Source organism: Bufo gargarizans, chromosome 4 (assembly GCF_014858855.1).
Source record: "Bufo gargarizans isolate SCDJY-AF-19 chromosome 4, ASM1485885v1, whole genome shotgun sequence".
NCBI classification, from domain to species: domain Eukaryota; kingdom Metazoa; phylum Chordata; class Amphibia; order Anura; family Bufonidae; genus Bufo; species Bufo gargarizans.
The window spans coordinates 59895606-59967694 of record NC_058083.1 but is presented as its reverse complement, the minus strand read 5'-3'; the positions used below and the strand labels follow the sequence as shown (position 1 = coordinate 59967694).

The 72089-nt window shown below is 44.3% G+C and overlaps 2 protein-coding genes across 2 annotated transcripts in view; both read right to left on the bottom strand.

Annotated features, from left to right (window-relative positions):
* Positions 1 to 16039: 16039 nt before the first annotated feature.
* On the bottom strand, positions 16040 to 24235 carry LOC122933858 (gastrula zinc finger protein XlCGF26.1-like). Its single transcript, XM_044288939.1, has 3 exons — positions 24210 to 24235; positions 18139 to 18222; positions 16040 to 17498 (listed from the first exon to the last, which is right to left on the bottom strand). Exons 2-3 carry the CDS (start codon positions 18209 to 18211, stop codon positions 16183 to 16185), a joined length of 1389 nt encoding a protein of 462 aa, XP_044144874.1. The 5' UTR covers positions 18212 to 18222; positions 24210 to 24235; the 3' UTR covers positions 16040 to 16182.
* A 47821-nt stretch (positions 24236 to 72056) lies between these two features.
* The window catches only part of LOC122933823 (zinc finger protein 883-like), an 18998-nt gene continuing 18965 nt past the window's right edge, over positions 72057 to 72089 (bottom strand). The window contains exon 2 of the mRNA XM_044288872.1: positions 72057 to 72089. This exon is cut by the window's right edge and continues 2581 nt beyond it. The gene's annotated coding sequence lies outside the window, so the exon portion shown is untranslated.

Below are 72089 nucleotides of genomic sequence, written 5' to 3'. Positions count from 1 at the left end.
GGGTGACCAAACTGCTGATGCGGCCCCCGATGAATTTGAGTTTGACACCCCTGCTCTAGTATGTACATCCTCTCGCTAGTTACCAATTTCATTCGCTTGATATTCAATTCCTTTTTGTGAGTTGCTATTGCAGAAATCAATGCTCCCCTCACCACCGACTTAAAAGCATCCCATTCCACTAAGGGATTTATAGATCCTTCATTTTCCATCCAATAGTTTCCCATGGCACCTAGACACTCACTCACCACCGGTAAGACTTCCAGCCACATGGGATTCAACCGCCATTGTTTATCTGCTGAAACCAACGGTTGGGACAAAATGAGAAGGAGGGGGGCATGATCCGAAACGCCTCTCGGCAGATAATCACTAAACCTGATATAGGGAGACAGATCTTTACTGAAAAAGGCCAAGTCTATACGGGATAATGAGCCAGTGGAAGCCGAGTAGCACGAGAATTGTGTATCTGCTGGATGTAAATAACGCCACGTCTCTATCAGACTATAGGTATCAGCCTAACATGAAAGCGCATTGTTGTGAGAGGCCTGGGGATTCAATCTGTCTCGTATTGGATCCAAGGTGGCATTGTAGTCACCCATAATAATGCAGGGCATCACTGGAAACATTGCTATCTTAGCTATAATCAGGTCCCGGACTTCTCTGCGGAACGGCGGCGGGATATATTGCAACCCTCTGATATCGGCATGTAAAATCACATATCTGCCCTGATGATCTAATTGTACAGAGATTATCTGAAACGGGAGACTCTTCGCAATTAAAATTGAAACCCCTCTAGCGTGATTTGAGTACACTGCATCATATGTGGGGCCTACCCAAGGACGTTGCATAGCGAGTACTTCCCTCCCTTGAAGGTGCGTTTCCTGTAGTAACACAATATCTGGATTATACTTCTTTAGATAATTAAACACTAAAGACCCTTTTGATCTTATTGTTAAGACCCCTAATGTTCCAGGAAAGTAGTTTAATTAACGCCATTTTACCCACCAGAAAAAAAACATCCTATGTCTCAGACTGATGAAGGAACAATCAATCACACCTACCCACCCTCTCAAAGATAATTTCAAAACAGACACCCTCACAAGCCCACCCTGCCCAAGCCTTCCGACCCACCCTGCCCAATCCTCCCTAACATGGTTGAGCCTGTATCCCACAACCGGGAAGGGTAGATCATTGCGTATTTCACATTTTTATCTCTCAGCCGTTCTCGGACCTCAGTAAACTTCTTCATTATCTTTTGAACCTCCGCAGTAAAGTCCGGGTAGAATGACAAGCGGACATTTTCATAGGTTATATTACCCTTCTGTCTGGTGGCCAACAAAATAGCGTCTCTTTCTCTGTAGTTCAGGATTCTCATAATGAAGGGCCTTGCAGGAGATCCCGGTGGTAGAGGCCTAGTCGGGACCCGATGTGCCCTCTCTACAACAAAGCAATTGGAGAGAGTGGTAGGATGCAATACCTCGTTTATGAGTTGTTCCGCAAATGTTTCTGGGGCAGACCCCTCCACTCGCTCCGGTAGGCCCAGAATACGGATATTGTTACGTCTGCTACGATTTTCAGCATCTTCTGCTCTGGCTTGTAGCATCTGAACCTGCTATAACTGCCTGGTGTCATTTCCAACCATTCTGGATGCATCTTCCACATCACTTACTCTTTGCTCCACTGCAGACATTCTCTCACGTATTTTGTCAGCTAAGATCTGACTGGAGATGATCTATTTTTGATGTAAGAGCAGCTTGACAAGCCGCTATAGCTTTCATAATTTGAGATGCTTCAGCAGACGCCACAGGGACATGAGACCCCTCACTTTCTTGCTCTGTCTGACTCATGGCATCCATGTATTGTTTAACAGATGATGGAGCCACATAAGAGGTTTTGTGGCCCATAGAAACAGTCCACAGATACTTGACTGGTCAGCTTAAGTAAGGCACTCCTGCAGACTATCAGGTAATTACTTTACGGAGTCCAGCGAGACTTGAGGATTAGTCAGACTGCTATTGGTTTTCCCCCACTATGCAGGGGGGTAAGTATATCAGTCCCACCCTATGGAAGCACTGTATGTGCCCAGGGGATCCTCCTGCAGCCACTACAGTGTCCATGCAAACGATCCTCTATTAGGAGAGTCACATAAGGCCTTGCACTGGGAGTGCCATCATGGGAGAGGCACTCACCCACACTGCTCCGCTCCGACCGTCCGATCTGATAGGAGAGCTCCGGCACACCAAGATGGCGCTCACCACACGGCTCCGTCTCCGCTCCCGCCACTGGTCGCGTGCATCTTCCCTGTACCAGCAGCAGCGCACCTCAATCTGACAACTCCTGATGTGGTGCCGTCCTTGCAGAGTGTTTCCTCCGCTTCGCCAGGGCCTGACACAGCGCCGCTCCACAGACTCTTCACCCGGCACCTTACCGCTCTTACCCCTTAAGCCACAGCGATCCGGTCAGTGTGGTATGTCCCCAAAGCTTGAGGGTCTTGATGTTTTCTGTGGGATCTTGAATAACCCCTTTTGCCGGGTGTTTTAAGAGTTTTTATCAGGATTCTGGAGGAGCACTGAGACTTTGCTTCCTCACGCCATGCAGGTTAGGCCACGTCCCCGCAGACTCTAATACATAATTAAAAACTATATTTGATCACTTCGCCCCCTTCTGTTATTAGAATCTTACATTTCTGCAGTTTGTTGGGGTAAAACTTTGAAAAACGGCCTATATTTGGAACGAACATTGCGGTCACATGACTTGAACACGTGACGGCTGCTTGATCGAGCATGCGCTGATGGAGGTGGTGGCCATCTTTTGTATTGGCAACCGCCCTGTATACAGTCCCCCGAGAATGGGTGGAATGTCTGATACTCCAATGAACATATGGAGTGGATATCATGTGATAGGGGGTGGGAAGGGACCGGAAGATGGTCCATAGAAACCCGGGAATGCGAGAGATCTTTTTTGTTATACCACACGGGTGATTTGTGTTTTTCTAAGTAATTGCTCACATATATAATTAAGCAACCATCCCACTCTCCCTCACTTCCCCTGACGAAGCCATTCAGCGAAACGTGTTGGGTAAGTGAGGGACATTGGGCTGGGAGACTAGCGCTAATTTTCTTGGGCATACTATATAGTGTGAGATAGTTTCTTATATGACTGATATGCCTTTGTACCTTATGCAGCTTATACTCATAATATGTGGAGGATGGGCTCTCCTTTTACTTATTTAAGCAGCACCTCATTGATTGATAGGTATACATAACCGTTGTGATGATATGCACGTTGCACTTTCTTGCCTTAAATGCTCTGAATCATGAATATGTGATGTTATATTAGGAATATAGTGTAAGATTTCCTCTGCTGATTGTACACATATGATGAAATTATGCTAGTTCCATTGCAGTTGTACCTTCTTCATGTACTGTGTGGATTCTAAATGTTTTTAGATTTTCAATTTGATGTTAATAAAAATATATATTTTTACCCATATGATCGTTTGGATTACTGGATGATTTGGGCATACACATTTTTCTTGAGAGGTGATCTTCAAGAGTCCTGTCAAGGGGACGGCTAGAGTAGCAAAGTGGGGAACAAACCTCATGTAATAGCCCACCATTCCCAGGAATGACTTTATTTGCCTAGTGGTGACAGGTCGGGGCCAATTCCGTATCGCCTCTATTTTTTTTCACTTGGGGATTGATGACTCCGTGTCCAATGATATACCACAGGTACTTAGTCTCTTCTAACCCTATCGCACATTTTTTGGGGTTAGCGGTTAGGCCAGCTTTCCGAAGGGAGTCCACTACAGTCTGCACTTTGGGTAGGTGACTTTCCCAGTTGGTACTGTGGATGACAATATCATTCAGGTAAGCCGAAGCATACCGACGATGTGGACGAAGCACAATGTCCATTAGTCGCTGAAAAGTGGCGGGGGCGCCATGCAGACCAAAGGGTAAGACCTTATATTGATACAGCCCCTCAGGCGTAATGAAGGTAGTTTTCTCTTTGGCAGCCTCCATTAAGGGCACCTGCCAGTATCCTTTCGTGAGGTCCAAAACAATAAAATACCGGGCTTGTCCTAACCTCTCGATGAGCTCATCCACCCGGGGCATGGGATACGCATCGAATTTGGAAACCTTGTTAAGTTTTCAAAAGTCGCTACAAAACGGCAACGTCCCGTCCGGCTTGGGTATCAATACTATAGGACTTGCTTACTCACTTTTTGACTCCTCAATGACGTCTAGATGTAATATTAGCTGCACCTCCTCCGATATGGCTTGTCGCCGAGCCTCGGGTACCCGGTATGGTTTTAATTGGACATTTGCCTGAGGTTCAGTGACAATGTCATGCTGGATTGTGGAAGTGCGTCCAGGGAGGTCCAAGAACACATCCGTGTTCCGACTAACAAACTCCCTGGCCTGTTAAATCTGTTTAGAGGAGAGGCTGTCAGCAATTTTTACGGTGGCAGCCACCTCTCTTGCATAAGACAGAGGGGCCAGTACCTTTTCTCTTAGAAAACCCGGCCATGGGCTGTCTTCTGTACAGGTTTCCTCATCTTTCCACGGTTTGAGTAAATTCACATGGTAAACCTGCTCTGGCTTTCGCCGTCCTGGCTGGTGTGCCTTGTAGTTTACATCTCCAATTTTCTCGAGTACCTCGTAGGGCCCCTGGCACCTAGCCAGGAACTTACTGTCCACGGTCAGCACCAGAACCAAAACCCAATCACCCGGGTTAAAGATCCAGACCCGAGCCTGGGCTTGCTGAGCTGCCTCCATATGCTCCCTAACAAGAGGCAACACTGTCTTTATCCGATCTTACATCTGGGTAACGTACTCAATGACACTTTTATGTGGAGCGGGTTGTTCCCACGCCTCTTTGTCCATGTCCAAGAGACCGCGAGGGTGTCTGCCATATAGCAGGTTGAAGGGCGAGAACCCAGTAGAGGCCTGGGGTACCTCTTGCACTGCAAACATAAGATAGGGCAGAAGGAGGTCTCAGTCCTTCCCATCTTTAAATACTACCTTTTTCTACATATTTTTTAATGTTTGGTTAAACTGTTCTACCAGACCATCCATTTGTGGTTGGTAAAAGGACGTCTGTAGTTGTTGTATGTGCAGCAACTTACAGAGTTCCCTCATCACCTTGGACATAAAAGGGGACCCTTGGTCGGTCAGAACCTCTTTAAATAGTCCTACTCGGGAAAACATCTCCATTAACTCCTTAGCTATGAGTTTGGCTGAGGTATGTCGCAGTGGCACCGCCTCTGGGGACAGAGTGGTGTAGTCTAGAATGACTAAGATGTGTTGATTCCCTCTGGCGGACTTCGGTACTGGGCCTATGAGGTCCATAGCTATTCGGTCAAACGGTACTTCGATAATCGGGAGAGGTACTAAGGGACTACGGAAATGTGTCTGGGGGCTAGTTATCTGGCAGGTCGGGCAAGACTTACAAAACTCTTCCACTTCTTTAAATATGCTGTGCCAGTAAAACAGCTGTAGCATACAATACTGAGTTTTCTGCAGCCCCAGGTGACCCCCGAGAACGTGTTGGTGGGCTAAATCTAACACAAGCTTGCGATAAGCCTTGGGGACCACCAACTGTTCAAAAGGCTCACCCCGTAGTTGGTTTACCCGATACAACATATCCTGATGAACCACAAAACGCGGAAACACTGACTCTGCCCCAGGTTGTTGTGGTTCACCATCTACTATTAATACATTTTCCCAGGCGCGGGATATGGTTGGGTCCCGACGATGGGCGGTACCAAAATTATCCAAGGAGAAATTGAGGTCTGCCAATTCAGAACCAGATGGCAATTCCTCCATGTCTCCCACCATCATCTCAGGTTCCCAGGGTTCTGGTCTCCCCCCTGAGCCGGGCCACTCTGCTAGGGTTACCCCTGTCTAATGGGTATCAGTCACTCTCATAGCAGGCAACAGTGCCGGGAAGTCTCTCCCTATTATAAGTTTGTAGTGTAAATTTGGGGCAACTGCCACTTCATGAGTTCATCTGCTAGCCCCTGTGGTTAGAGACACCAGGGCGGTGGGATAGTCTTTTAAGTCTCCATGGATGCACATGACCCCGACTTTCTGGCCAGTATACTCCGCTGACCATACCAGAGGAGCCCTTACTAGGGACACCAGACTCCCTGAGTCCAGAAGAGCCTCCGCTGGAGTGTCTCCTACCTCCACCTGGCACAGGTAGTTTAGAGACTCTGGGGTACTTGTTGCACATAGCCTCCTGGCATATAGCGACTGACAGTAGCCATAGTTAGTGTCCATGGGTTCCACCTGATGGGAACCGTCAGCTTTTACATGGCCGGGCTCCTGCCACCACCAGCAGACTATCAGAGTCAGGACCGTAGAGGGTACACTCCGGGTGGGTTTGGTTGGTACAAGTCGCCGGGTCTGGAATGGAGATTTATGGGGTTTGACTGCCCCCCTCCCAAAAGAACCCCCTGTAACAGTCTTAGTAGCCTTGTAGCGCTCCACTAGGTCCACCGCTTCTAGAGTTTTGCTAGGAGACACCTGGCCGATCCAGTGCTGGAGAGGGGGTGGCAGAGCCCTCCAGAACATATCAGCCAATAGTCTATCCAGCATAGCCGTGGGACTCAGCACATCAGGCTGTAGCCACTTTTGCAAGAGGATGAGTGAGTCATAATACTAGGTCCTCGCAAGCTCAGCCAGCTTAAACCTCCATTGATGTTCCCGCTGGGCCCGGACCAACACATTCATCCCCAGTCTTGCCAAAATCTCCCCCTTTACTTTTTGGTAGTCAGCCACTTGATCGTCCGGCAAGTCGAAATACACCCGCTGGGAATCGGATGCCAGGAATGGAGCGATGACCTCAGCCCAGTGATCACGGGGTATCTTTTCCCTGATGGCCACTTTCTCGTACATTGCCAGGTAGGTTTCAATGTCGTCTGCGGGGGTCATCTTAGGAATCGCGGCACGGACTGATTTCCTGGCATCGTGGACGCTTAGGGTTGCTCCTGCTGTCTGCAAAGCCATCACGTGTTGTAGCAGCAACTGGTTGGTCTCTTGCTGCTGCTTATTAGCCTCACGCTGCTGCAGGTTTGTCTCTCGCTGCTGCAGATTAGCTTCCATGAGGGCCTTCACAACAGCTGCCATTTTGTTGTGGGGCACTGGTTGTAATAAAGCTGGTTTAATGTACGACATACAACCGTGCCTGTAAAATGCAGAAACCAAGAATATTGCCGTTCACGCCAGCCACTTTGCTCTTGCCCGCATCCTCCACCAATTGTAGGGTTTCGCTCTGGTAGATAGGGTAAGTGGGCACAGTACAGAGGCAAAATACAAGTTCTTAACTCAAAATGTCATTGTTAAATCACATGAGGCAATTGCACAAAAGAGCACGTAACTTTGCAGTCTTGGTGTTAATTTACACACAATGGAAAGTTCATATAACACAAGTCACCTTGCTGGCAGCTCTGCTTCCAGTAGTCCACAGTAGGGTTTAGGAGGCCTGTTTCCCCAGCATGCGGCACAAAACCTCAGATCCCAAAAACAGAGACATATCTACTGAGCCCAGCTGCCTATTTAACCACTTCAGCCCCGCTAGCTGAAACCCCCTTCATGACCAGAGCACTTTTTACACTTCGGCACTACACTACTTTCACCGTTTATCGCTCGGTCATGCAACTTACCACCCAAGTGAATTTTACCTCCTTTTCTTCTCACTAATAGAGCTTTCATTGGGTGGTATTTTATTGCTGCTGACATTTTTACTTTTTTTGTTATTAATCGAAATGTAACGTTTTTTTTGCAAAAAAATGACATTTTTCACTTTCAGCTGTAAAATTTTGCAAAAAAAACGACATCCATATATACAATTTTCGCTAAATTTATAGTTCTACATGTCTTTGATAAAAAAAAAATGTTTGGGCAAAAAAAAAATGGTTTGGGTAAAAGTTATAGCGTTTACAAACTATGGTACAAAAATGTGAATTTCCGCTTTTTGAAGCAGCTCTGACTTTCTGAGCACCTGTCATGTTTCCTGAGGTTCTACAATGCCCAGACAGTAGAAAAACCCCACAAATGACCCCATTTCGGAAAGTAGACACCCTAAGGTATTCGCTGATGGGCATAGTGAGTTCATAGAACTTTTTATTTTTTGTCACAAGTTAGCGGAAAATGATGATGATTTTTTATTTTTATTTTTTTCTTACAAAGTCTCATATTCCACTAACTTGCGACAAAAAATAAAAAATTCTAGGAACTCGCCATGCCCCTCACGGAATACCTTGGGGTGTCTTCTTTCCAAAATGGGGTCACTTGTGGGGTAGTTATACTGCCCTGGCAATTTAGGGGCCCAAATGTGTGAGAAGAACTTTGCAATCAAAATGTGTAAGAAATGACCGGTGAAATCCAAAAGGTGCACTTTGGAATATGTGCCCCTTTGCCCACCTTGGCTGCAAAAAAGTATAACACATCTGGTATCGCCGTACTCAGGAGAAGTTGGGGAATGTGTTTTGGGGTGTCATTTTACATATACCCATGCTGGGTGAGAGAAATATCTTGGCAAAAGACAACTTTTCCAATTTTTTTATACAAAGTTGGCATTTGACCAAGATATTTTTCTCACCCAGCATGGGTATATGTAAAATGACACCCCAAAACACATTCCCCAACTTCTCCTGAGTACGGCGATACCAGATGTGTTATACTTTTTTGCAGCCAAGGTGGGCAAAGGGGCACATATTCCAAAGTGCACCTTTTGGATTTCACCGGTCATTTCTTACACATTTTGATTGCAAAGTTCTTCTCACACATTTGGGCCCCTAAATTGCCAGGGCAGTATAACTACGCCACAAGTGACCCCATTTTGGAAAGAAGACACCCCAAGGTATTCCGTGAGGGGCATGGCGAGTTCCTAGAATTTTTTATTTTTTGTCGCAAGTTAGTGGAATATGAGACTTTGTAAGGAAAAAAGAAAAAAAAAGAAAAATCATCATTTTCCGCTAACTTGTGACAAAAAAAATAAAAAATTCTAGGAACTCGCCGTGCCCCTCACGGAATACCTTGGGGTGTCTTCTTTCCAAAATGGGGTCACTTGTGGCGTAGTTATACTGCCCTGGCAATTTAGGGGCCCAAATGTGTGAGAAGAACTTTGCAATCAAAATGTGTAAAAAATGGCCTGCAAAATCCGAAAGGTGCACTTTGGAATATGTGCCCCTTTGCCCACCTTGGCTGCAAAAAAGTGTGACACATCTGGTATCGCCGTACTCAGGAGAAGTTGGGGAATGTGTTTTGGGGTGTCATTTTACATATACCCATGCTGGGTGAGAGAAATATCTTGGCAAAAGATAACTTTTCCCATTTTTTTATACAAAGTTGGCATTTGACCAAGATATTTCTCTCACCCAGCATGGGTATATGTAAAATGACCCCCCAAAACACATTCCCCAGCTTCTCCTGAGTACGGCGATACCAGATGTGTCACACTTTTTTGCAGCCTAGATGCGCAAAGGTGCCCAAATTCCTTTTAGGAGGGCATTTTTAGACATTTGGATCCCAGACTTCTTCTCACGCTTTAGGGCCCCTAAAAAGCCAGGGCAGTATAAATACCCCACATGTGACCCCATTTTGGAAAGAAGACACCCCAAGGTATTCAATGAGGGGCCTGGCGAGTTCATAGAATTATTTTTTTTTTGCATAAGTTAGCGGAAATTGATTTTTTTTTGTTTTTTTCTCACAAAGTCTCCCTTTCTGCTAACTTAGGACAAAAATTTCAATCTTTCATGGACTCAATATGCCCCTCACGGAATACCTTGGGGTGTCTTCTTTCCGAAATGGGGTCACATGTGGGGTATTTATACTGCCCTGGCTTTTTAGGGGCCCTAAAGCGTGAGAAGAAGTCTGGAATATAAATGTCTAAAAATGTTTACGCATTTGGATTCCGTGAGGGGTATGGCGAGTTCATGGGAGATTTTATTTTTTGACACAAGTTAGTGGAATATGAGACTTTGTAAGAAAAAACAAAAACAAAAACAAACAAAAAATTTCCGCTAACTTGGGCCAAAAAAATGTCTGAATGGAGCCTTACAGGGGGGGGGGGGTGATCAATGACAGGGGGGTGATCAATGACAGGGGGGTGATCACCCATATAGACTCCCTGATCACCCCCCTGTCATTGATCACCCCCTGTAAGGCTCCTTTCAGACGTCCGCATGATTTTTACGGATCCATGGATACCAAAACACATGCGGACGTCTGAATGGAGCCTTACAGGGGGGTGATCAATGACAGGGGGTGATCAGGGAGTGTATAGGGTGATCACCCCTCTGTCATTGATCACCCTCTGTAAGGCTCCATTCAGACGTCCGCATGTGTTTTGCGGATCCGATCCATGTATCAGTGGATCCGTAAAAATCATGCGGATGTCTGAATGGAGCCTTACAGGGGGGTGATCAATGACAGAGTGGTGATCAATGCAGGGGGTGATCAGGGAATCTATATGGGTGATCACCCGCCTGTCATTGATCACCCCCCTGTAAGGCTCCATTCAGAAGTCCGTATGTGTTTTGCGGATCCGATCCATGTATCAGTGGATCCGTAAAAATCATGCGGATGTCTGAATGGAGCCTTACAGGGGGGTGATCAATGACAGAGGGGTGATCAATGACAGGGAAGTGATCAGGAAGTCTATATGCGTGATCACCCACTTGTCATTGATCACCCCCCTGTAAGGCTCCATTCAGACGTCCGTATGCGTTTTGCGGATCCGATCCATGTATTCCGTGGATCCGTAAAAATCATACGGACGTCTGAACGGAGCCTGACAGGGGGGTGATCAATGACAGGGGGGTGATCAATGACAGGGAAGTGATCAGGGAGTTTATATGGGGTGATCAGGGGTTCATAAAGGGTTAATAAGTGACAGGGGGGGGTGTAGTGTAGTGTAGTGTTTGGTGCGACTTTACTGACCTACCTGTGTCCTCTGGTGGTCGATCCTAACAAAAGGGACCACCAGAGGACCAGGTAGGAGGTATATTAGACGCCGTTATGAAAACAGCGTCTAATATACCTGTTAGGGGTTAAAAAATTCGGATCTCCAGCCTGCCAGCGAGCGATCGCCGCTGGCAGGCTGGAGATCCACTCGCTTACCTTCCGTTCCTGTGAGCGCGCGCGCCTGTGTGCGCGCGTTCACAGGAAATCTCGGCTCTCGCGGGAGGACGCGTATATGCGTCCACCCAGAAGAGCAGGGCCGCCGCCAGGACGCAATCCTGCGTACGGCGGTCCTGTAGTGGTTAAGGACAGCCAGGTGCTGCCAAAACATGGACTGGCACTTCAACTCGGGTCCGGTATTTGACCTCACCTTGCTGGAAACCAGCCCAGCCGCACATGTGGGAGGAAAATACCTGCCTTGCCAGACACAACCCCTCACTGTGCCACTGAGCGATATGTGTACAGACAGCCTATCACATACCTTATATACCAACCGAGGGATATGTGTGAAGACCGCTTATCACACATGCTATATACCCACGCACGCAGCAGTTTTTATATGGCCACTTTCAGCATATTTGCCAGGTTGTGGCTGGACCTCCGCCAGCCCCAATTATAGTGAAAGTGTGGAACGGAATGCCAGCAAAACGCGGTAAGGATGGATCCGACAGGCTGTTCCCGGCCAGAACAGCCTGCCCGATCTGTTTCACGCAAGTGTGAAACAAGCCTAAGTTGACCTTTGAAGAATATCACAAGGAAACCAAAACTCTTGCTTGAAGTAAATGGTTTATTGGGAGAATCGATAGCATCACACAGAATGTACAAAGCCTACGAAGATAATGGAATATATACATAATTCTATCACCTCCCATCTTCGCTGTCTTTAGTCATATGATTACAAAGTTAATTCCAGTAATATAACAATGATCTGGAGCAGAATAACATAAAATAATATGGGTAAGACACAATTGACACATTTAGGACACAATTATATGCAATTTCTGGGAAAATATGGAAACCACCCAGAAAAGTGGGGATACGCACAAAGGGTTACAAATGATGGCACAAGTATAGTTTGCACTATTTTCAATTTTTTACACTACAAATATAGAGTAAAAAACCTAATATTCTTCTCCTGTTTCCCAGTTTCATACTGTTGATATTGGTAGAGATGATGTCTGTGAATTCACATGGTTGCCCTTAGTGTAAGCCTTATGGCTGTCTACGTATTGTACTTTACAAAAGTGGAGGTGAGGATTTTATTAATTAGGTCTTTATGTATTATGTCGTTATACTGGTGGAGGGAAGCATGGCACATGCTTAAGAAAGGGAGTAGCAGTCCTCCGATACGTCACTACCAGTCATCTCCCACTACAACCCTAAGAGGAGCTCAAGCATGGAGAGCTTATGAATTATGATGTGAATTATGAATCCTGTTACGATGAGATGCTGCACTCTGGGGGTAAATGCTCATACACTTCACTAGTGGAAACCTGGATAAAAGAATAATTTGTAAAAAGGGGAAATTGTCAGTAATACACAACAACAGGATGGCACACTATAGTCTGGAAATGTTCTGGTTTGGGACTGCTTTACAACATCAGGATCTGGGGAGCTCATCATCATAGACTCCACTATGGATTCTTCATTGTACCAGAGGCTGCTGGAGGACAATGTGAGACCATCTGTCAGAAAGACTGAAGCTCAACGTAGACCTGACAAATGGGCAATGACCCTAAACACAGCAAGAAACCCACCACCAAGAAATGGTCAGAAATACAATGGAGGAGACCTGGAATGGCCAAGAAAAATCATTGTTCTAAATCCCATGAAGATGCTGGGGGACATCTGGACCTGCCTGTGCATGCTCTCCATGGAAGAGTGGCAAAACAAAACTTCCTACAAAAGACCAGCAGACAGTAAGGCCTCATTCACATTTGTGTATTCTGCTCAGCATCTTCTATCGGTATTTGTAAGAGAAAACTGGGAGGAGAACAAAACCTGAGAACTGTACAATTAGCAGATTTACATGTCTCCGTGTTCCGGACCAAGTCTTAATTTTTTGGCTTGCAAATCCTAATATGAGATACTGTGAATGAGGCTTATAATAAATGCCCACTGGAGGTTGTTTTTGGACATAGAGGCAGCACCAGGTATCAACGCCACTGAAGGAAATGGCATTTTTCTGGTCCCAACATGACCATGGACTGCTCACATGCTAGTTTCCCAATCCAGCCACAGTGTTATTCAATGAAAGCTGCTGATGATAAACTGGTCTGCTCACACACTCCCCCATTAGCAATCATGTTCAGGACGGGAGAGCTGTACATGCAGTGAGGCCAGATGGAGTACACAAGTGGCAGCAGTATTCTATTAAGAGCTTCAGAGCAGATCTTCTAAGGACATTGCCCCAAATTTACTAATCATAAAGATGGTGTAAGCTTAGACAGGCCATCTAGACTTTCCCCAGATTTATCAGAGGGACTCATATGCTGGATGATAAATCTGGTGTATGGACACTTTTCACCGACTCTATACCAACTACTGGTTGGCTTACTATGAGAGATTTTTACGACAGAATTGTGCCGAAATTATGGTCCTCATCGAGCATTTTGGAAAAAAGTGTAGTAACCCTAGATGTCCCAATTCTGTCCCACTGTTTAACCGCCTCCGGACCGCCTAACGCAGATTCGCGTTCCGGAGGCGGCAGCGCTGCGCACAGTCACGCATATATGCGTCATCTCGCGAGACGCGAGATTTCCTGTGAACGCGCGCACACACAGGAACGGTAGGTAAGCGAGTGGATCTCCAGCCTGCCAGCGGCGATCGTTCGCTGGCAGGCTGGAGATGTGATTTTTTTAACCCCTAACAGGTATATTAGACGCTGTTTTGATAACAGCGTCTAATATACCTGCTACCTGGTCCTCTGGTGTCCCTTTTGTTTGGATCGACCACGAGAGGACACAGGTAGCTTTTCAAAGTACCAGAAAACACCACTACACTACACCCCCCCTGTCACTTATTAACCCCTTATGAACCACTGATCACCCCTGATCACCCCATAAAGACTCCCTGATCATCCCACTGTCATTGATCACCCCCCTGTAAGGCTCCATTCAGAGGTCCGTATGATTTTTACGGATCCACTGATACATGGATCGGATCCGCAAAACACATGCGGACGTCTGAATGGAGCCTTACAGGGGGGTGATCAATGACAAAGGGGTGATCACCCATATAGACTCCCTGATCACCTCCGTCATTGATCACCCCCCTGTAAGGCTCCATTCAGACGTCCGTATGATTTTTTACGGATCCACGGATACATGGATGGGATCCGCAAAACACATACGGACGTCTGAATGGAGCCTTACAGGGGGGTGATCAATGACAAGGGGGTAATCACGCATATAGACTTCCTGATCACTTCCCTGTCATTGATCACCACCCTGTCATTGATCACCCCCCTGTAAGGCTCCATTCAGACGTCCGCATGTGTTTTGCGGATCCGATCCATGTATCCGTGGATCCATAAAAAATCATACGGACGTCTGAATGGAGCCTTACAGGGGGGTGATCAATGACGGAGGTGATCAGGGAGTCTATATGGGTGATCACCCCTCTGTCATTGATCACCCCCCTGTCATTGATCACCCCTCTGTCATTGATCACCCCCCTGTAAGGCTCCATTCAGACGTCCGCATGTGTTTTGCGGATCCGATCCATGTATCCGTGGATCCGTAAAAAATCATACGGACGTCTGAATGGAGCCTTACAGGGGGGTGATCAATGACAGGGGGGTGATCACCCCATATAGACTCCCTGATCACCCCCCTGTCATTGATCACCCCCCTGTAAGGCTCCATTCAGACATTTTTTTGGGCACAAGTTAGCGGAAATTTTTTGTTTGTTTTTGTTTTTTCTTACAAAGTCTCATATTCCACTAACTTGTGTCAAAAAATAAAATCTCCCATGAACTCACCATACCCCTCACGGAATCCAAATGCGTAAAATTTTTTAGACATTTATATTCCAGACTTCTTCTCACGCTTTAGGGCCCCTAAAATGCCAGGGCAGTATAAATACCCCACATGTGACCCCATTTCGGAAAGAAGACACCCCAAGGTATTCCGTGAGGGGCATGGCGAGTTCCTAGAATTTTTTATTTTTTGTCGCAAGTTAGTGGAATATGAGACTTTGTAAGAAAAAAAAAAAAAATCATCATTTTCCGCTAACTTGTGACAAAAAATAAAAAGTTCTATGAACTCACTATGCCCATCAGCGAATACCTTAGGGTGTCTACTTTCCGAAATGGGGTCATTTGTGGGGTTTTTCTACTGTCTGGACATTGTAGAACCTCAGGAAACATGACAGGTGCTCAGAAAGTCAGAGCTGCTTCAAAAAGCGGAAATTCACATTTTTGTACCTTAGTTTGTAAACGCTATAACTTTTACCCAAACATTTTTTTTTTATCAAAGATATGTAGAACAATAAATTTAGCGAAAAATTTATATATGGATGTCGTTTTTGTTTTGCAAAATTTTACAGCTGAAAGTGAAAAATTGCATTTTTTTGCAAAAAAAACTTTAAATTTCGATTAATAACAAAAAAAGTAAAAATGTCAGCAGCAATAAAATACCACCAAATGAAAGCTCTATTAGTGAGAAGAAAAGGAGGTAAAATTCATTTGGGTGGTAAGTTGCATGACCGAGCGATAAACGGTGAAAGTAGTGTAGTGCCGAAGTGTAAAAAGTGGCCTGGTCATAAAGGGGGTTTTAGCTAGCGGGGTTGAAGTGGTTAAAAACAGATTTTTGGTGCAAATGCCTTAGTAAATCGGGGGCATTATATCAGTAAGTGACTGTTTCCAGCACATTGCTAAAAAGAGCAGCCAAAGCCTTTAACCGCTCAGTAGGTTTGAGGTGGGAAACGAAAGCAAAAAACCCAGAGGAAACCCAATGCAAACACAGGGAGGACATCCAAAATCCATCCAGATATCTTTAGTCAGATTTAAACACAGGACCCCAGCACTGCAAGATAACGATGCTGATCAGTAATCCGCCATGCTCAGTGCATTACTGCAAATTCAATTTATTATTACGGTTTTCTTCTATTTCATCACTTTTTTCTCTTATAATATTTCCCACATTCCATACAAGAATTTGTGAATTTTATGATGTGTTTCAAAATTTAATTTCCATGTAAAACATTATTAACATCAAAATCTCTTCTCTTTTGTGTGACTTTTCTGATGTAGAACAAGACTTGATTTGTTTGCAAAACTTTTCCCACATTGTGAACATGAATAAGGCTTCTCTCCTGTGTGACTTTTCAGATGCCGATTAAGAGTTGATTTCTTGGTAAAACATTTCCCACATTCTGAACATGAACATGGCTTCTCTCCTGTGTGAAGTCTCTTATGTTGATCAACACCTGATTTCCTGGTAAAGCATTTTCCACATTCTGAACATGAATATGGCTTCTCTCCTGTGTGCATTCTCTCATGTAGAATAAGACTTGAGCTGTATGTAAAACATTTCCCACATTTTGAACATGAATAGGGTTTCTCTCCTGTGTGAATTCTTTTATGTTGAACAAAACCTGATTTCTGGGTAAAACATTTCCCACATTCTGAACATGAATATGGCTTCACTCCTGTGTGAAGTCTCTCATGTTCTATTAGCTCTGATTTATGTTTAAAACATTTCCCAAACTCTGAACATGAATATGGATTCTCTACTATATGAATTTTCTTATGTATATCAAGGCTTGATTTATGTTTAAAACATTTCCCACATTCTGAACATGAATATGGCCTCTCTCCTGTATGAATCTTCTTATGTATATCAAGGCTTGATTTCTGGGTAAAACATTTCCCACATTCTGAACATGAAAATGGTTTCTCTCCTGTGTGAATTCTCTGATGTTTAGTAAGACTTTTTTTTTCTGTGAAACATTTCCCACATTCTGAACATGAATATGGCTTCTCCCCTGTGTGAATTCTCTTATGTTGACGAAGGCTTAGTTTGAGTGAAAAACATTTTCCACATTCTGAACAAGAATACGGCTTCTCTCCTGTGTGAACTCTCTGATGTGTAGTAAGATTTCTTTTTTCTGTGAAACATTTCCCACATTCTGAACATGAATATGGCTTCTCTCCTGTGTGAATTCTATTATGTTGATCAAGAACTGATTTCTTGGTAAAACATTTTCCACATTCTGAACATGAATACGGCTTCACTCCTGTGTGACTTCTTATATGTTGATCAAGATTTGATTTTGTGGTAAAACATTTACCACATTCTGAACATGAATATTGCTTCTCTCCTGTGTGAGTTCTCTTATGCTGAACACAATTTGATTTATATCTAAAACGCATTCCACAATCTGAACATGAAAATGGTTTCTCTCCTGTGTGAATTCTGTCATGTCGTAAAAGCTTTGATTTACTTCTAAAGTGTTTTCCACATTTTGAACATGAATAAGGCTCTTCTCTGGTGTGAAGACTCTCATGAGTAACAAGATGCGATTTATCTGCAAAATATAAGGAAGTATTACTTTACTGAGAGAGTAGTGGATGCATGGAATAGCCTTCCTGCAGAAGTGGTAGCTGCAAATACAGTGAAGGAGTTTAAGCATGCATGGGATAGGCATAAGGCTATCCTTCATATAAGATAGAGCCAGGGACTATTCATAGGATTCAGATATATTGGGCAGACTAGATGGGCCAAATGGTTCTTATCTGCTGACACATTCTAGGTTTCTATGTTTCTATTTCCCACATTATAAACATGAATACTGCTTCTGCTTTGTGTGAATTTTCTCATGTGTAACAAGATTTGATTTGTCTGTAAAGCATTTTCAACATTGTGAACATGAATATGGCTTCTCTCCTGTGACTACATCTGTCTACAGAAAGCTCTGACCTACATCTGACCTGTTTTCCACATTTCACCACAATGAAACCTTTAACAGCCTTTTTGCTCTATATTTGGGGTAACAATCTGTGATTGGTCAGGAGAAGGTTCCTCACGATTAGGTGTATTACATGACAGATTTGGACTTGTGGTAACAACCTTTGATTGGTCAGAAGCAGTTTCCCCATGATTAGGGGGGTTATATGACAGATCTGTAGTGAGAAGTGATGGATATACAATCATAGTAATGTTTTCACCTGAAAAGCGCTGGATGATATCTTTATCTTCTTTATAATCTAGTGATAACCTGATGCTTCCTTCAAGCTTCATACTGGGATTTTCTGTTATAATGAAAAATTGATTTTGTGAATTTTTGTTCAAACAATAAAGTGGATAAATGTATAATATTTAAAGGCCAGATTTACAGACACATAATCCATCTATGTTACGTGCACATGTATCTATGATGCTGTGAGTTGATGTCAGCTGAACCTGTGGTCGGGACACATGTGCATAATACAGACGGATAATATGTCTGTAATAAGCTCATGTGAATCTGGCCTTAGGCTGGAGAGACACATACAATGCCAGATAATTCTTTTTTTTTTGTGCCAAAGTCAGAAATAAATCCAGCAGGAATGTGAGGAATATGTCCTTCCCTTCCTATGTAGGTGCTGTGGAATCTGCAGTGGAAATGCAAAACCGGTACCAGGATCTATGAGGTGTTTCTGCAGTTTGCATATTGTGGATTTAGCTCAAATCTATGAAGCAAATTTGTGCAAGTAAACTGTAACAAGAGGAAGTAGGTCACGTTTATTCCTCAATACACGGCTAAAGAAACCGCATGCGGAAACAGCGATTAGGTGGATTTCCCTTTGAAAACAATGGATGATTTTGTTCCTTTCATGGAACAATGCACAATAATATTGCTATTTTATGGGACTTTTAATAATGTTAGAGGTACAGTACATTACCGTTCCTAGATATGATGTATCAATAGGGATCTGCGACGTGGATCTGCACAGCTGATGCTGGCGATGTTTGCTCTCAGCATCCCGGCTCGGCGTCCCACGTGGTTAGTATCGCATCCGTGCTAGCGATGGGCGCTCTCCCAGGTGTCCCAGCTCGGCGTCCTATGTGGTTGGGAGCGGGTGAAAGTAATCCTGCTGTTGTGAGGGGATACTTGCTCCACTTATATGCTATCTGGAATCAAAGTTTTTCGGCGCCTCGATTAGTACTGCTTTTTATTAGCCTGCTGCGGCTATATGGCTCCCATCAGCTGTGCAGATCCACATCGCAGATCCCTATAGAAACATCATATCTAGGAACGGTAACGTACTTCTAACATTACTAAAGGTCCCATAAAATAGCAATATTATTGCTCATATATAACACGTTGATATACAAACATTCTCTATCCCTGTAACCCTTGGATGGTCTGGAAATTATACCCTTGGGAATACAGTGACCGACATATCTGAATGACAATTTGATTGATATAACAGAACGCTAATATTGGCATTTCTGATTAATTTTCTGACTAATTAAATAGAAGCATCTCTCCTTTTTCCATATCAAGATCCCATTATTTAGATCCAACTTTTTGGATACCTGCAGGATCCATCCCTTATACTCCTCCATACAGACTAAATATTGCTGCTATTTTCACAGTTGATGCTATTATCCTTGCTGCCCATAATTATTCATACCCCTGGCAAATTTTGACTTAAAGTTACTTTTATTCAACCAGCAAGTAATTTTTTTGACGGGAAATGACATCGGTGTCTCCCAAAAGATAAGACGATGCACAAGAGGCATTATCGTGGAAAAAAAAAAAAAAGAGGTCTCAGCTTTTTACATTTGAGCAAAAAGTGTCCAGTCCACAATTATTCCTACCCTTCACAAACTGTCAGTCTGTGGGAAAATCTAAAGTTCTACACCATTCCAAATAGTCCAAGCTGTTCTGAAGCCTCCTAATTACCCTGATTAATTGGGAACAGCTGTTTTAATCAACTCAACGGGTGAAAAGCAGCAGCTCTCTGCAGTTGGTTTGTGGACAGTCATGGCTAAGACAAAGGAGCTCAGGGAGGACCTGCGGCTGCTCACAAGTCAGGAAAGGGCTACAAGGCCATTTCTAAATGCTTTTAAGTTCCAGTGGCTACAGTGCAAAGTGGTCTGACTCCAAAAGTGACACCTGTGCTGCCAGGAGGATAGTTAGAGAGGTGAGAAAGAATCCAAGGATCACCACCAAGGCCATCCTGGTGAATCTGGGCTCTGCTGGTGGTAATGTCTCAAGGCAGACAAACCAACGGACACTGCACAATGCAGACCAAGGAGGACGCCACTTCTCCAGATAAGGCACACAAAAGCTCGCTTGGCTTTTGCAAAAGCTCATCTGGACAAAGAAGAAGACTTCTGGTCTTCTGTGTTATGGTCAGATGAAACAAAAATGTAATTGTTTGGTCACAATGATGTTTCCTTCATTTGGCGTAAAAAAGGAGAAGCCTTCAACCCAAAGAACATCATGCCCACTGTCAAACATGGTGGTGGGAATCTAATGCTTTGGGGGTGTTTTTCAGCCAATGGACCAGGGAACCTAATCACAGTAAACGGCACCATGAAAAAAGAGCAATACATGAGGATTCTCACCGACAACATCAGGCCGTCTGCAGAGAAACGTGGCCGTGGGCACCAGTGGACATTTCAGCAGGACAATGACCCAAAACACACAGCAAAAGTGGTGAAGAAATGGTTAGCAGACAACAACATTAACGCTTTGGAGCGGCCCAGCCAGAGTCCAGACTGGAATCCAATGGAGAATCTGTGGAGGAAGCTAAAGATCAGGGTGATGGCAAGAAGACCCTCCAACCTGAAAGACTTGGAGCTTATTGCTAAAGATGAATGGGGAAAAATACCTGTGAAGACATGCAAAAAGCTGCTCTGCAATTATAGGAAGCGTCTGATCGCTGTAATAGCCAAGAAAGGCTTTTCTATTGATGATTGTGAAGGGGAGGAATAATTCTGGACTGGACACTTTTTGCTCAAATGTAAATAAAAGCTGAGAAATGTTTTTTCTTCCCACAATAATGCCTCTTGTACATCGTCTTATTATCTTTTGGGAGACGCCTATGTCATTTCCCGTCAAAAAATTACTTGCTGGTTGAATAAAAGTAACTTTAAGTCAAAATTTGCCAGGGGTATGAATAATTATGGGCAGCACTGTATATACTTTTAATTGTTGCTATAGGATCCCTGCCGTTACTCATTTATTGTTCACATTGACTTATTGCCGTTTTTAGCTGTTTTATAGCTGCTATTTTTGGGAAAATATTTTTTGGTGGTATTGCATTTTTATTGTTCATTGATACTACTTTTTCGACATCATTATCGCATTGTTTTGATATCTCATTGCTTCTGTTTATTTGTTTGACGCGACTGTCGTAATAATTGCATTTACATATTTATATACGGACTGAGGGTAAATCCTCCCTTTTCACATATAAATCATTGAGTTATCTACCTTATTGATGAACCCATATTTATTTTTGTATTGATATATATATATTCATACTATTCTTAGAGGATAATCTTCTTTTTAATCTCTTTTTAATTAAATTTTTAAACTTATTTGCTTGTCATAAATATCAATAAATTAGCATTAGACTCATGCTTCACAAATGTTTAGCGTGCCGTCCATTTGTCTTCTAATTACAAGTGCCCCAATGACGTCATCTATATTGGAGAAACCATCCAAAATCTCCAGTCGAGGTTAAATTTAAGTTAAGAAATTAAGGAAAAAAGGACACACCTGTGGTGAACACTTCTCTAGACCAGACCACAGGACCACGGACTTAAATGGTTAAATACTGAAAGTCAATTTTAAGACCAGCAAAGGGAGAAACATCTGGGAAACATTCCAGTCATTAAAAGGACTCAGACACCTGGGTTTATAACCCACCACATGGACACCATTCCTCCGCCTCCAGATCTTCTTAATTCCTAAATCTTCAATGGAATGTGTCACCAGAAAATGGCCAATTGTTTCAATTATGTTTTTCTGTTTAACATATTTTTAAGAATTTTTGATTGTTATTTTTCATTTCAAAAACCATAATTACTGCAGTTTTTGCACCGTCCACTAAGCTTAAAGGGTTTCTGCAGTTCTTTAAAACTGATTATCTAACCTCTGGATAGATCATAAGCAGCTGATCGGCGGAGGTCCGACGCCAGGGACCCCCGCGATCAGCTGCTTGAGAAGGCAGTGGCGCTGGCAGTAGTGCCGCGGCCTTCTCGCTGTTTACCGCAGGCCCAGTGACGTCACGACTAGTATCATTGGCCTAAGCTCCATTCAAGTAAACTTCTTGATCTGTACAAATCACTTTACTGCAGTTACCTGCTTATCTGTCTTTCTAAATCTGCCCGTAAAGATATCACCTCTGTGTCTAGACAACACAGGATCCACCACTTCCAATAGGTGATTGTCAGCACTTATCTCTTCTTTCGTTGTACAATGACCTCTGCACAGGTCCCAGAGCATGCCTAGAAGACTCTCCGATAGAAGTCAATGAGGTCCCCTCTTGAACATTGTGTCTATGGACCAGAGCGCTGCCGTAAAGGAATTTCCTTAATGCCTTTCTAAATTCTAAACTGGCTGGACACTAAGAAGTTAATCCGATCAGCCATCTTTGCATGATCTGGTTTCAGATACAACATAATTTAAAGGGTTTCTCTCATCTCACCATTACTTAGGTGAGAAAAGACACAGTACTGACCACCAGCCGGCCAGGAAACAGCAGAGCTTGCTGTGTGACACCGTTTCTGTAGCTCCCATGAACCGCAATGAAAGCTACTGAAAAAGCAAGCGCCACAGCTCTCTGCAGTTTCCCGACCGACTGTTGGTCGAGACAGTGTCTCATCTCACCAAAGTAACGCGATAAGAAAACCCCTTTAATATAATCTATAACACCCGGCATCTGATGTCACCTACCTGAGGTATAACAGCCATTACTACATGTCGCCAGCCTTTATAGTGTAGTAGTAATGTCACCTATAACACCCGGCATCTGATGACACCTACCTGAGGTATAACAGCCATTACTACGTGTCTCCAGCCTTTATAGTGTAGAAGTAATGTCATCTATAACACCTGGCATCTGATGACACCTACCTGAGGTATAACAGCCATTACTACATGTCTCCAGCTTCTATAGTGTAGAAGTAATGTCATCTATAACACCCGGCATCTGATGACACCTACCTGAGGTATAACAGCCATTACTACATGTCTCCAGCCTTTATTGTGTAGAAGTAATGTCATCTATAACACCCGGCATCTGATGACACCTACCTGAGGTATAACAGCCATTACTACATGTCTCCAGCCTTTATAGTGTAGTAGTAATGTCATCTATAACACCCGGCATCTGATGACACCTACCTGAGGTATAACAGCCATTACTACATGTCTCCAGCCTTTATAGTGTAGTAGTAATGTCATCTATAACACCCGGCATCTGATGACACCTACCTGAGGTATAACAGCCATTACTACATGTCTCCAGCCTTTATAGTGTAGTAGTAATGTAATCTATAACACCCGGCATCTGATGACACCTACCTGAGGTATAACAGCCATTACTACATGTCTCCAGCCTTTATAGTGTAGAAGTAATGTCATCTATAACACCCGGCATCTGATGACACCTACCTGAGGTATAACAGCCATTACTACATGTCTCCAGCCTTTATAGTGTATAAGTAATGTCATCTATAACACCCGGCATCTGATGACACCTACCTGAGGTATAACAGCTATTACTACATGTCTCCAGCCTTTATAGTGTAGTAGTAATGTCATCTATAACACCCGGCATCTGATGACACCTACCTGAGGTATAACAGCCATTACTACATGTCTCCAGCCTTTATAGTGTAGTAGTAATGTCATCTATAACACCCGGCATCTGATGACACCTACCTGAGGTATAACAGCCATTACTACATGTCTCCAGCCTTTATAGTGTATAAGTAATGTCATCTATAACACCCAGCATCTGATGACACCTAGCTTGAGTGGTTAAACTGAGTTTTCTCAGATCCCCGGCCATTAGTGCAGCCATTCATAGAAGCTGGTGCCCCCCAACATCTGTTGCTTATTCTAGTGTCCAGCCAGGAGCTTGGAGAGGATGTCTATGTGCAGTCACAATCCCCTCCGCTCCTGCACATAACACAGGGGTCACTGCCCGGAGTGCTACTTTAAGGGAGTTCTAAGGTGGAGCCTCATCTAAAGAAACCTCTGAATCCACTTCCTCCATTTATTATTCCATACCTGTGGTCACATGGACTGGAATGTCCTCCTCCACTTCACTCTTACACGGGGGATCGCCCATCATCCGCTCTTCTTCATCCTCCACTTTAATATCAGTCAGATCTTCCCCCTGATTTGTCATCTGTAACAATTCAGGACAATACAGCAGACAGGTGGGAAATCTAACAGATCCACATAAGAGACCCCCACCATCTATGACCCCTCTATGACTGCAGGACTCCCCTATATAGATGTGTATAGGGCTCAGCTCCATCTACCTGATGGTTCTCTGGGAGCTTCTCCTCTGGACAGTCCTGGGAATACAGAGGACGGGGACATCTCTCGGGGGGATTTCTTTCTATGAGTCCATCTGTAGGAAACACACAGGGACAGAAGAGATTATTACATGTGATGATGAGATGATGGGAGTAGTATCCAGGTGACCCATTACAGCCCCCCCTCCTTACACTGCTGATCGCCCCATAAATCCGTCTCCTCTTCTGCTTCATCTTTAACCTCAACCTTCATATCAATCAGATTTTCATCCTGAAGAAGAGAAATGTAAAATGGTCTTTGGTTTAGTCCCTTTCTGGTCGGATTCTGGTGAGACTTCAGCTCCATCTACCTGATGGTTCTCTGGGAGCTTCTCCTCTGGACAGTCCTGGGAATACAGAGGACAGTGACATCTCTCGGGGGGATTTCCTTCTATGAGTCCATCTGTAGGAAACACACAGGGACAGGAGAGATTATTACATGTGATGATGAGATGATGGAAGTTGTATCCAGGTGACCCATGACAGCCCCCCTCCTTACCCTGCTGATTGCCCCATAAATCCGTCTCCTCTTCTGCTTCATCTTTAACCTCAACCTTAATATCCATCAGATTTTCATCCTGAAGAAGAGAAAAAAACATTAATTATTCTTACTGGAAATTCCTTAACCATGAGACCTCTATGACGGCACCTGACTATGAAATGATCCTCCTTCCACCAGGGAGGGACAGGGAGTTTCAAGGGGTTCTCCATCTTCTCAACCCCAAAGAGAACTTGCATTAAGCAGACATCCTCTTCTCTGTCCAAATACGTAGGTTTGGTTTTTAATTTCTTTTTGTACAAGATGGTTTTATGAAATCTACAATAAAGGATTGGCGTTTAAGGAGCTGGAGAACCTTTTGTAATTGGATTTCCACCCTCTTCTCTCTCCCTCAAAAGTTTGCTCTGTCGAATATTTCCTTACATACAATTATGTTTTTTATACTTGGCTTATATAAAGACGGGCCCTCTACATCTGGGACCAATTAGAGAAGATGTAGCTCAAAGTACATACAGTAATACAAAACAACATAAATGCCCCCCAACAATAATTAAAAGGATAAATAAAACAATATATAAAATATTGCAGTTGCGATGTTGGTGGCTGTATGCGCGGCATACACTACATCTGATGTTAGCGCCCGCACCAACATCACCACTGCAAAAGTATTCTAGAATTGCGCATCATGTATTCAGTCTCCAATGTGACCACTATAATTAAATCCACCTATTGAAAGGAAATCGCATTAATCAATAATGTTATTTATCAGTGCAGTATCGCAACGTTGTCTCTTCCATTAAAGCGTCACTTTTGATATGGTTTGTTGATCTTGCGTTCCATTAAGTAGGCTAAATATATTCAGAGACCCATATTACGGTAGATAGTATCACATAAGTAGCAATGTAGCTATTCAATCTAACGTAGCGTGTTTATCAGAATGCACAGTAAATACAGAGCGGCGGTAAGTACTTTAATATGCCTAACGTGGCGTCCCACGTGGCAGTCAGTGCAGTAACTGCTGTTACCGCTCTCCCGTAGTCCGTTCGGCTGGCACGGCTCTTGTCTGCTGCTGGTTTTCTTTTATCGCCCTGAGCTCAGTGCTTGGCGACCCACGTGATTACTCCGACGATGTTTTGGCGTCCCACGTGTTCCTATCTGCCGAACTCTGGATAGACTCCCGGGCAGGTAGACTATGAGGTAAATCACTTGTGGAAGCGCTTCCCAAAAAGTAGGCAGATACTGTCCATGGATATCATAACGTGGGGATTGCGGGTACAGTCTGAATTACCAGACGCGCTTCAGAGTCTTGACTCACTCCGTCCTCAGTGGTTGCCCGCATTTACATCGTCTACCCCCTTTTATAGTCCTCTTTCAAGTTAATATGAAAACCCAAAATGGAATCAATCCACCTGTTTTCTTCCTTTTCAGTTTTTTATTGGTAACATTAATATTTATTTTGCTTCAAGTGGCCACAAAGATCTCAACTTGTACCTTCTGTATCAGCATCTGCTGCACTTACCTAAAAGGTGCATTGCGTTAACATTGCGTATTTGATGCTTTTTTTTTCTTTTTCGATGCGTTTTTGTAGTCAAACCTGCCATTAAACCTTCCTTATACTAATTGATACAGATTCTTTGTATATAATAAAAAAAATGTCTGGGGCACTCCAGTGATTTATTATTCATCTATTGACTATTTTTGTATATGGCATCCTATCACCATACTGATACTAGAGGTCCCCTGATGAACCTTTGATAATCTATACGGGGAAACGCGTTGGGGTATTGTACGTTGTGACAGAAAGGGATAGGGCTGTATAAGTACAGGTTAGCCCAGGTATGTGGACAGAGTACACCTACCGTCAAGGTGTATCTCTGGGCTGAGCAGTGGTGGTAAGGGCAAGAGACAGATATATCATATTTTTATTATCCTTCCTAAGGTATTACGTTTTGATTGTCCTTGCTGACCGTCCATTGTATTGACAGCTTTATGCACTACGGATATCATGGTCCAGTTGGTGACCGTATTTATTAATTCTATCTGTAGATTAAAAGTTAAGTTTTACGAAGTTGCCCTCAGTGATATTTATGTTGATTGGGAAACTATCTTTGGAATATCCTGACATTCAGTGATTGTGTTTTCTTCTAATCATCAGGTTATAATTGCTAGATGGAAGGGACGAAAAAGAAAAAAACCGCATCAAAGACGCAATGTAAACGCAATGCACCATTTAGGTAAGTGCAGCAGATGCTGACAAAGAAGGTACAAGTTGAGATCTTTGTGGCCACTTGAAGCAGAATGAATATTAATGTCACCAATAAAAAACAGAAAAGGAAGAAAACAGGTGGATTGATTCCATTTTGGGTTTTCATATTAACTTGAAAGAGGACTATAAAAGGGGGTAGATGATGTAAATGCGGGCAACCACTGAGGAAGGAGTGAGTCAAGACTCTGAAACGCGTCTGGTAATTCAGACTGTAGTAGATAGAGGGTATATGTTTCGTCAAAGTGACAGGTACCACGCCCCTTTTACACGCCCCCTTTTATATAGCTTGATACCATTTTATATCGCTTGATACAGCCTGATAGCAGTTTATAGAATATTTATATCGCGATACAGCCAAGCAGATGGTTTAATTCATGAGGTTACCACAAGGGCATGACCTCTGTCAGGGATATCTTCGGACACAGCATGCCCTCGAGCAAACAGGTGGTTTAATTCAAGAGTCTTCACAGACCACATATCAATCAATCTGCTTTACAAGGGCATGACAGTTCCCAGGGATATCAAAAACACAGCTTTTAGGCCGGACACATCAAAATGCATTTATAGTAATTTATACAATTGATAACTTTCATTTAAATAAATGCAGAAAACAATGCTAAGTCCTTTTATAACACCTGATAAGCTTTTGATATAAATTAAGATACATACATAAAAAGACCTATAATAAACATATAAATTCTTATAAAACATGATTTAACTAGGTATTATAAATGACATTTTTGTAATTCTATAACATTTGATATAAAAATCTACAATATTTTAGAACATTTTTAAATAAAAAGCTAACCACATTGATATGTCTTTTATAGCAATTTATACAGAGTATAATTAATAATATGCTACATTTAAATAAATGCAGAAGACACTGCTAAGTCCTTTTTATAACACCTGATAAGCTTTTCATATAAATTAAGATACATACATAAAAAGACCCTTTTGATATGTCTTTTATATCAATTTATACAGAGCATAATTAATAATATGCTAATTGCTACCACCTGACCGGGGTTTACAACACGGCACCGCCTATATAAACAGGTCTCATGCTCTGCAGTGCCAGCACAGAGACAGTCGGCCACAGAAGCAGCGACCAGCAAGGCATAATACATTTACTTTTACAAAGGTAAGAACCACGCATTATGTTATCTGTAGCTATGCAACTTTACTAACTGGCTTTTTTTCTTTCATCACGTACAAAATGAGCTTATATTTTAACTAGCAATATCTTTCACTATTTATTGAATATGTCTTATGTTATCTGAATCTATATAACGTATATCTATCTATCTAGCTATCAAGCCATTTTATTTATGTGTACAGGCCGCCAAATAACCATAATTCGTAAGTCATATCTAGCTGTCTATACATCTATCTATGTATCTATCTATTCTATCCGGGTATCTATGTATCTATGTATCTATCTATTCTATCCGGGTATCTATGTATCTAGCCATCTATTTATCTATTCTATCTATCTATCTATCTAACTAGCTACCTTTACATCTCTCTGTTATCTAGATACCTAGCTATCTATGTATACATACAGACAAATACCGCAACGACAATTTAGCTATCGAACGCGGCAGCTATATAGTTATAATTTAACTAACAATATACATTGCGTTTAGATGGATTCGTACCAAGATTTATGGGGGGATGACAACATGCCCGATGCGCAGCTGCTTATGGCGACCGATGATTTCTATGAGTCGTACATTAGCGGCGGTGGTGCGCAATTGTTTTCAGACGATTCGCCCACTATGGGACTAGTTCATACGTATATTTCAAGCGAACCCGATTACAATCCGACATCACCTTACCTACCCGGTAAGTATAACTAGCTTAGGCTTTTTATTACATATGTGGTTTTAGAGCTCGCTATATTTCATGTACATTTATTACAGACACGCAAATCCGCGACATTTTAGGAATTGCGAACAGAGACGTTGATCCTCAAAATACAGGACATTCAAACATTCAAGTTACTAGCAACAACAATTCGGGCGAGCTAAAGGAGAACGAGCCGTCGAGCGTTATCGATCTCACAACCCCCGGGCGAACTGAAATGAACCAGACGACCAGGCTAGCCAGAACACGTAAGTCTCGATCGACTTCTTTGATGTTAACTGTTTTAAACATTATCTATATTGCTAATACACTTTTTAAAACACAGCGCTGGAAAGAAAGGTGTATACAATTGATGACATCGCGACACTCTCCGAGGAGGCCGTACAAAAGCCGCGCAAGCGGGGCAAAGAGCGTAAGGAGCAAAATGCATTGAGGCTGTAATATATTTTAAACAATGGCTATAAGTCTAATACTATCTTTAAATGCAGCGTTGAAAAGAAAAATGGCCACGACCGACGGCGCCAAAACGGTATCAAAGAAAGCTAACACAAAGGGTAAGGATCCAGCTACAGCGGCTCAAAAACAATGTCTATAGCTTTTAAACGGTTATAAAACAATGATGTTTAATCAAACCTTGTAATTTAAAGTTTTTCAGCTGCCGGGTAGTAGCGCACGTACCAACAGAACTGTTTCGTTCCCCGAACCACCAGAGGCGATCACTAACGCCCGCGACAGTTGGCTGTCTGAAAATACCACAATGGCGGTTATCCACTGTCCTGATGCCCGTAAGTTAATATTACACGGTTTGCTCTGTTGTAATTAGAGCCGCTTCTTGTTCTTAATACATACAGCTGGCTGCTCGTCTTTAAATTTTTAATAAAAGGCATAATGACATATATAGTTATCAATCTAGCTATCTATACACCCATTTATCTAGCTATGTAGCTATACATCCAAATAACACAACTATATAAATTCGAGCTTTTTATTCTATATTTTTATAATAGCTGTTTAATTATAGCGCTTTAAAATTCTTAATGTTTGTCTTTAATTTTCAGCCAAAAGAAAACAAAACAACAAAGCCCGAATCGCTAAAGAGAGACAACGCTCGACCACTAAACAGCGTCAGGAGCAGTTTTCACAGATAGCGGGAGTTCTAACAACGCCTCTGCCGTGTCTGCAGAGTGGTGAGCCAAATAGCGTAATAAATGATATTACAGTTTTATGCGACATAACACCAACACCCAATACACAGGATGTAGGCCCTTGTAAAAAGCGCATCACATTTGATACGCCAGACACAGGCAGCAACATGCAACAGATAAGCGAACCCCAACAGCGAGACGCGCCTCTTGTCCATTCCTGCTATTGTCGGGGTGGAAAGACGTACGACGCGTTGAGGGATATCGCGAAATGTAATGACAAAATGGCACGCGTGGCGTTGCATTTAAAATGTTACGTTAAAGACTCTACGTCTCTAGCGTTTAACAGTCCCAACAAAAATACTGAGGGACAAATACACGCTACGCGTGACAAATGCACACGACTGATTACGCATCTTGACGCTCTTGAAAAAGAGCTGCTACGCCGAGACTGACTAGTGATGACTGGTGGAGGTGGACGCCCTTTTAAAAGCACAAAAACAACTGCTATGGTTAGAAAGTTAAAAAAGGCTATAAAAATCTGTTTTTCCGTTAAACGTTCTAAAAGAGCTAGAGAAATAAGGCGTCGCCGGCGTAACAATGGGCCGCCGGCTCGTCCGAACAAAATAGTTAGCAAAAAAAGACAGGAGGGTCGTAACAAGACTGGTGCGTCGGCTCGTCTGAATGCTGGCCAAACACATCAGCAACCGCAGACCGCGCAAGCGGAGCACAGTCGGCCAAACAGCTCGCCCCCTAATAGACCTTCAAACACGCAATCAAAGCGCAGTCATTCAGGTGACAGGCCCTATAACACGGCTATTACAGACGACCCCCCTGAAATACAAAATGTTAGATCCGTTTATCTAGAACGTGTATATCAGCAACAGCGTGACTTAGCGAATTTTAACAGTACCATGTACACGGAACATTTCAGATTCGCTAACCTCGAAGCCATTCGCTCGTTTGTAGACGCTCTTGATGCAATACACGCTGCTATACAGACATTGCTAGATAGGATTTTACGGGACGCCGATCCGGGTGATTTCATACAACTGCGTTTAGACGGCGGCGAAACGTTTGATTCGATTTTTTCTAATAGGTATTCTAGAGATGGATTTAGAGCCGAAACATTTCTGGACAATATCGCTAACGCTTTACAGAGTAACGCGGAGTGCATAGCCGGTAATACACTTAAACTAGTTGTTATCATTGTCAGGTGCCGCCGTGGTGGGGCCAGAAGGCGTTTGGGCGGTGTAGCGTATAGTCGGATTATTGAACGTAAAAAACAACATTTATACGATTTTAATAATTACGATAATAACGTCTGTCTGGCCGCTAGTGTTTACGCTATTTTGGAGGGGGCTGCTTTGGGCGATGCCGCCTTGTTAGAGAAAGCGCGCCAACTGCATAGCGACTTACAAATACCCGAGGGGTATTTGGTGTCTTTTACTGACGTTGCTGAATTTGAAAAAAAATTAAACATCACAATTAAAATTTTGTACCACAATAGGGGACAGTGGCGTTATTATCACACAGCCCGCACCGCTAAAGAAAAGACCGTCTATATATTGCACCATGAAAAGCATTATTATGGCATAAAAAATCTAAAAGCCTTTATCGGCTTTGATTATTTTTGCGATGTTTGCTGCACTGTATACAAACATAAATACCGACACGGTTGTATGCAGTTTTGTAAAGCGTGCCAGAGCCCGAATTGTTCGGAGCAGTCTAATAATACACGTTGCCCGATATGTAGGACGTATTGCCGTTCAGCGGCATGTTTTGAAACACATAGAAACCTGGCACTTAGTGATAAAGCTCTTTGTAAGAAAAAAACTTTTTGCGGATTTTGTTACAGCTATATAGACAACGGCGATGAACACAAATGTAACGGTTTAAAATGCACCATCTGCAGCGGGCAGGTTGACAAATTTGACGACCATGTTTGTTACATGCAGCCATACAACCCCCCAAAAATGACTGACAAGTACATCTTCTACGATTTTGAATGCATGCAAGAAACAGGCGTGCACATACCCAATTTCATTTACGCAACAGCACTATACGGCCCCAACTCCTGGCAGTTTAGCGGGAAAACCTGTACGTTTGACTTTGTACGATTTTTTGCCGACGGTAAGTTTTCGGGTTTCACGTTCATAGCTCACAATGCAGGCCGCTACGACGCTTATTTTGTTTTACAGGCGCTGATTAATGAAAAATTTAAAATTGATATTATAAATCAAGGCGGTCGGTTAATGTGCGTTACCCTGAAGGATTTAAAAATTAGGTTCATAGACTCTCTGAATTTCATGCCTATGAAGCTCAGCAAGATGCCCGAGGCTATGGGTTTTTCAGGCGCCAAGGGTCACTTCCCGCATTTTTTCAACACGGCCGAAAATCAAAACTACATAGGCGCCCTACCGGCCGCTAGCTATTATGGCGTCGAATACATGATGCCCGGTGAGAAAAAAGATTTCACAGATTGGTATGAGAAACATAAAAATGATACCTTTAATTTTCAAAAAGAGTTAAAAGCTTACTGTAAGCAGGATGTTGAGGTTTTGAGAAGGGCTTGTGAGTGTTACAGGGACACGATTATGGCCATGACTGAGCAAAAAGTGCTGCAATACATTAAACGTGAAAATAAATACAGAACGGTCACTAAATGTATTGATCCACTCCAGCTTATCACACTGGCATCCGTGTGCATGGCCATGTATCGGTTTAAATTTCTACCCAAAAATACCATAGCGATTGTACCTGCAGATAATTACCACAAGACCCAGAAACGCTTTTCAACACCCGCTATACAATGGCTCATGTACCTTGAACATGCTGAAGGCATTTCTATACAACACGCGTTAAAGGGCGGTGAAAAAAAGGTCGGTAAATATTTTTTGGACGGGTATGCTTTTGTTAACGGTAAACACACCGCTTTTGAATTTCAGGGGTGTTTTTATCATGGGTGTCCTGTGTGTTATAACGAGCGGGACAGCAATGAGCTTACTAAAACGTCCTACGGGCAGCTGTACCAGTCTTTCCTAGTCAGGAAAAGTCGACTACAGCAACAAGGCTTTACGGTCCGTGTCCTGTGGGAGCACGAGTGGCGCAAAATGATTGCAAACGATTCGTTGGTCAAAGACTTTCTGATTAAAATGAAATTCCCGACTCCTTTGGATCCTCGTGACGCGCTTTACGGAGGGCGCACTAACGCCATTAAACTTTACCACAAGGTGCAGGCCGATGAAACAGTGCATTATTACGATTTCACCAGTCTGTACCCTTTTGTTAATAAAACTAAGACTTACCCTGTAGGACATCCAAAAATCATTTATGATCATTTTGGATACATCAAAAAATACTTTGGCATTGCACGAGTTAAAGTGTACCCGCCCAGAGATTTATTTTTTCCGGTCCTCCCTGTAAAGCTAAATAAAAAACTAATGTTTCCACTATGCTACACGTGCGCATTGAGCTGTCAGAAAGATATTTGCAGTCACACAGACGATGAGCGGTCCCTAACCGGTACATGGTGCACTATAGAGCTAGTTTTAGCTGTTGAAAAAGGTTACAGGATTGCCGAGATCTACGAGATCTGGCATTTTCCAAATACAACAGACGATTTGTTCGCCCCGTACATCAAATTACACCTCAGAGATAAACAGGAGGCTTCCGGTTATCCCAGTTGGTGTAAAACGGATTCTGAAAAAGCCGCTTACATAGCGGCATTTTTAAAAAAAGAGGATGTCTGTTTGCGCTCTGATAAGATAGCTGTAAACCCCGCAAAAAGACAAATTTCAAAACTGTTCCTAAACTCTTTGTGGGGTAAGTTTGGCCAGCGTTCTAACTTGTCACGTACCAGCATAGTCACGGACCCTGACGAGCTTTTCAAATTAGCTTTTGTGCCGTACTACGACCTCTCCGAGGTTAATTTCATCGATGACGATACGGCCTTAGTCAATTGGCGCTATGTAAAAGAGCGCTACACACACAACAAAAACACAAACATTTTTATAGCCTGTTTTACAACTGCCTATGCCAGACTCGAATTATACACGCTCCTAGACAGGCTACAGGAACGTTGCCTTTATCACGACACAGACTCCGTCATATTCGTGAGTAAGGGGTCTGACTGGACGCCAACCTTGGGTGATTTTCTCGGTGAACTAACTAGTGAAATACCCGACGATGCCCACATTACCGAGTTTGTATCCGCCGGCCCAAAGACTTACGGCTACAAACTTAACAACGGGAAAACCGTATTGAAGGTTAAGGGTATAACACTCAATGTCGCTAACACACGGCTTGTTAATTTTGACAGTTTAAAAGACCTTGTGTTGGATTACTCACACAACAACGACCCCGAGACGCAGAAAACAATAGGTATCGAGCAAGACGGCATTTTCAGAAATAGGAAGCGGTTGACCATAGAGACAAGACCATTACGTAAAACGCAAAAGTGCGTCTACACAAAGAGACAGCTGACGATTGACTTTACAACGCTGCCTTTTGGCTATTAAACATGACTGCACAATTTCAACACCCTTTTTCGTGTATTCTAGCAGGACCTTCAAATTCCGGAAAGAGTTTTTTTGTTAAAAATATATTAATGCACAAGGATACGTTAATGTCGCACAAACCTGATAATGTCATTTGGTTTTACGCCTGTTGGCAGAAATTGTATGATGAACTAACCCGTTTGTTTACAAATATCAGGTTTATCGAGGGGGTCCCGCAAAATTTTACAGACGCTGATCTATTTCCAACGGACAAGGTAAATTTGGCGGTTGTTGATGATCTTATGGAGGCGGCTTGTGAAAATCTTGAAATACAAAACGCATTCACCAAATACGTACACCACAGAAATTTGAGCATTATGTATCTCGTTCAAAACGTTTTTTGTCAGGGTAAGAAAAGCCGAACCATAAATTTAAACACTAAATACATGGTCCTTTTTAAGAACCCTCGTGATAAATTACAGGTTATTACGTTGGCTCGGCAGATGTACCCCGGTAAAACACGTTTCTTTTTAGAAGCTTTTGAAGATGCTACACACAAGCCTTACGGTTATTTACTTGTAGATTTAAGATCTGACACGCCTGAGGACCTGCGACTCAGAACCGGTCTATTCCCGCCAGATCTGCCTGTAGCTTATGTGTGCAAACAGAAGCTCTAAAATGCGGTATCTCACATCTTTACGGTTATTTTTGTTAGTTGCGCTGGTGCTGTAAGGATGTCGAACAGGATCCGGCGTAATTGGGACCTTTTAAAAGCATTAGTCAAAACAAATCTGAAGGCCCGCAAATCAATATTACGTAACGCCAGTAATGATTTGATATCGGCTATTGGCGAGATAGCGCTCAACATCCTTAAAGGAAAGATCCCCCTTAAAGAGCGTCAAAAAAATATATTGAAAAAATGGCGTAGGGCTATAAAGAAATTAAGCGATAAAAAGTACTCCATTAAAGGAAAGAAGCGCATTGTGAACCAGAGCGGCGGTTTTATAGGAGCTTTGCTAGGCTTTGCTATACCTTTAATCACTAGCCTGATAGCTAATACAGCCGGTGGTTCATAATGCAGTATGCAGAGAAAATGTTCCTGGTTTCCAAAAATGAAATGGACAGGCTTAAAAATACCTCCGTAGATTCAATAGATATACGCCAAACAGCCATACGGCGCTTAGATGCTGAGATTAGCGAAATACTCCACAGAAATGACCTTTCAGATGATGCAAAAATTAAGAGCTACACCGTCGTGTTACAGAGGTACTTAATGCTCAACAAACAATCCGGTAACGAAATGCCTGGTATAACCCTGATTACACAGCCGCAAACCGAGCAACAACAATTGCCAAATGCAACCTCGAGCAGCCCCGATACTAACGAGATACTTGACAGTATTAACACACGTTATAGAAAAAATGCCGAACTATTGTTAAGTAAACTGTACCGCTCTGGTAATAAGCCGTACTGGAACGCTATGGGTGAGTTCATTTACAAAGAACAAACTGTGCCCGGATCCAACATTATTGACCTGATTCGAACAGCTACCCAGAGTCACGGCTTGCCTAATATTAAACCGCACGGTTGGGACTATTTTATGGAGACTATCGCACAGCTGAACGCACCTTCAACTGTTATCGGTAATACAAGAACAAGAGAACTTTTCGATAATTTGAAAAAGCGGTCGCTGAGTGAGCCCTTTGACGTTGCTCGAAGCCCTTTTACACCCCCGGGGTTATTAAGATCATCTACTGTATCGCCGCGTGGCTCATTACTACCTAAAAAGAGGCTATCGCCCTTGTTGCAAGCTGCTTGGTTAACGTTGTAAATTTTCTTACTTTGGCGATTGTATATAAATTTTGTTTGTATTAAACATCTTATAATGTTTTTATTTGTTTTACATAAATTTTTACTTTGTATGTATATAAAATGTATTTGTGTGTAATGTCTTATAATGTTTATTTTACCATACATAAACTGTTTAAAATAAAAATGTATTCAGTTTTTTCTTTTTACAATAAATATAATAGCTTGAGTATTTAAAATTGTATAAACAGTTAGGACGTGTTGTTGAGTAGACGCTGTTTAAAATACCGCTAAAATGACAGCAAAAAGCAAAATATTGCGAAAACAGTACTACACGCCAAAAGCTGCCGGCTCTTATGGGGGCATTGACGCCTTATTCAGAGAAGTACGGAAATTTGGAATAAGAAAAGACGCTGTCAAAAACTGGTTGAGTAACGAGGATACTTACACATTGTACAAGCCTGTTAAAAAATCCTTTACAAGAAACAAGGTTATGGTGTCTGATATAGATGCTCAATGGCAGGCAGATCTTGTGTCGATGATGGATTTTTCTAAAGAAAATAATGGTGTAAAATACCTGCTGACGGTCGTTGATATTCTATCTAAATATGCCTGGGTGGCGTGTCTTTCAAATAAGGCCGGGGCTACCGTGGCTACCGCTTTTGAGCAGATATTTAAGTTAAGCGGTCGAACTCCCCGAAAGCTACAGACTGATCGGGGCCGTGAGTTTATAAACAAACCTATGATGCGTCTTTGTGAAACCTATAAAATACATCATTTTTTAACTACAAACGCTGTTAAGGCAGCGTTGGTCGAGCGTTTTAATAGAACGCTTAAAACTAAAATGTGGCGCTATCTTAGAGAACAAAACACGTACAGGTACATCGACAAGTTGCAAGACTTGGTGTATAGTTATAACCACACATACCACAGAACTATAAGGCGGCGCCCCGTCGATGTGACAAAAGAGAACTCTTTAACCGTTTGGAAAAATATCTACGGGTGTTACGATACTATTAAAAAAGTTAAACAGGTATTAAAAATAGGTGATCACGTCAGAATTGTTCGTTATAAGGGTGTTTTTACAAAGGGTTATGAACAAACCTATACGGACGAGATATTTAAAATTCACGCTGTAAACACTAGGGGCCTCAGACCCCTTTATAAGCTGAAAGACCTGGCCGATGAGTTCATTGAAGGATCGTTCTACCCGGAAGAAGTCCAAAAAGTAACTCTCGACAAGCTACGCGTTTACAGGATAGAAAAAATACTGAAAAAGAAGAAAACTCGGGGTAAAACGTTGTGTTTTGTAAAGTGGATAGGTTACCCTGACAAGTTTAACTCCTGGGTACCTGAAAAACAGTTGATGCGTCTGTAAACTATGGAGGACGGATCGTTTTTTATCACGCTACCTTGCAACGCCTCCGCCAAACTTTATCCCGAAAACAGCATAGCCGATTACACCACTAAGTTAGCAAAAGCGGTGCATCTTCGCGGCCCTTACGAAGTAGCTTTAGTGGAGATTCAGTATCCACATACGTGGGAAACCTTTGGCCCCGGAGATGGTGTATTCTACGTCGCACAGCGCGACGAGCCAATCAGCGAGCTTTTTGTTAAATCGGGTTATTACGCCAATATGCACGATCTCATCAAAGCCATTAATAGCAAACTTGAATCTATAAAAATACCTCCCGATCAATTGCGTCTAAGATACGACGATATTGACCGAACCGTTTATGTACTGAATTCACCAGCTTACAAGTTCATGCCTTGTGTGAAGTTGGGGAATATTTTGGGGCTGCAGGGGTATTCGAAAACGCCGCTTCTCAAGAATGTCGACACCGAGCACATCACTCTCCGCTACAAAGGACCAGGCTTACCTGTTTTAGAACATAATGTTGGTGGTATAAAGGGGCTCGCTCTAGTTTCATCAAAAGAGAAAAAAATTAATTCCGATATTAAAGCCGGTTTTTACACATTATTTGTATGCTCCGATATCGTCCAACATCAACTTGTTGGCGATAGTTATGTACAACTTTTAAGAACTGTCGAGTTAGGCGGCAAAAATGGTGATATAGTCACACAAAAGTATCACAGGCCGGACTATATACCAGTTTGTAAACATCATTTTGACACGGTTACAATATCAATACTGACGGATCAGGCTAAACCTGTTAAATTCAAATACGGTAAGACTATTGTGCGATTACACTTTAGACCGCGCGCGGTGACGACACACTAAAATGTTGTCCCAGAGAGTGTACGGTGACCCGGACGCTTATACGCATTATTACATAACGCAAGCCGGTCATGGCTTGGACGGCTTTCACGGTACTGAATTCATGCATGGTTCTGGACTCGCCGGGTTATTTCGGGGCCTGTTCCGACGTGTCGTTCCCCTATTTAAGAAAGGTATTGAGCTTGCAAAACCCCATGTGAAAACAGCCGCCCGTAACATCGCTAAAGACGTTGTCACTACGGCTTCGACCGCCTTTATGGATCGTATAAATAGGTCGGCTCAGAACCAGGAGGGCTCTGGTGTCGTGCAAATACGTAAAAAAACGCGTAAAAGAAAACGTGAACGTGCTGCCATTGTCTTACCAGCTTTTATGAATAAAGTAGCACAACCTAAGAGACGTCGCCGCCAGAAAACAAGAAGTCGCTCACCGAGTGACATCTTCTAGGCAACCGCTATGGCTTTCGTGCATGACGCATCCGCCGAGTACGCCAAATCAGAGCTGGATATCTTTCAAATACCCCCTACTCAAACAAGCATTGAAAAATCGCTTTATGTGGAGGTGCAGCCAATCGCCGCAATCACTGACAATGCCCCTTTGGAATTCTACATCACGGGCAGCGGTGAATATTATTACGACCTTAATAACACATTGTTACACGTCGTTTGCAAAATCGTTAGTCCTGATAACACACCCATACCGGAAGGATCCCGCGTTGCACTTATTAACTACCCTATAGCGAGTCTTTTTAACCAACTGGATATAACGCTCGGCGACACGCTGATTTCAAGAAGCGACAACCTTTATACGTACCGAGCGTATATAGAGTCCCTAATAAATTATAATTCACAAACTTTAGCGGCCCAATTTACAGCCGGTTTGTTCTATAAAGACACAGCGGGCCATCATGATGACCGGGTTCTCGACGGGCGTAATGAAGGCTTCAGCAAGCGAGCAAAGTATTCAGCCCGCTCTAGGAGTGTTGAATTAATGGGACCCATTTACGCCGATATATTTAATCAACCGAAGTTAATACTGAACGGTTTAGATCTAAAGATAAAATTGACAAGAAACAAAGACACTTTCTGCCTTATGTCGGCCGAGGCGGCCCATTTTAAAGTACAAATCCAGCACGCGTCCTTGTTTGTCAAAAGAGTACAAGTATCGCCCGCTGTAAGAATCGGGCACAGTCGCGCTCTGCTAACCGCTAACGCAAAGTACTCGATCGATCGGGCAGCGCTTAAAGTGTATAGCGTACCCGCAGGTACACGCATATGTAACCACGAGAATCTTTTCCTCGGCAACCTACCAAAAACAGTAATACTAGCGTTTGTGGATAACGAATCATTTTCCGGGAGTTACCAAAGAAACCCTTTGTGCTTCAACCACTATAATGTGAATTATGCAGCCTTATATTTGGATGGTCAACAGATCCCGGCAAAACCTTTTCAACCTAACTTCCAAGACGAATCAGCTGTTCGTGAATATATGTCACTAGTACATATTTCGGGGAAACACAAGGCCGACAACGCTTTATCCGTTGATCGACACGAGTTTTTGAACGGTTACACTTTGTTCGCTTTTGATTTATCGCCGGATCAGGAACCCGGCGGTCATTTCTCTCTAGTAAAAACTGGCAATCTGCGAGCTGAAATTAGATTTGCCGAACCGATTGCGAACACAATTAATATGATTGTATATTCAGTTCATGAAAATATTATTGAAATAAATAATCGGCGGGAGGTATTATATGATTTTCAATAGACATGAATAATTATGAAATTGCGTGTGTTATTAAAGCTGATATTAACGCCAGGCGCATATTTAAAGGTGTATTCCCGAGTGATTTATTACCGGGGGGTAAAATCATCGACCGGCCCGCAGCATACATTGTAAATACGGATAATTCGTATCAGCGGGGGAAGCATTGGGTTTTAATTATATTATACCCGAATGATATATCTATTTTTTTTGATAGTTATGGTTTATCCCCCGCAAATGAAATATTTCCGGGCGACTTTATGCAGTTTTTATATAAAAATTCTAAGACTATAAGGTATCAAAACAGACAAATACAAGACGCCGTTAGTACGGTCTGCGGCCATTACTGTATCTATATCTTGCAATGTCTAGCTAAAGGAATATCTTTTGAAAATGTGTTAAAAATGTTCACTAACGATTTTAGAAAAAATGACCGTATTGTGAGATCATTTGTAACAAAACGCCTGAAACGGTTATGTATACGATGCTGTAATTACAATCAAACGTGTCTGTCCCTACAGGAATGTTGCAAATAAGAAAAATGAATAAAGCTTTTTAACCAAATTATATTTGTCATCGTTTGATTTTTAATACTCTTATATTAAAATATCGGACACTATACATTTTAATAGCGGGCCCTATAAATTTTAATAGCGTGACCTATAAATTTTAATAGCCCCCCTATAAATTTTAATAGCCACCCCTATAAATTTTAATAGCGCCCCTATAAATTTTAATAGCCCCCCTATAAATTTTAATAGCGTGACCCTATAAATTTTAATAGCCCCCCTATAAATTTTAATAGTCCCCCTATAAATTTTAATAGCCACCCCTATAAATTTTAATAGCGCCCCTATAAATTTTAATAGCCCCCCTATAAATTTTAATAGCGTGACCTATAAATTTTAATAGCCCCCCTATAAATTTTAATAGCGCCCCTATAAATTTTAATAGCCCCCCTATAAATTTTAATAGCACCCCTATAAATTTTAATAGCACCCCTATAAATTTTAATAGGGGCGAATACTATTTATATCAAACACTATCAATTTGATATAAAATGGTATCAAGCGATATAAAAGGGGGCGTGTAAAAGGGGCGTGTAAAAGGGGCGTGGTACCTGTCACTTTGACGAAACATATACCCTCTATCTACTGACTGTACCCGCAATCCCCACGTTATGATATCCATGGACAGTATCTGACTACTTTTTGGGAAGTGCTTCCACAAGTGATTTACCTCATAGTCTACCTGCCCGGGAGTCTATCCAGAGATCGGCATATAGGAACACGTGGGACGCCGAAACATCGTCGGAGTAATCACGTGGGACGCCAAGCACTGAGCTCAGGGCGATAAAAGAAAACCAGCCGCAGACAAGAGCCGTGCCAGCCGAACGGACTACGGGAGAGCGGTAACAGCAGTTACTGCACTGACTGATTGAATAGCTACATTGCTACTTATGTGATACTATCTACCGTAATAGGGTGTCTGAATATATTCAGCCTACTTAATGGAACGCAAGATCAACAAACCATATGAAAAGTGACGCTTTAATGGAAGAGACAACGTTGCGATACTGCACTGATAAGTGACATTATTGATTAATGCGATTTCCTTTCAATAGGTGGATTTAATTATAGTGGTCACATTGGAGACTGAATACATGATGCGCAATTCTAAAATACTTTTGCAGTGGTGATGTTGGTGCGGGCGCTAACATCAGATGTAGTGTATGCCGCGCAAACAGCCTCCAACATCGCAACTGCAATATTTTATATATTGTTTTATTTATCCTTTTAATTATTGTTGGGGGGCATTTGTGTTGTTTTGTATTACTGTATGTACTTTTGAGCTACATCTTCTCTAATTGGCCCCAGATGTAGAGGGCCCGTCTTTATATAACTATTATTCTATCACGTTTTGACAGGGTGAGTCAATCAGACAGAGCACCTTGTCCATGATAGTAGGCGGCTGAGCCACTATACTATCTTCATCTCCAGTAGGCACCTGACCATGAGATCTACCAGATCAGTCACAGTCTACGAAGAGACTACTCCCATGTCTTGAATGAATATCCGCTGTACAGTCGTGGCCAAAAGTTTTGAGAATGACACAAATATTAGTTTTCACACAGTTTGCTGCTAAACTGCTTTTAGATCTTTGTTTCAGTTGTTTCTGTGATGTAGTGAAATATAATTACTCGCACTTCATACGTTTCAGAGTATTCTGTGCACTGGGGGAGGAATAGGAGGTATCAATGCAGCACAACGGTTTCTCATCAGTGGTGATGGTGTCCTAACCCTGTGTATGAGCAAACTACACGACTGCGAGTCAGACAGCGGCCACTCATACGGCCTCTGTGTAACTACCTACATGCCATGGGAGTTAAGTGGCCGGCCTCTGCGTTATGTCTGATGTCGGCCGTTACAGTGGGAACGTGACTACGGTCACAGCTGGGATCCTACAATGATCCGGAGCGCTGTATCATGGCGTGGGCGGCAGAGAAGCAAAAGACACGAACATCTGCTGCTACAATGCATCATAAGAAAGAAATTCAATATGACAATTATTAAAAATCTATATTGTTAGCTCGAAAAGGGTGAATTAACTGAATTATTTTGACTAATCGCCCAGCCCTAGCTTCAATAAACGCCCTCCTAAGGCAGAAATCCACCCGTTTATCCATGGGGTGTTTTAAAGAACTCAGAGGGCAGAAGCCGTTCCTGGACAATTTCACTATAAGCCACATCTACTTCAGGACCATCATCTTCATCAAACAGGAGTCTACGCCTCACAGTTTTAGGAACCTACCTTTGCGGTGCTCTCCATTCACGTGTAGAATGTAAATGTTTATGTGGTGAAAATACACATTTTTTTCCTTTCTTTCAGACCAGTGAACATTTCATCATGCATGGTCCTCTGAAATTCCACATCCTGAATATCCATAGTCAGACGTACAGCCTCTAACGATTTATTAGCATCTTCAGAGGAAATAAAGATCTTTCATATTCTGAGTCATCATTAGATAAATCAGTCATAAAGATATACCAGAAAAATCTGAATCAGACTCAGAAAAGGAGTAGGTGGTGGAAGAGGAGGAGGTATCAGGCATGTGGACGGGATATGGTATCAGGCATGTGGACGGAATCAGTGTAGATGAGGAAACTTCCACCACAGCAGATGAAGTCTGGTGAGTTCCTGGTGAACTACGTCCTTCACTTCATCTTGTAAAGAAGGACCTTCCTCTAAGACAATGTCCTCCTCACATTTTTTAGTAATTTACCAGAACAGATCTGGCATTTAGGAGAACGAGGCTCCTGCTCTGACCTAGACGCACTGGACGCATCCTTATCACTAATCTTTCACCCAGAGAAAAAGAAAGGAACCTGCAGAAAACGTCCAATTAATACAGGAGTCCTCTGTATACCCCCAGAGCTGCACACATACACCACACTCACTGCCGGCCACTTACACCAGGATCCACACATCACAGCAAACCGGATGTCCACAGCCCAGAGTCCAGGTAGAGATAGCCCTCCCATCACTGTCTGAGAGCGTCTGTCACCTTCACACTGGAGCCAGAATCTCCAGCCGATCACAGCCTCACCAACATCAGAAGGGGCATCGAGTAGGCGCCAAGCCTCCAGACCCTGCTGACATCACCCGCCCGAGCAGAAAATCTCAGGAAGCGGAGGAGAAGACTGGAGGAACACTACGGAGGCTCCTCATCTCCACTGGTGCTCCAGAGGAGAAGGGAAGAAAGGTCTGCGGCAGGCTACATTACACAAACCTGAGAGCCCAAGGTAAGCCTGAATGACCGCACCTCCTGCCATGTAAAGATGATGTCCTCTCCCTACCTGGAAAGACAGGAAGACACCGAGGAGAAGATGTTTTACCCTCACTGTCCCTGCCTGGTGGAAGGAGGATCATCTCATGGTCAGGAGCCATCCTGGAGGGAGAAGAGGGAAATGTAAAATGGTCTTCGCTTCAATCTCTTTCTGGTCAGATTCTGGGGAGACTTCAGCTCCATCTACCTGATGGTTCTCTGGGAGCTTCTCCTCTGGACAGTCCTGGGAATACAGAGGACGGGGACATCTCTCGGGGGGATTTCTTTCTATAAGTCCATATGTAGGAAACACACAGGGACAGGAGAGATTATTACATGTGATGATGAGATGATGGGAGTAGTATCCAGGTGACCCATGACAGCCCCCCTCCTCACCCTGCTGATCGCCCCATAAATCCGTCTCATCTTCTTCATCTTTAACCTCAACCTTAATATCCATCAGATTTTCATCCTAAAGAAGAGAAATATAAAATCATCTTTGGTTCAATCCCTTTCTGGTCAGATTCTGGGGAGACTTCAGCTCCATCTACCTGATGGTTCTCTGGGAGCTTCTCCTCTGGACAGTCCTGGGAATACAGAGGACGGGGACATCTCTCGGGGGGACTTCTCCTCCTGGAGTCAGAACCTATAGGAGATAACACACAGACTGAATACAATATTAAGCGCCACAGACAGAAGGAGGAACTCTGCTGTCAGCCGCCATTTCTGCCGCCATCTTTGTAAATCCTCTTGTGGATCCTGAAATGCGGCAGAGGAGAACAGGAACCTGCGGGTGGATTAGGGTAGAGTTCACCCCGCTGCCCTCTGAGCGTCTGGATGACTGGGGTGTGGTAGTCAGCAGCCTGAAAGTCTATGGGCAGCCGGCAGCAGTTTATGAGCCACAGATTCAACAGACATTTTATAGTTTCCAGGAGGATTTTTGACCTTTCAGTTTTCTGCTTATAATGGAAAAAAGACTGAAAAATCCCCAGAAAGTATGATTCCCATAAAGGGATGAGAGTGCCCCCTGATCTCAGGACTGAACACCCATAGAGGGATGAGAGCACACCCCAATATCCACTGACCTCAGATGTACACCCCAATATCCGCTGAACAATGACTGTCACATGCAGGACACGTCACCTCTGCAGTGTTAACATGGAGGACACGTCACCTCCGGAGCGGACAGACGGAGGATGCGTCACCTCTGCAGCGGTCACATGGAGGACACATCACTTCCACAGCAGTTACATGACGTACATGGACATGTCTCCTTGGCTGTGGTCACATGCAGTATACAGACACGCCTCAACCAATAAGTTATTTTGTAGGTTTCCTAAAGCCGAAAATCCTGCTGCTCGAGACCAAAGATGCTCCTAGGTTCCTGATCAGAACACCATAACTTATTTACTATAAAACACGAATTACGACATGGCAGCCTCGGAGGTATATCTTTTAGGTCTAGGATATATGCAGCCACCATTCACCAGGATGAGTTTGCTGAATCATGAGTCTCATCGGCATCTCTATGTCACCTGGGAAGTCAGTGAGGTTTCAGCACCTCTTTTACACCGATGATCAGATAGCTCGGCTTTTTGTGCAACAGGATTCGGGGATATATGTTTTAGGAGCATGTGTAAGTGACAAAGATCCCCTAGGAAAATCTAGAATGTTGGCAAGGAAAAAACCTCAAAGTTCAGTTGCATCTGTGGCTCCTACATCCTTACCTATAGTTGGCATTAAATATTTGGCCAATTTAAAAATATGACAACCTGGCCTTAGAGACAGGATTTATACAGGAAAGCCCTTTGGCGTTTTTCCTCCAGGATATTGTTCTTACTTAATTCAGCTGAAGAAGACGAGTAGTGACTCTGATAGGTCCTGACAGTTGGTTTATCAACGCAGATATCTGGTAAATGTGTGGAGATTTGAAACTCCGACCCGGGATGCAGGTAGAATGGAGTGGCCAATGTACCCTGATCAAGTCCTGATCGGGTACTGATGCCATTTGTTCTATTCTCACCTCCTGAGTGGGAACAAATCAGTAAGCAACACAATGTCCGGTCACGACTTAGGAGGTCACTCCCTACATCCTTTGACTCACCTCACATGTAGACATGGATGCCATAGGAGTCTGTAGAAGAGTTTCTGACGACTTTAAAGCTAAAAGTCAGATAGTTGCAGGATTGGAGTCATTAATTCTCACAATTAGTAGTATATAAAAAAAAAGAAAAAAGTAGATTGGATTAACATCTCTATTGTCTTCAACAGAGATTTGTGAATTACACCTGTGATGCTGCGAAGGGAATGGTGGAACAACTGAGCTCTTTCCAGTGATGACTCTACAGAACCGACTGGTCCTTGACAGCAGAAAAAGGAGGGGTCTACAGGAAATGCTGCATCTACATTCCGGACAACACGGCCCCCGATGGAAGGATCACCACGGATCTGAGGAAACTGATGGACTTTATCAAATGAACTGACGGGAAAACTTCTGAAATTAATCACAGCATGGCCAGAACAATGTTTTGGGAACCGGTTCAGCGACTACAATGTTTTTAGCATTTGGGTTTAACAGGCTGTTATATAGATCTCCATTTTAGAAAAATTGTTTTTAAAAATGTTTAATACATCCATGCCCACACTATGTATATGCGCTGTGCTCCTGTCAAAGACAAAGATTATTCCATCCTCAAGCAAATAAAACCTTGTTGATGGTTGAGGGGTAAATAGGACAAGGTGAAGGCAAACCCGAAAGGGAGTTGAGGGGACCTGGTGAAGCAATAAGGAAAGTCCAGCTCTTCGCTGTTTAGGGCGTTGGGAGAGGACCTCACTTTGCCTGTTCACCTCTGGTCTATTTCCTGCAAAAGGAGGGATTTGTGAGAGATGGGCTTTCTCTTTCTCTCTATATATATATATATATATATATATATAGTGAAACATTCTGTAGTATACATTTTTGTGTAGTACACGTTTGTCTACTAGATAGCCGCAAACCAGATGTATGAGCCACGTGTGCATTAGGTCACTAGGGGAGGGGAAGGGGGGATAGGTTGCAGTTTTCAAATCTACCTATGAACTCAGAGTTCAAGTTGCTGAAACCACTCCTATCAGGTTAAGGAGCCAATAGTCTCTTCTTAAAGGGAACCTGTCACCGGGATTTTGTGTATAGAGCTGAGGACATAGGTTGCTAGATGGCCGCTAGCACAACCACAATACCCAGTCCCCATAGCTATGTGTGCTTTTATTGCTTTAAAAAACCGATTTGATACATATGCAAATTAACCTGAGATGAGTCCTGTATGTGAGATAAGTCAGGGACAGGACTCATCTCAGGTTAATTTGCATATGTATCAAATCGGTTTTTATACACAATAAAAGCACACAGAGCTATGGGGACTGGGTATTGCGGATGTGCTAGCGGACATCTAGCAACCCATGTCCTCAGCTCTATACACAAAATCCCGGTGACAGGTTCCCTTTAAGGAACACCCCTTTTGTGATGTCATGTCTGCTATTTAAGTCAATGTAACTTGAATAAAGCTCTCTCTTCTATCATGGCTCAGAGAGCCATGAAACCAACTGTGTGTCTGGTCTCATTATGAAAGCAGTATAATGTACGCATATTTATACTTCTAATTGATTTGGCACCACACAAAGATGAGAATCGCAAAAATTGTGACAACATTTTGGCGTCCCTGGGTGGGCAGACAGCTTGTGTAATCTGTTATCACTAGAACACACTGCTTATTGCTGTATATAGTATAAGAACAGGACAGAACACAGGAGAAGTGAGGACTGATTATCATTACTAGAACACCCTGCTTATCACTGTGTATAGTATAAGGACAGCAGAGAACACAGGAGAGGTGAGAACTGATTATCTATCATCACTAGAACACCCTGCTTATCACTGTATATAGTATAAGGACAGGAGAAGGAGAACTGATTATCTATCATCACTAGAACACCCTGCTTATCACTGTATATAGTATAAGGACAGGAGAAGGAGAACTGATTATCTATCATCACTAGAACACCCTGCTTATCACTGTGTATAGTATAAGGACAGGAGAGAACACAGGAGAGCTGAGAACTGATTATCTATCACTAGAACACCCTGCTTATCACTGTGTATAGTATAAGGACAGGAGAGAACACAGGAGAGGTGAGGACTGATTATCTATCACTAGAACACCCTGCTTATCACTGTGTATAGTATAAGGACAGGAGAGGTGAGAACTGATTATCTATCATCACTAGAACACCCTGCTTATCACTGTATATAGTATAAGGACAGGAGAAGGAGAACTGATTATCTATCATCACTAGAACACCCTGCTTATCACTGTGTATAGTATAAGGACAGGAGAGAACACAGCAGAGCTGAGAACTGATTATCATCACTAGAACACACTGCTTATCACTGTACAGGTCCTTCTAAAAAAATTAGCATATTGTGATAAAGTTCATTATTTTCTGTAATGTGCTGATAAACATTAGACTTTCATATATTTTAGATTCATTACACACAACTGAAGTAGTTCAAGCTAGGGATCGGCCGATTATCGGATTTACCGATATTATCGGCCGATATTCAGGATTTTGAACGTTATCGGTATCGGCATTTATTTTGCCGATATTCCGATAGCGTATGGGGAACACAGATCGCGCTGCTGACAGCGCTCTCCGTGTTCCCTCAGCAGCAGCACAGGGGAGAAGGAGCAGTGTCTCCTCCCCCTGTGCTGCTGCTGCCGCTCCAGCCAATGGGAGGACAGGGGACAAGAGGAGGGGAGGAGCTATGGCCACTGTGCCACCAATGAAGCTTAATCTCACATTAATTCATATACAGGAGGCGGGAGCTGCAGGATCACATAGCCGGCTCCCGGCCTCTATGAGCTGTAGCTGCGATCTGCGGTAGTTAACTCCTCAGGTGCCGCGGATCGCAGCTACAGCTCATAGAGGTCGGGAGCCGACTATGTGATCCTGCAGCTCCCGCCTCCTGTATATGAATAAATTAGAGATTAAGCTTCATTGGTGGCGCAGTGCGCCCCCCCAAGCCCCCCAGTATCAGACATTGGTGGCGCAGTGCGCCCCCCCTCCCCCCCAATATTAGGCATTGGTGGCGCAGTGCGCCTCCCCCCCCAAGCCCCCCCAGTATTAAGCATTGGTGGCGCAGTGCGCCCCCCCCTCCCCCCCAGTATTAAGCAGTGGTGCGCCCCCCCCTCCCCCCAGTCGCAGTGCGCCCCCCACAGGATTCACTCTCCCCTGCTCCTCCGATCGGAGCCCCAGCAGTGTAATGCTGGGGCTCCGATCGGTTACCATGGCAGCCAGGACGCTATTGAAGCCCTGGCTGCCATGATAAGCTCCATGCTGCTGTGTGCACAAAGCACAGAGCAGCAGGGACAGTGTGAGCTCCTATTCACCCTGACAGATCTCTATCAGGGTGAATAGGACAAGGGTTCTAGTCCCTAAGGGGGCTAAAAGTTAGTTAAAAAAAAAAAAAAGTAATAAAAATAAAAACACCAAAATATTAAATATAAATGAAAAAGAAAGATTTACAAAAAAATAAAAATACACATTAACAATAAACATAAATTTTCAGCAGATTTGTGGGAATTTTAATTTTTTTTTTCAAAAATGAAAATTCCCAGAATATCGGTATAAATTATCGGCTATCGGCCTGAAAGTTCACAAATTATCGGTATCGGCCCTAAAAAATCAATATCAGTCGATCCCTAGTTCAAGCCTTTTATTGTTGTAATATTGATGATTTTGGCCACAGCTCATGAAAACCCCAAATTCCTATCTAAAAAAATTAGCATATCATGAAAAGGTTCTCTAAACGAGCTATTAACCTAATCATCTGAATCAACTAATTACCTCTAAACACCTGCAAAAGATTCCTGAGGCTTTTACAAACTCCCAGCCGGGTTCATTACTCCAAACCGCAATCATGGGTAAGACTGCCGACCTGACTGCTGTCCAGAAGGCCATCATTGACCCCTCAAGCAGGAGGGTAAGACACAGAAAGACATGTCTGAAGGAATAGGCTGTTCCCAGAGCGCTGTATCAAGGCCCCTCAGTGGGAAGTCTGTGAGAAGGAAAAAGTGTGGCAGAAAACGCTGCACAACGAGAAGAGGTGACCGGACCCTGAGGAAGATTGTGGAGAAGGACCGATTCCAGACCTTGGGGACCTGCGGAAGCAGTGGACTGAGTCTGGAGTAGAGACATCCAGAGCCCCCGTGTACAGGCGTGTGCAGGAAATGGGCTACAGGTGCCGCATTCCCCAGAAACAGCGGCAGAAGCGCCTGACCTGGGCTACAGAGAAGCAGCACTGGACTGTTGCAGGTCATTCGGAAATCAAGGTGCCAGAGTCTGGAGGAGACCGGGGAGAGGGAAATGCCAAAATGCCTGAAGTCCAGTGTCCAGTCCCCACAGTCAGTGATGGTCTGGGGTGCCATGTCAGCTGCTGGTGTTGGTCCACTGTGTTTTATCAAGGGCAGGGTCAATGCAGCCGCTATCAGGAGATTGTGGAGCACTTCATGCTTCCATCTGCTGAAAAGCTTTATGGAGATGAAGATGTCATTTTTCAGCACGACCTGGCACCTGCTCACAGCGCCAACACCACTGGTAACTGGTTTACTGACCATGGTATTACTGGGCTCAATTGGCCTGCCAACTCTCCAGACCTGAACCCCATAGAGAATCTGTGGGATATTGGGAAGAGAAAGTTGAGAGACGCAAGACCCAACACTCTGGATGAGCTTAAGGCCGCTATCGAAGCATCCTGGGCCTCCATAACACCTCAGCAGTGCCACAGGCTGATTGCCGCCATGCCACGCCGCATTAAAGCCTCCTGGGCCTCCATAACACCTCAGCAGTGCCACAGGCTGATTGCCTCCATGCCACGCCGCATTGAAGCCTCCTGGGCCTCCATAACACCTCAGCAGTGCCACAGGCTGATTGCCTCCATGCCACGCCGCATTGAAGCATCCTGGGCCTCCATAACACCTCAGCAGTGCCACAGGCTGATTGCCTCCATGCCACGCCGCTATCGAAGCATCCTGGGCCTCCATAACACCTCAGCAGTGCCACAGGCTGATTGCCTCCATGCCACGCCGCATTGAAGCCTCCTGGGCCTCCATAACACCTCAGCAGTGCCACAGGCTGATTGCCTCCATGCCACGCCGCATTGAAGCATCCTGGGCCTCCATAACACCTCAGCAGTGCCACAGGCTGATTGCCTCCATGCCACGCCGCTATCGAAGCATCCTGGGCCTCCATAACACCTCAGCAGTGCCACAGGCTGATTGCCTCCATGCCACGCCGCATTGAAGCATCCTGGGCCTCCATAACACCTCAGCAGTGCCACAGGCTGATTGCCTCCATGCCACGCCGCATTGAAGCATCCTGGGCCTCCATAACACCTCAGCAGTGCCACAGGCTGATTGCCTCCATGCCACGCCGCATTGAAGCATCCTGGGCCTCCATAACACCTCAGCAGTGCCACAGGCTGATTGCCTCCATGCCACGCCGCATTGAAGCCTCCTGGGCCTCCATAACACCTCAGCAGTGCCACAGGCTGATTGCCTCCATGCCACGCCGCATTGAAGCCTCCTGGGCCTCCATAACACCTCAGCAGTGCCACAGGCTGATGGCCTCCATGCCACGCCGCAGTGAAGCATCCTGGGCCTCCATAACACCTCAGCAGTGCCACAGGCTGATTGCCTCCATGCCACGCCGCATTGAAGCCTCCTGGGCCTCCATAACACCTCAGCAGTGCCACAGGCTGATCGCCTCCATGCCACGCCGCATTGAAGCAGTCATTTCTGCAAAAGGATTCCCGACCAAGTATTGAGTGCAGAACTGAACATCATTATTGGAAGGTTGACTTTTTTTGTATTAAAAACACTTTTCTTTTATTGGTCGGATGAAATATGCTAATTTTTTTAGATAGGAAATTTGGGTTTTCATGAGCTGTGGCCAAAATCATCAATATTAGAACAATAAAAGGCTTGAACTACTTCAGTTGTGTGTAATGAATCTAAAATATATGAAAGTCTAATGTTTATCAGCACATTACAGAAAATAATGAACTTTATCACAATATGCTAATTTTTTGAGAAGGACCTGTAGTATAAGGACAGGAGAAGGAGACCTGATTATCTATCACTAGAACACCCTGCTTATCACTGTGTATAGTATAAGGACAGGAGAGAACACAGGAGAGGTGAGAACTGATTATCTATCATCACTAGAACACCCTGCTTATCACTGTATATAGTATAAGGCCAGGAGAGGTGAGAACTGATTATCTATCATCACTAGAACAGCCTGCTTATCACTGTGTATAGTATAAGGACAGGAGAGGTGAGAACTGATTATCTATCACTAGAACACCCTGCTTATCACTATTTTTATAAATAGGATCCTTATGGTGGATTTACACTGCACAATTGTGGTGCCAATAATAGGGAATGAACATTACTGCGCATGCTCATTCCCTATAGAAGGGCCCACAATTATCTGGATTCTTCCTGATAATTGCCTGTTCGGTCCGGGCATGTAAAAGCTCCTTTAGATGGACAGAACATGACATACACTAACGAGTAACACGTCTGAACTGTTATAAATCACATAAATGTTACTACTTTATTTACACAATGTTAAAGCCGGAGTCAGAGTAACTTTTTTAGCGACTCCACCCAAAGCCCTGCTCTGAACTGCACACATCTCCTGTCCGCTCCGCGTGTGAGACCTGCAGAGAACTCAGCGCACACCTGTACATGTGGAATACGTGTTCACTCACTGCACAGAACACGGCCCTGACACAGACACGTGAAGCCACCACTGGACATAAAGCACTGTTCACACTGCGCCTTCAGTGGGAAAGGAAAATCAGAGACAAATGTGAATCCAACAACCGATTCACGTCACTGAGAAGTCTCCACCTGACACCGATACCGCGGCCTGAGCCCAGAGCTTGTTGGGGCTGAACCTAACTTTACATGCAGACTGCCCTCTGGACGCCGGCAGTGTGACCCCGCCCTCTGGACGCCGGCAGTGTGACCCCGCCCTCTGGACGCCGGCAGTGTGACCCCGCCCTCTGTACGCCGGCAGTGTGACCCCGCCCTCTGTACGCCGGCAGTGTGACACCGCCCTCTGAACGCCGGCAGTGTGACTCCGCCCTCTGAACGCCGGCAGTGTGACCCCGCCCTCTGAACGCCGGCAGTGTGACCCCGCCCTCTGGACGCCGGCAGTGCGACCCCGCCCTCTGGACGCCGGCAGTGCGACCCCGCCCTCTGGACGCCGGCAGTGCGACCCCGCCCTCTGGACGCCGGCAGTGCGACCCCGCCCTCTGGACGCCGGCAGTGCGACGCCACCCTCTGGACGCCGGCAGTGCGACGCCACCCTCTGGACGCCGGCAGTGCGACCCCACCCTCTGTACGCCGGCAGTGCGACCCCACCCTCTGTACGCCGGCAGTGCGACCCCACCCTCTGTACGCCGGCAGTGCGACGCCACCCTCTGAACGCCGGCAGTGCGACTCCACCCTCTGTACGCCGGCAGTGTGACCCCACCCTCTGGACGCCGGCAGTGCGACCCCACCCTCTGGACGCCGGCAGTGTGACCCCACCCTCTGGACACCGGCAGTGCGACCCCCACCCTCTGGACGCCGGCAGTGTGACCCCGCCCTCTGGACGCCGGCAGTGTGACCCCGCCCTCTGGACGCCGGCAGTGTGACCCCACCCTCTGGACGCCGGCAGTGTGGCTCCACCCTCTGTAATTTAACCTTTTACATCCTGCTCTGTTGCCCGTTTCCCCTGAGGACGGATCTCTGCCACTGTTCACATCACTGCAGGAAAGATCTCCTGAGGACAGATCATCCACTTCAGCTTCACTGCAGAGTGTGACCTGTGCCCAGAGCAGACGGAGAAGCCTCTGACACCCGCCGGGAATCTCCCCGCACATCCAGCAGTGTCCGCCCGGACCAGACCCGTCCACAGCTCCTGTTACCTGGGAGGGGAGCCTCCATCATGGCGGCCGGGGGCAGCTTCTCCATGGGAACAGAGAGCGGAAGGACCTGCGGTGACGTCATCGTCATGTGACCAGAAAAGAAGGGGCGGGACGCGGTAAAACACTGAAATGTTTGAAGGACCTTTGATTACGTCAGTATCATGTGACCAGAAAAGGCGGAGCTAAAGAATGTAGAATAGATGTCGTAGCACAGGACCTCCCTCCCTGGTCACAGTCATGTGATCAGTGAGGGAGAGGCGGGGCTCAAAAGTCAGAACAGAAGTGGTGGAGAAGGACCTGTAGCGTCATGTAACCAGAGCAGGGAAGGGCGGAGCTCAGCCATGGAGAGAGTTGCTGAGGGACCTTTGAAGACGTCACCATCATGTGATCAGAGCTTTTGTGGGCGGGAGCTACGTACTGCTGAGGAGAATTGGTGGCCGGGAAGCTGTAAAGACGTCATGTGACCTGAAGGGGCGGGGCTTTAAAGTGCAGAATACCATGGGAGAGCCACAGAAATGCTGGGAGTTGTAGTCCTCTCCTCATCCTTCTCCCTGTAATGTCCTCTGATATCACATAATAACAGGCTGGACATGCTGGGAGTTGTAGTTCTCTCCTACCTCCTCCTGTAATGTCCTCTGATATCACATAATAACAGGCTGGACATGCTGGGAGTTGTAGTCCTCTCCTACCTCCTCCTGTAATGTCCTCTGTAATCACATAACAACGGGCTGGACATGCTGGGAGTTGTAGTCCTCTCCTCTTCTACCTCCCCCGTAATGTCCTCTGTAATCACATAACAACGGGCTGGACATGATGGGAGTTGTAGTCCTCTCCTACCGCCTCCTGTAATGTCCTCTGATATCACATAATGACCTGGACATGCTGGGAGTTGTAGTCCTCACTGTAATGTCCTGTGATGGTTGTCAGTCTGGGGTCCCCTCTATCTGCAGTCGGTGGTCTCCTCCTCCATCTCTCTGTTGGGGGCAGTGCTCTTCTCCGCTCTCACAGCTCGGCCATTAGTGGAGGTCCGCTCCTCTCTCTGCAGTCGGTGGTCTCCTCCTCCATCTCTCTGTTGGGGGCAGTGCTCTTCTCCGCTCTCACAGCTCAGCCATTAGTGGAGGTCCGCTCCTCTCTCTGCAGTCGGTGGTCTCCTCATCCATCTCTCTGTTGGGGGCAGTGCTCTTCTCTGCTCTCACAGCTCGGCCATTAGTGGAGGTCCGCTCCTCTCTGCAGTCGGTGGTCTCCTCCTCCGTCTCTCTGTTGGGGGCAGTGCTCTTCTCCGCTCTCACAGCTCGGCCATTAGTGGAGGTCTGCTCCTCTCTCTGCAGTCGGTGGTCTCCTCCTCCGTCTCTCTGTTGGGGGCAGTGCTCTTCTCCGCTCTCACAGCTCGGCCATTAGTGGAGGTCCGGTCCTCTCTCTGCAGTCGGTGGTCTACTCCTCCAGCTGTCTGTTGGGGGCAGTGCTCTTCTCCGCTCTCACAGCTCGGCCATTAGTAGAGGTCCGCTCCTCTCTCTGCAGTCGGTGGTCTCCTCCTCCATCTCTCTGTTGGGGGCAGTGCTCTTCTCCGCTCTCACAGCTCGGCCATTAGTGGAGGTCCGCTCCTCTCTGCAGTCGGTGGTCTCCTCCTCCATCTCTCTGTTGGGGGCAGTGCTCTTCTCCGCTCTCACAGCTCGGCCATTAGTGGAGGTCCGCTCCTCTCTCTGCAGTCGGTGGTCTCCTCCTCCATCTCTCTGTTGGGGGCAGTGCTCTTCTCTGCTCTCATAGCTCAGCCATTAGTGGAGGTCAGCTCCTCTCTCTGCAGTCGGTGGTCTCCTCCTCCATCTCTCTGTTGGGGGCAGTGCTCTTCTCCGCTCTCACAGCTCGGCCATTAGTGGAGGTCCGCTCCTCTCTCTGCAGTCGGTGGTCTCCACCTCCATCTCTCTGTTGGGGGCAGTGCTCTTCTCCGCTCTCATAGTTCGGCCATTAGTGGAGGTCCGCTCCTCTCTGCAGTCGGTGGTCTTCTCCTCCATCTCTCTGTTGGGGGCAGTGCTCTTCTCCGCTTTCACAGCTCTGCCATTAGTGGAGGTCCCCTCCTCTCTCTGCAGTCGGTGGTCTCCTCCTCCATCTCTCTGTTGGGGGCAGTGCTCTTCTCTGCTCTCACAACTCGGCCATTAGTGGAGGTCCGCTCCTCTCTCTGCAGTCGGTGGTCTCCTCCTCCATCTCTCTGTTGGGGGCAGTGCTCTTCTCTGCTCTCACAACTCGGCCATTAGTGGAGGTCCGCTCCTCTCTCTGCAGTCGGTGGTCTCCTCCTCCATCTCTCTGTTGGGGGCAGTGCTCTTCTCCGCTCTTACAGCTCGGCCATTAGTGGAGGTCCGCTCCTCTCTCTGCAGTCGGTGGTCTCCTCCTCCATCTCTCTGTTGGGGGCAGTGCTCTTCTCCGCTCTTACAGCTCGGCCATTAGTGGAGGTCCGCTCCTCTCTCTGCAGTCGGTGGTCTCCTCCTCCATCTCTCTGTTGGGGGCAGTGCTCTTCTCTGCTCTCACAACTCGGCCATTAGTGGAGGTCCGCTCCTCTCTCTGCAGTCGGTGGTCTCCTCCTCCATCTCTCTGTTGGGGGCAGTGCTCTTCTCCGCTCTTACAGCTTGGCCATTAGTGGAGGTCCGCTCCTCTCTGCAGTCGGTGGTCTCCTCCTCCATCTCTCTGTTGGGGGCAGTGCTCTTCTCCGCTCTTACAGCTCGGCCATTAGTGGAGGTCCGCTCCTTTCTCAGCTGTAGATCTGGCTCTTGATTGGTTGGACTCTCTTTCAGGATTTCTGGCTCTGTCTTCTTTTAGTTCTGGTTTGCTTCTAGTGTCCTCTTCTTCCGCTTTCTATTCTGGTCATCGCTTTTCTGTCTTTTCTTCTTTTTTACTTGTTTTTTTCCCCTCTGCCTCTAGTTCTGCTTTCCTCAGTTTCTTGTTTCTGGGTCCTAGTGCCCTACTGCTGTTCATGCTGCAGATTAAGGTTTCAGTAGGGATGTCTGTAGGGGCAGTGGGGGTAAGTGGTGTCCGATATTAGGGTCAGCATTCAGTGGTAGATCTGGAGAAGATTGAGGGTAAGTCTGTTAGGGGTAGTTGTTTTTTTTAGTTAATCTCGATCTGTCTGCTACATCACCATTGTACATTACCACTACCATCCTCTTCCAGTCGTCTACTGGTGAATTCCAATCTTCTAGTATTCCTCTTACTTGCCAGTGTTGATAAGTGCTTTGTATTACTCTTCATGTGACTGCTCTAAGTCCTGGGGATATTGGAGTTCTGGGAGACCAGGGATAGGTGACATATAGGTGGAGCTCAGTTCTGACGTCCATTGTCCAGTCTGTCCTGCTTTAAGTAGAGTTTCCACATTGCTGAGCCTTCCCTGATTGTTTGTGTTTCGTTAAATTTGTAGTTGCTTATTGTAACCCCCGGAGCAGTAGTTCCTGAGAGGATAGAAATGACGGCAGCTTACCACTGGTACCACATATCTGCAACTGTGGCCGGTGACTTGTGGAGCCCACCATGGGGTTTTTTGTTCAGTAATGGGTGGTTAACAATTCACTTCTCCTTGCACCTGATCACTCTTCTTACCTGCATTTATCTCCATTTGTCACGGCCCCGCCTCTGACAGGGACTAGAAGATCGAGGAGACTGGCTGCACATGATTGACAGCCCCTTTGGTTTCACTTTTCTGTGTTGTTGCTGGGGGTGACCACACCTCTTGTCTCAGGTGTAGCTTAAGTGGTCATTCCTTCTCCTCTATTTAGTCTGGCCTCACCCATCATGCTATGTTGATAGCTCCTTGTTTGTGGAAGTCCTGGTGTTGGTTCTCTCTGAGTTCCTGCTCGTCCGCATACTTCTGGAAGCTAAGTGTATCTTCTTAGTTTTTTGTTGTTTTCCCCTACCTCCTGATATTAGGCCTGAGGGGGTGTCCTATTCCTTCCCATCCGTGTCCTGACACTATCTTCAGAGCCCTGTTAGGGTGAGATTGGGCTTCGGTTCCTGCGTATGAACATTCCTACCATCAAGGTCTGTTCATACTGATAGCAGTCAGGGCTCGGTGTAGGGACTCACTAGGTGTGACTATTTCCCTTCCCTTCTGTGTTCAGTGTGGAGTGTATATACCACACTGCCCTGTGACATTATCAACCGCTGCACACCATCATTTTGTCTGTGTCAGAGAGGCTATAGGCTGCCTGGGCTTTTTCTCTGCCGACCGGATCACAGTCCCTCCGGTCGGTAGATTAATTTTTCAGAGCTCTAGGTCTTATCTACGATGACCCGGATCAGATCTCCCTGGCTGAGACCACGTTACAGTTGTGTTCAAAATAATAGCAGTGTGTTTAAAAAAAGTGAATAAAGTTCAAAATCCTTGTAATAGCTTTTATTTCCATACACACAAATGCATTGGGAACACTACACATTCTATTCTAAATGAAAACATGAAGAAAAATATATCAAATTTGTGTTGTTCCTCTAAATTTTTTTTAGGAAAAATGAATATTAGACTGTTCAAAAAAATAGCAGTGTTTGTATTCTTCTTTACAAACTCAACCATTCACTATATAAACTGAGAAATGTTTGAAGATTTTGCTTTCCTTTGAATCACTTCACTAATATTTTGTTGTATAACCGCTGTTTCTGAGAACTGCTGGACGTCTGAGCTGCTCGGAGTCGACCACCTTCTGCCCCTGTGACCAGGTATTCCAGCCCAGGATGATTGGACCACATTCCACAGTTCTTCTCTATTTTTTGGTTTTGCCTCAGAAACTGCATTTTTGATGTCACCCACAAGTTTCCTATTGGATTAAGATCCGGGGATCGGGCCGGCCGCTCCATAATGTCAATCTTGTTGGTCTGGAACCAAGATGTTGCCTATTTATTGGTGTGTTTGTGGTCGTTGTCTTGTTGGAACAACCATTTCAAGGGCATTTCCTCTTCAGCATAAGGCAGCACAACCTCTTCCAGTATTCTGATGGATTCAGACTGATCCATGATCCCTGGTCTGCGATAAATAGGCCCCACACCATAGTATGAGACACATCCCCATATCATGATGCTGGTCCACCATGCTTCACTGTCTTCACAGTGTACGGGGGCTGAATTCAGTGTTTGGGGGTCGTCTGACAAACTGTCTCCGGCCACTAGACCCAAAAAGAACAATTCAAGTACTTAGAGAGGGCTCACCTACTGCTCAGGCAATGAAAGGGTGCACCTACAAAAGGATTCACCCAATCCTTTAAAAAGTTGCAAAAAGAAGTAAAAATAGTAGGGCACACCACCACTTGATGTCACACGGATATTTATTATAACATATACTGTCTAGAACATATAAAGTACAATCAAATACGATAAAATTGTTAAAATATAAATACTAAAATATAGTCATCAATACAAATTAAATGTAGGTTAATAGATTCGGCTACGGCCGCAAATTTTCTCATATAATAGTTGCTTCAATACATGTCTTTGAAGAATACAGTTCAATCCTATGATTGATTTCGATGCTTGTTTAAAAAATCACTTATATCTGTGTGTTTTAACACTGAATTGTGGCAATGCCGCAGATAGAACGCTGCCCAAAGTCAAGACTTCTACCGGAGTGGTTTTACTCACTATTTTAGATGATGCCGGTTTCCATATCACTCGTGGCGTCCCACGTACAGTGAAAGTCTTTTATAGGCTGCGGCAGAAAAAGATAAATGAAGTGTAGACTTGCGGGATCCTCGGTGATTGTAAATTGGTTGCACCGTCTCACAGGTCACCTGGAAGTATATGCCCTCTGCGTTGTTTGTTCACAGTGTGCAGGGTTAACTTTCACCAGGAAATAGAGGACTCAGCGTAAAGACGGATGTTCAATTTTTCTTTACCATAAAATACAACTTCACCGATCCCTTCTTTAAAGCGCTTGTTGATCTTCAAATCTGTATGTCATGGGATTCATTACCATACGCGTTTCGGAGGCTAAGGCTCCTTCTTCAGTGGTTAAGTTTCCCATGAGAATGGCATGTCTTTATATACCTATACAGGTGCGGATTTAATTAATTGATTGGCTTAAGCCATTTTGTAGGAAATGACGTAAATTCCTTTTCCAAGTTCATGATGACAAACTTTATCTATGTTTCAACCTTTATTTAAAACTTATTTAAAAGGCATATTAAATCAATATATCACATGATATTTCGCATATGTTATAAATATATAAGTATCTCAAAATAAAATTAAAATAAAAAATTAAAATAGTTAAGTCATAATTCACAACGATATAAATACCACATTTTATAATATTCATATCATGTGAATCGGTTATTTTCATTAACTTCACATTGCGGCCATTTTAAATATCGCAAACAGAGACTAAAAATGAATATATCGATCGCCATGCGGTACATGTGCGTTTTTTAGTGCGGTAATATTCATACTGCGTTTTTGCCGTATTTTTATTCTCTGTCCGTGCTAATGCCGTTACTATTTAATTGTACCCCTTTGGGCAGCGTTCTATCTGCGGCATTGCCACAATTCAGTGTTAAAACACACAGATATAAGTGATTTTTTAAACAAGCATCGAAATCAATCATAGGATTGAACTGTATTCTTCAAAGACATGTATTGAAGCAACTATTATATGAGAAAATTTGCGGCCGTAGCCGAATCTATTAACCTATATTTAATTTGTATTGATGACTATATTTTAGTATTTATATTTTAACAATTTTATCGTATTTGATTGTACTTTATATGTTCTAGACAGTATATGTTATAATAAATATCCGTGTGACATCAAGTGGTGGTGTGCCCTACTATTTTTACTTCTTTTTCCAAAAAGAACAATCTTACTTTCATCAGTCCACAGAATGTCTCTTTAGGCCGTCAATGTGCTCTATGGCAGATTGTCACCTCTTCAGCACGTCTTTTTTTAACAGTGGGACTTTGCGGGGGCTTCTTGCAGATAGCTTGGCTTCACATAGGCGTCTTCTAATTGTAACAGGACTCACAGGTAACTTTAGACCTTCTTTGATCTTCCTGGAGCTGATTGTTGGCCGAGTCCTTGCCATTTTGGCTATTCTTCTATCCATTCGAATGGTAGTTTTTCACTTTTTTCAACGTCTTTCAGGTTTAGTTGCCATTTTAAAGCATTTGCGATAATGTTAGCTGAGCAGCCTATCATTTTCTGCACTTCTTTATATGTTTTCCCCTCTCCAACCATCTTTATATGGGACAAAGGAGATAAGATGGAGATGGGAAAATAAGAAAGGTAACGTGGAAGTCGCCACCTGTACATTCTCACTTATGAGGAATTTATAATACAAGACAGATTAATATTACAAAAGTCATCAAGGCCATTTACATCTGAACACACAATCTATTAATCGGCAGAATCTACTGGAGTTTGGTTCTATTAAGACATCAGAGGCATCTTCTCTGGTTTGCAGGAAACCTTGGCCCATCATTTTCATCTATCTCTACTTTTCAGCAGACGCTCCGTGTGATTTATTTCTTATTATATGTGGACATATCAATATCTGATCTTCTTCTTCAGGGCGTGTCCGGAAGCCGACTGAGATGGCCGCCTGAAAGAATAGCTCCTTCCCGCACCGCAGCTTTCTGGCCAGCTACACGCCTGTTTTGGCTCCTATGGGGAAAAAATTGGCTCCCAGGAAGACCCCTCTTCCTCCTCGGTCCCCCTCACCTACCAGCACCCTCGAACAGTGCTGGGACCAGGCTCCAGGTTCAGCGCTCCTGCCGCGCAGCACTAAAACACAGAGCAGATTGACCTATTACCTTATGTAACATCTATGCCCCAAATACTTCACAGATCCACTTTCTTGGCGGAATCTTCCGCAAGATTTTTGTTGAGAGAGTGGATTCTTCGGAGCCTCTGGTCCTTTTAGGTGGGGACTTTAATGCCGTGTTTTCTGAATCGATGGATCGCCTGGCTCTACCGGGCAGACCGGTACATTCGACACAGCAGCTCTTAGCTAGGGACTTGCGTAAACTGGTACGGAAATACTCCCTGTACGACCTCTGGCACCTCACTTACCCCACTGATAGGTCCTTCTCCTTTTACTCTGCTCCACACGGTTCCCACACCCATATTGATTATCTCTTTGGTACCATTTCGACCCTCAGGTTATTGGAGGGAGCGGACATGGGCCAAATTAACTGGTCCAACCATGCACCTGTACTGTTGACATTAGTAATGGGTCGGGCCATGTTCGCCAATGCCACTGGAGACTTAATGACTCCCTCCTGAAGCAGCCCATTACTATGGAGGAACTCAGCGAACACCTGAAAACGTACTTTGAACTGAATGAGTGATCGGTAAGGGATGTCCGTCCTTTGTGGGAAGCACATAAGGCGGTCATGAGGGGACATTGTATTGCAATAAGCTCAAAACTAAAGAAGGACTCGACTGTTTTGGTCAAGACCCTTACGCCTCGCTTGCGAATCCTAGAAGACAAGATGGCTGCTCACCCCTCACGCTGCACACTGAGACGAATTGTTGACTCTAGGGCCTAATTGAAGAGTCTAGCTTTAGGCCGTGTCAACAAGTTACTACTTTATACACGACAGCGTTACTACGCTTGGGGGAACAAATCCCATACTTTGATGGCCAGACAACTCAGGAACCGCAATCCCCAAACGGGTCCAAGTGCTATTAGGGGGAATGACGGAACAATCCACTATGACCCCAGAGTGATAGCAGAGAGGTTCTCGACCTACTACTCTTCCCTGTACAATCTACCCTCCGATCTCCCCTCGAATGAGACTCAGAGATAGTACATTCCAGTCTTATTTGGCCTCCTGTCACCTCCCTACCATATCAGCTTCCGATCTTACCACCCTTAATAGTCCGATAACACCGGAAGAAATAGGGGAAGTGGTGGACCATCTACCTGAGGGTAAATCCCCAGGACCTAATGGCTTCTTGTATAAATATTATAAGATTTTCAAGACCGAACTAATCCCTCACTTAGTAACCCTTTTTAATCATTTTTTAGCTCGCAACGCAGTACCTGCCCCAATGTCTCACTCTTATCTCACGATGATTCCGAAACCTGGGAAAGACCCCCACAAGTGCCAAAATTACAGGCCCATTGCCCTGCTTAACTCAGACCTTATGATTTACACCAAGGCCCTAACCTCCCGACTAAACGTTTTTCTCCCCTCCGTGATCCACAAAGACCAGGTGGGATTTGTCCCAGGCTGTCAGGGGCCGACAACACACGAAGAAGCATTGACTTGATAGATGTCATATCTCGCTTGGGTGAGGAGATGCTACTTCTTAGTTTAGACGCAGAAAAGGCGTTCGACCGTTTAGGTTGGCCTTGCCTTTTTGCTACCTTGCAGGCATATGGCCTTTCTGGTCCCTTTGTTAGAGCCATTCGTAGCCTATACTCCTCCCCCACAGCGACAATCAAACTACCTCATGCTACCTCATGCTTGGGGTAACTTCATACATGGCGGGTATGTGGCATACGCATTGCTAATGGGGCGAGACAAGGGTGCCCCCTATCTCCTCTATTATTTGCCATGTGTATCGAACCCCTGGCGGCCAAAGTCAGGGCATGTCCAGACATCAGAGGTGTTATGGTCAGGGACAGGGAGTTTAAGCTCTCACTATATGCAGACGACATCCTTCTTATCTTCACTAAACTTCATATTTTCCTACCAAACCTCCACTCTATCCTGCAGGAATTTGGTCGGCTCTCGGGGTATAGGGTCCACACCCATAAAACTGAGGCTCTCCCTTTTAATGTTTCTCAGGTGGCCCTGAGCTCTCTTAGGGTTAACTTCCCTTTCCACTTGAAGACGGATTCCCTGCGATATTTGGGTGTTGACCTTACGCATGGGGACCTTTATAAAGCTAATTTCCCACGCATATATGCAGAAATCAGGGGTCTCCTGGACAAGTGGCACGCTCTCCCACTCTCTCTTTTGGGACGTATTGCCGCGACTAAAATTACGATCTTGCCCAAGCTTCTGTATCTTTTTGAGACCTTACCGATTGTAGTTCCCCTCAAAGATCTGAGATCCATTCAATCTCACCTCCTTAGATTCATATGGGCGGGGAGACGTCATAGAATACCAAGGTCAGTCCTTCTATCCAGTAAGCACCAGGGTGGACTGGGGATACCAGATCTGTCCAAATATTACTGGGCGGCCCAACTATGTTCTGTCACGGCCTGGGCTTCCTTGCACCCGTACTCTGTCTGGATGCAGATAGAAAGACTCTGGCTAGCTCCTACACATCCTAACTCTATGCTATGGTCCGGTTCTCACAAGACCCTACCAGTTAAGGACCTCTTAAGGCCCATGGCTTGCACTAGACTCACGTGGCAACTGTGTAGTGGTAGGTTCCCTCTGGTTTCTAGCCAATCCGCTATGACCTCCTTTTTGCATCACCCTATGCTTCCTACTAGTCTTACCACGTCCACGACGAGACCATGGTTTCAGCGGGGAATGTTTCAGTTTGCAGATATTGTGGACCCCTTCACTAGGGACCTCTTGCCGTTTTCTACCCTCTAGACCAAATATGATCTCCCCTCCTCCAATTACTTTTATATTCAGATCAGTCACTTTGCACAGTCCATTTTTTCAGGGGTCAGTCTCCCTCCTGACTCCCTTTGAACGCCTTTGCAGGGAAAGGGGTTCACGCGAAAGGTCTAATTTCTGAGATCTACTCCATATTGCTGACTCCCTTCTCTGATCGGGTTCAAAGGCATACCTTCATGGTACGGTGGGAGGAGTACCTAGGGAAGGCCTTACCGGACGCACACAGGCACCTTATATGGGAGAGGGCAGCGAAATCCTCTATGTCAGTACTACACCAGGAGAACCAATATAAAATGTTAATGTACTGGTACCACACTCCTGACCTCCTCCATAGAATGAACCCAGTAGTCCCGGGAGATTGCTGGAGGTGTGGGTTGCATAGGGGTACATTGCCTCATATTTTCTGGGACTGCTCCAAAATACGCCCCTATCGGACTGGAGTAGGCACCCTCCTGAGTGATATTTTCGCACTGGAAATCCGACCTGACCCTATGTCCTTCCTGCTTAATGTGGTCCCCATTCAAGTTAAAAAACACTCACTTAAGTTATTACTATTAATACTAACAGCAGCCTGTTGTTTAATCTCCCGATCTTGGAAAAGCCCTGATCAACCACGGTTTTCTGATTTGTATGCTAGGGTGACAAAGGTCCGAACAATGGAATACTCCACGGCTATGTTTCAGGACAAAATTGCACTCTTCAACGCCATATGGGACCTGTGGGATAATTACTGGGCCACGAGGCAACCTTAACGACCTTGTGAGAAAGATGTGTTCCCCCCCCCCCCCATTGTGTCATTGTCTTGTCTTTTGGATATTAGTTTGATGAAGCATTACTTGAGAAGCTCTGGGCTCTCGGGTCTCTAAGACACCTTCACTACTACTTGATGTCTTATTGGTTCTAGGATATGCTGCTCAGTAGTCCTATCTTGGACTGATTAAAGATAGGCACAGTTTTTCTTAGTTCACTTTATTGTTATATTACTGCTCGGTTTTTCATTTTCCATCATTGCATATTATCGAGTGTTATAAATGCTCAATCAATATGAATGTGACGCTTTACATGATTCATCTTTTACCTTGTACTATTGTGCATGAATCTATTGTAGATGTGCATTGTCATTTCTATATTCTTTAATAAATATACAATTATAAAAAAAATAATAATCTGATCTTCATATAAAAAGATAAAGGAGAAGCAACTGAGCAGAAAACACATTTACTTTACTATAAATTACTAAAAGATAAATTCACAGAACTTTCCACTGAAGGAAATGTCGTAGATTCTCTCTCCCATTAGGGCAGTGCTACACACTGGTTTGGTGGCAGTTTCTGCTCCAAAGTCAGAAGTGGCTTCTGCAGGAAGAAGTCCTTAATATTTCTCATTCTCTTCCACATAAAGCGGTATGTGCCGCCGGCCTTAGGCCTCTTTACACCAGAGTCTGTTCCATGAAGAATGGATGGTTTTGCGGTAAGTTCCATCCGTTTCGTCTACGATACGTTCAGTGTTTGTTTTTGCTGGATTACATCTGTGCGTCACACATGTGAGAACAGACTGAAGAATAACACCCATCATCTCCCAGCAATCAACAGTGATAAATGGACAGCAGCAGATGGAAACATTGCCCATGAAATTACCCCAAGTCACATGGCAAAATCCGCAGCATAACAATCAGTGGCAGAATCAGGTGGAAACACTGACAAATACGATCCAGACTCATTAGTGTTTTACCCCTCCCCACTGACTTCTATGGAAATAAGTCATCATTGAATCTGCCTCACAGAAGTAACGTCACTTCTCAAGTGTTTTTCAAATCAGCTCAGAAAAAAATAATGATAATCACATGGTCGAACACACGGTCCAGTTATTACATTAAAGTCAATGGGAAACTGTTAACGGCGCAACAGAAAATGGCCACTTTCTGCTGCTAAATCAGTGGTAATTTTGCTCATCTGAACATAGCGGCACATTTATTAAGACTGGCATTTTAGACTCCGGCCTCTCTATAACTTTGGCGGATCCACCGCCGCTTCTAAACGTAAACCAGCTTCCTCGCTATCTTACATTTAGTCCCTCCCCACACCACGCCCATTGCGCCTCAATCTGACCCTGTAATACGCCTAATATAGGTATATTTCAGGGTCATAAATGACCCCCACAAGATCTAAAAACTTAAAATTACATCTAATGCTCCATGTTTGATGCAAATGATTAGAATCTTGTTGGGGTAACTTCATACATGGCGGGTATGTGGCAGAAGTTAAAATCAGTTTCATACTCCTGGATTGCAGTGTATTAGGGTTAGGGTTAGGGTTAGGCTATTACTGATATCCAGGGTGTAACAGGAGTGCCAAGCGGGCAGGTCTGGGGCCTTCACTAGATGCCAAGATAGCCAGTTGGTACTCCATGAATGCATCACAAGGGGGCCAATGGGGGGGGGGTGGCAAACAGAGCTCCCTCCCTCTATATAACCGCTGCAATACTGAGGTCCCTTTTGGGCTGCAGCATTTGAGGCGTTAAAATACATGGATCAGCCTGAGTGCAGAACACAAGGAGGGAGACATTTATGATATGAGGCCATGTAACCAAGATTTGGGGCTTTAAAGCTTTTGTCGCTTTGAGGTGCGAGCAGTTAGCTGGGAGCAGGTTTATAGAGCAGAATACTGGCTTCAAAAAGTCACAGACTTATGACTTTTTGGACTTATTTGTGCAAAAATGTGCACATTTTTATACCACTCACTCTGGGTTTGAAAAGTGGTTGGGGCAGAAAGGTGGTGTACGAAAACTGGAGCAGCATTTCTAGGCAAAAGGGTCAAATTTAAAGATGCACCAAATGTAACAAACAACGGGGGGAGTGTGATAAATGTGTCTCAGACTACGCCAACGCAAACTCAAGCAACTGACCTCAAATACTCTACTCATTATAAATCCCCCCCCCCCCCCAGAGTCTCATTGCGTGAGTCCAATGAAATCTAAAACTTTGAGACTTTTACATGTTTGTGCTCAAACTGCACAGTTTTATCCAGGGCGACACGATCCATCACTCGACTAATTCGGGTGAAAGGTTTCTACACTTAAAAAGTGTCCGCGTGGCAGGGGTTATATGGGGCAAACATCTCGCCCGCCAGGGTACGTGTGAATGAGCACCAATCTGCTACCAGACCATCTGTTTAGTACAAGAAGAGAGACGGACATAAAACAAAGGAGACTATTAAGCCATTTACGATACTTTTGTGGCCATATTTACGCCATCATTTGTAACCTTTTGCGCTTAACATCCATTTTCTATAGTGAAAATAATTGGTGGCAGCACTTTGTGGAGGAGGGGGCCTCTGCATCCCACCAGATTTACATCCCCAATGTCACAAAGTGTAAAACTGAAGGCAAAGATGTACAAATATCATAGACCCAGGTTTTATTCACAGTGGATCATAAATGAGACTTTTTTACCAGTTCATGAAAAACATAAACTCATTTAGAACGTAATGGGAGCAATGCATCTAAGAAAAGATGGGACAGGGGTGACAAAAGGCTGGGGTGGTAATAAAAACAGCAATTTGCTACGAAGTCACATGACTGGGTATGAAAAGAGCAGAAGATGGGCAGAGGGTCACCAATGTGTGAAAAACTGCATCTAAAAATTGTGGATTTTTCTGAAGAATGTTCCTCAACGTAAAATTCCAAAGACTTTGAATATCCCACCACCTACAGTGTACAATATCATCAAAAGATGCACAGAATCTGGAGAAGTCCACATGGACAAGGCTGGTGGTCAACATTAAATGCTCTTGGTCTACAACCCCACAGGAGGAGCTACATTAAAAACAAGCCGATTCTGTCCTGGAAATCACTGCAGAGGCTCAGGAACATTTCCACAAATCATTGTCTGTGAAAACTGTTCCCACACAATCCACAAATACCACTTAAACCTGCAAAGAAAACCCAGAAGTTACCACCATCCAGAAACACCGCATTCTTCTCTAATTTAAAATGGACTGAATCAAAATAGAAAACTGTTCTGCAATGAAACAAACCACAGACTCAAGAGGAAAAGGACCATCCAGCTTGTTATCAAAGTACAGTTCAGAAGCCTGCATCTCTGATGTTATGAGGCTGCATTAGTGCCTATGGCGTGGGCAGCTTACACATATGGAAAGACTATCAATGCTGAACAGTATCTAGAGGTTTTAGAACAACATATGCTCCATCTAGCTGTCTCTTTCAGGTAAGGACTTGCATATTTCAGCAAGACCAATGTTAAACCAAATACTGCATCCATCACCTCAGCATGGTTTCATAGAAGAAGGGTCCAGTGCTGAATTGGCCACCTGCAGTCCAAGACTTTCACCGACAGAAAACATCATTAAACTATAAATCTGGAGAACCAGGACTGATGAGCACCTGGAATCATATATCAGGCAAGAATGGGAAACTTCCTCTCCCAAAACTCCAGCAGTTGGTCTCCTCACTTCCCAGATGTTTACAGACATTGTTAAAAGAAGACGGAGATGCTACACAATGGCCGACATGGCCTTGTCCCAACAGTTTTTGCTGCTTTCAAGTTCTAAATGAGTTAATTTCCTTCATGAAATGGTAAAAAGTCTCACTTCTAGCACCTGCTATGTGTTTTATGATCTATTGTGAATAAAAAAAAGATCTGTGAGATTTACAAATCATTGTGTTCTGTTGTTTACGTTTATTTACATTTTACACGGTGCCCCAACTTTTTCAGAATTGGGATTTAACTATGATTTGACTTTCAGGAGCGTGGAGGGCCAGAGATGTGCATCTCACGTGAGCGCAGTTGTGACTTCAACTGGTTAGACGTTTTCATACGGTAGAGATGATGTCTGTGAATTCACATGGTTGCCCTTAGTGTAAGCCTTATAGCTTTCTATGTATTGTACTTTACATCAGTGGAGGTGAGGATTTTATTAATTAGGTCTTTATGTATCATGTCGTTATACTGGTGGAGGGATGCATGGCACATGCTTAAGAAAGAGAGTAGCAGTCCCCCGATACGTCACTACCAGTCATCTCCCACTACGACCCTAAGAGTTAATCCTTTCCTAGTGCTCCCAGCCCAGCTGCTCATTAAGGAGCTGAGCAACCTTCCTATTTAGCTGGGCTCTGCAGTCACTTCCTGGCCTGAGCTTTAAGGTTGTCTACTGTCTAGTAACCAGCAAAGATGTGATCTCTTGACTGACTTGATCCTGCTCTTTGCCACCTGCCCCGACCTTGGAATTTTTATCTAGAATATACACATACTCAGCTTGCCCAGACCTTGGACTGTATTCAGACTACATCTTGCCTGATTCCTTGGTGCTTCTCTGACCCCCATGGGTCAGCCGCCAACTACACCAGGAGGAAGCGAGTTGGTTGGTTCCCACTGCGAAGTTCAGATCCCTGTACAGGGGATAAGGGTGAGAAGCAGGGAACAGCCAGGGCAACTCACTTAAGTTTAGTCCAAAGTCAAACTGGTTAGTTAGCACACTGGGTCCACACCCACTGCCTGTTACACATAGCAAGAAACCCACCATGGAATGGTCAGAAAAAATCCTGGCTGTAAACCCCATGAAGATGCTGGGGGAGATGTGAAACTGGCCGTGCATGATCTCCATGGAACAGCGGGAAACAAAACCTCTCATAAAGGGACCAGTGGACAGTACAGTCTCATTCACACTGGTGTATTCTGCTCAGTATATTCTATCAATATTTGTAATGGGAAAAGAACATGACCATAGAACAGCAGAATGGACAAATTTACACGTCTTCCATGTTGTGGACCTAGTCTTCAATCCTGATATGAGATACTGACCATAAAGTGTGAATCAGGGTTATAATAAACGCCTGCTGGGAGTTGTAGTTGACAGAGAGGCAGCACCAGGAATCCGAGCCACAGCGGGAAATGATAGATCAGGTGATTATTATGTCTCTTACATGATAACCCCCACCATCTGTAATGCACTTTTCTCACCCGGGGACACAGAGCATTTGGTCAGTTGTGGAGCAGTGGAGTCAGTGCTGTCATCTAGGAGATCATTCTCCAACATCCACTAAGGTAAGCCGATTAAAAGGGTTGGTCGCTCTTTCTGTATTGTCAGAAATGTGCTGGAAACAACACAGTCATTAATGTAATGTGCCTAGAAGATCTGCGGTGAAGGCCTCAATAGCATAGCAGATAATTGCCTGTGCATTTTCCCAACCCATCCCTATTGTTATTCAGTGAAGGGCTGGTCTGGTCACACGTCAACCCCCCCCCCAGTCCTTGCTTCTGCCGCTGGCTGGGTACAGAATGAGCTCTAAACAGTAATTAACGCTGTGAGAATCAGGTACTCATGGATCTCACAAGTGACCACACATGCCCTCCTGAATTCAACTGCTAAGCCCCTTGCGTCATATCTTAAACTGATGGAGGAGGACAGAAAATGGCATCTATTGATGGCCACCACAGAGGGACAACTTTTGGGGCAATATATTATGCTGCACTTTAGTATTTGGTTCTGATCTTATGGTATTTTGCACTATGGTATTGTTGGTCGCGCCTACTTGTGTTGCCCTGCCTTTTGCTTAGTCTAGAACATTGGGCCACTTTTAGTTTTTTTTTTTTTCCAGGGCCACTTTAAGTTCCCAGTGCCCCTGAGTATAATATTAAGAGCTTCAGAGCAGATCTTGTAAGGATATTGCCCCAGATTTATCAGAGGGACTCATGCTGTATGATAAATCTGGTGTATGGACAGACACTTTTCACTGACTCTATACCAACTACTGGTTGGCTTACTTTGAGAGATTTTTACGACAGAATTGTGCCAAAATTATGGTCCTCATCGAGCATGTTGGAAAAAAGTGTAGTAACCCTAGATGTGCCAATTCTGTGCCACAGTTTGAGACAGATTTTTGGTGCAGATGCCTTTGTAAATCAGGGCCATTATATCAGTAAGTGACTGTTTCCAGCACATTGCTGAAAACAAAGAGCAGCCAAAGCCTCTAACCGCTCAGTATGTTTGAGGTGGGAGACAAATGCAAAGAACCTGGAGGAAACCCAACGCAAACACAGGGAGGACATTCATGCAGATATTGTTGGTCAGATTTACTCTGTGCATTACTTTATTA

What these genes read in the sequence shown, in the direction of transcription:
- LOC122933858 (XM_044288939.1), bottom strand. Translation starts at nt 18,211, where the DNA reads ATGAAGCTTGAAGGAAGCATCAGGTTATCACTAGATTATAAAGAAGAT. An exon ending in TATCATCCAGCGCTTTTCAG is followed by an intron (nt 17,499 to 18,138) that starts GTGAAAACATTA and finishes TATATTTTGCAG; the next exon opens with ATAAATCGCATCTTGTTACT.